Here is a 55766-nt window from a genome sequence, read left to right on the forward strand (position 1 = left end):
ATTTTTTTCTGTAGAACATTTTAAACTTTTCAAACTCAGAATTTTCCTTATTTTTTCTAGAAAATTTCAGATTTTTTTTTCTGGCAAATTTTCGACTGTTTAAATCAGAAATTTCCCAGTCTTTTCCAGAAACTCTCTGAAACAAATCTCACATTTTCTCAGTTTTTTTGGCATAAGTTCACTCGTCCATTTTTTTTTTTTGTATCTAATTGGCCGCCGTCCACCAGACATTTTAAACCTGACAGAAAGAGAGTGATATGAGGAGTGCAGTTTTCGGTGACTGGATGTCAGCAGAGTGACATACGGATGCCCGTGTGGCCACACTGATTATTGTTAGCGGCTGGGAGTGATACGGACTCGTCCTGCCCTTCCACATCTTGAACAGTGGGAGTCATGAACCGCTGCAAGGTGACGCGTCCTCTGATTTCAAGCGAAACTTCAGCGCAGACATGCCGATGTTATTAATCACCATCTGCACCTCGCTGTGAACGCCAAGCGGCAGCTCGTTTTTTTCCTTTCTTATCAAGCGACAGGATCGGGACCATCTTTGCGCAGTGATACCGAGAGCGGCGGCGGCGGCAGCAGCGGCGGCCACTCCGGGGAATGTGGACCGAACCCGGGGCCGTTGAGTCCCGACATGATCGGCCTCTTCTGATCCCAGACAGCCGCCGAACGTGGTAGGAGCGCCGCCGCATTTCTCAACACTGTCACCGCCGGAGCCTGTTGGGTTTCGTAACCGCCCGTTTGTACGTGTTGAAGCGCGTAACTTTCTTCCTGAGCCCGATAAGAAAAAAAAAAGTTGAAATCCCATTAGCTAGCGCCGCTTCGCCTTGCAGATGTGCGCGCGCGTGTATGTGTGTGTGGAAGACGGAGCTACGGCGACGTCAGCCTAGCGGAGACATGAATTAGCATGCTAAGTTAGCTCCGTGGGTCTGGCTGGCGCAGCGGGGCTCCACTCAGCAGCCGCCGTGGGGTTCACGTCAGGGGCATGGGTCCTCAAATTCTCCCGGTGGGAACGCCGTTCCGGTTCGAACCCCACCGCTTCCAGTCTGCGGAGAAGGAACAAATGGGTGTTTTGAATCCAGATGTGCCCACTTCTAATGTTAGCTTGTCAGCTAGCTGATGGGAGCAGCGGCGTTTAAACAGCCTAAGCTGAGCAGGTGACATACTGTGGGTATGTGGAAAGAGCTGCAGCTTTCACAACACCCCTCAATGTTGTAGAGGGGAGAAAAGGTGCATTTGCTTTAAATATTGCAATAAAAACGGGTGTGAAAAAGAAAGTACACCCACTTTAAATTATATGATTCAACATATCAGCTGAGGTGGGCAGAGTACCCAAACATTATACTCACATCAGAGTACTACTACTTCTACGTATTTTCACTCAGTAGCCATCAAAGAAATTATTCAAGAGTAAAAAAAATTTGGGGGTAAAAAGTCTGCTCAGGTACTGAGTAACTGATCAATTTATCAATCATTTAACATTTAAAAATTAAATCATGAGATCGGACCAAATTATAAAGTTAAGTGGAAATTTTGGTATTTTAAAGGTGAAAATGAGAATAATTCATGTAAGTAACAAAATATTTAAAAAAAATCAGGCAAACGTTTTTCCAAATCAGTTTCTTTCAATAAAAAAACTGCTGAAACTAACAAGAACTGCAGGCATGTGGCTGTGTCTGATGAATTTTTGGTTAAAACATGTTTGTTTTTCATTCAGTGGGTAGAAAATCCAGAAATATTACTCAAATAAGAGTAGAAATACTACATGATAAAATTGCTAAAGTTAAAGTAAAAAGTACAATGTAATAAAAATACTCCTAAAGAAAATTTTTACAAAAAAGATACTCGGGTAAATGTAACTACTTACTACCCAACTCTGCATATCAGGATGTTCATCAATTTAACCTCAAATGATGCAAGCCCCATAACTATGGAAGCACAATACTGCCAAACCCAGCGAATAAATATAGCAGTGGTTTCTTTTTACAATGAGAAATCCTCTAATTTTAAGCAGATCAAAAACTTGTTATAATGAGAAACTCTCTCATTCTAGTGAGATTTAAATTCATTCAGGGATGCCAGAGTTGACCAGATGGAGAGCGTGTGAGCGACGTTGTCGTCTGCTAGAGGAATTTAAAGCGTGAAACTTTGTTGTCTTAACGAGTTCTACATCACATTTAAACGAGGTTCCTCGTCTTAACAAGTTTTGCATTTTTGTTTCAACGACGTTTCTCTGTGTAACACGTACTCCACTTTGTTTTACGAGAACGTTTTTGTAATCTTAACGAGTTTTGCATCTCGTTTTAAACAAGAAACAATTTTTAAAAATAAGTTTTGTGTCTCGTTTTTGGGAGTTTTCTGGTCTTAACGAGTTCTACATCTTGTTTAAACTAGGTTTCTCATCTTAACAAGTTTTGCGTTGTTTTTTTAACGAGAAGGTTCCTCGTCTTAAATAGTTTTGCATTTTGTTGTTACAAGAAGGTTCTTAAGTTCCTTATTTTAACGAGGTTTTTAATATTCATGTAAACGTTTTGCACTTTTACCAAGTTTTTGTCATGTCAATTTAACAAGTTTTGTATCTTGTTTTAAGGAGGTTTCTTGTCTTACCAAGTTTCGCAGTTTGATTTAAGAAGGACTTACTGGGGCAAGCAGTGACCTGATGCTTTGTTTTAAATTATTTTATTAACTGAGCATCAGCAGTTAGAAGGTGGGAAGACATTAGCAATTAGCAACCTGATAAAAAAATGCTGTTGCTCTTAATTTCTGGGATTATTCTGGAACATCTGGAGGTTATTGTGCAAAGTGGAATTTGTCAAAAACATAAAAAAAATTAACATAATTTCTTTAGTCAGAGGCTTCTTCCAAATAGCTGTAATACAGACTGCTACAGGTGTTCATTCTATCAGCATCTACTGTACAACAGTTCTTTAAAGGAAATTGTATGAGTTACAATATTTAGTTTTCCTCTAGGATTAATAAAAGTATCATAGAACTGAATCAGGAAACAACAATCTGGGGAATTTTCAAATTCCAAATAGATTTTTTAAAACTGGGAAACATTTTAGATCATTTCCGATCTTCCCAGAGCCCAAAGCTGCATCTCAGACTGTCTCAATTAGCATTTAGCACACTATGAGACGGAAACTGCTTGTAGGAGACTGTTTCTGCTTTCCTGAAACAATATGGCTGCACAACTTATGTTTGCATTTAAATCAATTTGGAAAAGAGATGCTCAGAGAGAGAACTCGTAGCAGCTGTGAAGCACGGTAGTAGCAGGTTTATGATCTGGGTTTCTTTTTGTCTAATTTGGCTTATCAAATAAAGGAACATGTGATTTTTATATTCATCTCCCAGTCATTAAACACTTCAAAATCAATAATTCTCACATTTTCTGGTATATAAAAAACTCACCATCTCGTGTGATTTGATACACATTTCCTGATTTTAATTAAAACTCAGTTAAAGATGAGGCTTTAGACCACTTTATACTGTTTTTAAAGAACTGGACTCATTCTTTTCCCTGATTGCATTTTTCAGGCCGATCACTGATCTTTACAGAGCCTGACCGATTTCGATTTTGGCCTGTAATGGTGCTTTAACAAAGCACTTTAACTGTGGTCTGTGGACAGTTTTGCAACTTCTTTGGATCATCTTTACTTTTTATATTTCTGTTTCCCAAACATTTGGGGATTTTTTAAAGGCTTTTTACAAGTTAAGGTTGTTTAAAAAATCTTTTAGCATCATTGGAAGAAATAAAGGACTCTTTAAAGTATAGGTGCACTGATTGCAGTTTTCAGGCCGATCACCGATCTTTATAAGACCTGACCTGCTAATTTCCATTTTGACTTGTTTTGATGCTTTATTTAGGAACTGAAAACGTTTTAGTTCTTAAGATCTTATGATTAATATTTTAAAATGAGTTTTTATTGTTTTTAGATTGAATAATGCTTTTATTGTCATTCTGCTGCACTTTGAGATTTACATGTAAAGTCCGTTCTAAATAAAATGTATTATTTAATAACAGTTGAAGGATGTGAACACTTTTTTAAAAATCTATTTTGAATCATTTTTACTTCTTTATATTTTGTCTTTGCAAAATAAATGACTTCTCATTGCTATTGGTAGAAAGAAATAAGGATTTTGTTAAAGGAAGAGTGCACTGATTGCAGTTTTCTGGCAAACTGATGCCTATTTATTTTCTGAAAGGTTGCTAAATATAGAGACAAAGTTGCTAAGTTTATTAATTAGTTGGGTGACTAAAGACACACAGACCTAATTTTTAGACGATCGGTTTCTCATTTAGTATCGGCCGATTTCCAAAATTAAGAAAATCGGTCCGTTTTATTGGTGAACTCCTAGTTGAAGCCATTATAAATCAGTATTGGTAAAGAAAAGCCAGTCGGTTCATCTCTAATTTTTGCTATGAATTCATATAATTTTTATACGTATTTTTAATCATATTGACAATACAACCTGAAAACTGCACTAAAAATGTATTGAAAATGTAAAGTATGTAGAAACCGTGATGTGATTAAAGCTCTATTACAGCGGCAGATATATTTGCACAGCAAAGTGCTTACGTGTTGCTTCTGAAAACTGGTGTCATGTTTATTTAAGGCCTCTCTTTTCCTGTTACTGTCTTCCTCTGTGTTTTTATTTATTTATGCTGGGCTTCTGCCACCGGCCTGTTGAATGCACCCATGCTTTACACAGGTTTGTCTCAAGCGCGCTTTCTCTCCTTGTGCACAGTCTTTCTGCATGTGTGTATCTATAATATCCTGCAGAACTATATTTAGCTCCTAACAGAGTTTGCAACTTGATCCAAATTGTCTCTCAGGGCTGCTGAGAGCTCTACGTTTCTTTCCTCTGGAGGTGAAACGTATCACTTTCTAAGAGCTGCGAACATCTTCCTGTTTTCTTTTTATTCTTGCTGCATAAAAGTGCAGCTGAACAGTAACTTGCAGCCATGTTTTTAAGCACTTTTAAGGACAAATCAGACTTGAAATGATCATTTTGTGTTAAAAATGTATACATTTGTAACTTGTAAATGCAGCTGCTGCTGCATCCACACAGATTTGTTGAGCTGCTGACAAAGTGATTCTTATCTGGTTGGGTGATCTGAGAACTTTGGGGTGAGTTACAGGGAGTGCCGCTAAGGTGAGCTATGAAAGAATAATGCGACACTGAGAATGCCTCCATGCCCAGGCATTGAAGTTTGAGTCCAATGAAATAAAAAGCAAGGCTTCAGGGCGAATTCCCCAAAACATAAAGCCGATCTGACTGCGACACCTGCATTGTGTCGCATATTTTCATACCACTGCTGTTGTGCTTATCTTTTGCATGTTTTGCATACAGAGCAGCCAACGGAAACTGCTCCGCCAAAAACGTACAAAAGCTGCTAATGTTTTTATGTACAGCAGACAGAGTCGGAGCCCAGGCTGGCTCTTTAACTTGATTTTGTGAGGTTGGGTGAGAATGACGCAAATTTGAGCCACGATGACTCCTGGAAATACGGAAGAGGATTAGAGCCACTGAAAAAAATCTAAAGAACTTTTTGTTCTTAGAATTCGGACTTTACTCTTCCGAGTTTAAGTCAAAATTTTGAGAAGAAATGTCAAAATTCTGACAAAAAAGGCAAGATTTTGAGAACAGGCAAAATTAAAAAGTCAGATTTTTGACAAAAATGTCAGGTTTTTGAGAAAAAAGTCCTAAAAAATATGAATTGAGAGAAAAGATTTCAGAATTGGGAGCCAAAAAGTTGCAGTTGAAAGGGGAAAAAAAAGTGAATTGAGAGGGAAAAACAATAAAAACATTTTGGGGAAAAGTAAAATTAAAAGTCAGTTTTCTTAGAAAAAGTCAGGATTCTGAAATTAAAATCAGAGTTCTAGAAAAAAAAAGTAAATTTTAAGAAAAATTTAAAAATGTGAATTTTCTTCAAGTACTATATTTGTTTGTGACACTATGAATGCTGTGCCATACTTTCACAACCATACAGTTACCTAAAAATAAGTAATACATTGTTTTTCTTTTTAATAACAATCTTTAACGTCATCACAATAGTACCACAAATTATTGCAATAAAATTCCAATATCGCCCAGCCTTTCTCAGAGACGATATTTCATAGCAACATGTCCTGGATGACACCAAGAACTGCTAATCCACCTCATTTGCTTTTGCTGTTCCGCGTTAGATCTCCTTATTGGTCGTAATGTTAGAAAGCAAAGCAGAGAGATGTTGGAGTAGGGGATGCAATCCCTGCCCATTATGATCAATGGAAGAGATGGCTCAAACTTCCTCTTTCTCTCTCTGTTCTGCATCCATGAACCTTTTTTCAAAGGGGTCATAGTTCATGTGCTATTTGCGCTTTTCAGATGCTAATCAGCCGCTCCCAACTGTAAAAACAATTCCTCATTGCCACGGTTACGCATCAACACACACACACACACACTGTTCCGAAAGTAAAAGAAGTAGTTGCTGCACAGCATCCAGAACCAGAGAGAGTAACTGTCCATCATGCAACAAGAAGCAATTATAAACAAAATTTAGAGCTACATGATGCAGTTTGTTGTTTTTCTTCCCCAGATAAAATCCTGATTTTAAAATACACAAAAGTTTCAGGTTGTAACTTGGGCAAACATTTTTTAAAGTGATATAAATATTTTAAAACTTACACTCTGCTCTTTTTTTTGAGTAATTAAAGCACAAAGGTCAAATGAAGGATTTCTTGGTGTAAGATTTTCTGCTTCGACTGTGGCGGAGGTTTCGTTCAGAACCAAGTTTTGGTCTCGGTTGTTGTTGCGTAACGCCTTGTGCAACGTCTAATGATTTACAGAGGAACAACAGTTAGATCATAGTTTGGTTTTGGCACTTTGCTCTAATTAGACAATGTTGAAATGTCAATATTTACTATGCATTCCTGTTTCTGCAGTGCAGAAAGATGAGATCTGGAAAGGATACATTTGTCAGCTCAATAAAAAATCATATTTTTTTATTTTGTAGCTATATGTGCTGCTGCATGAGTTTTGCAGGCTGCTGCTGTTGCTCTCTTACATCGACAGCGAGGTGTTTTAATCTGAGCTGACTGGCCTCTGCCCATCACTCTCGTTTTCCAGCTGCTTCTGTGCCATAATGCCTGCCTTCAGTCCGTAATGAAGCTGCAGTTAAGTCGTTTTCTGTGCTCTATTTGGATGTCTTCCCAGAATGTCTTGGAGAGGATACAACCCTTAACCCCATGTGCAAAACAAGCCCGGGTCTTCCCCGCTCCTGGAGCCATTCGCTGGGTTCCTGAAAGCTTCTTTACACTTTATTTCCATCCAGTTATTGAAGGAGTTGGTGTGGAAATCGCCAAAGTTTTTTTTTTTTGTCCTCCATTTGGTTCTGGCCACAACAACAAGACTCTTTGCCTCTGCTTAACTCGCCTTTTTCTGTTTGTCGTTCAGTGGTTTGCTTTGGTGTAAAGAAAGGTCAGTCTCGGGTCACGTTTCCTGCTGTCACTGCTCACTGAAGCTGTTGGCTGAAAGATTATGTAACGTACAGGAAGTAAGAGGAACAGGAAGCGCATTAAGGCCTAATGAAGCACTTTTAAAGTGTGAAGTTGGTCCATTAAGATGGTTTTGAACTGAATTTCTTCAGCTTCCCAACCGCTTTGAGTTTAGACATTTCGCCGACTGCTTTGTTGATTAGTGGAAATCAAACCAACAGACCAAATAAATAGAATAGTGATTGTCTTTGTTGTCCAATGCAGGAAATTCAGGTATAACTGCAACATGCAGATCATACAAAAAATCAAATGGCTAGAAGTACGGAAAAAAATAGATTCTATAGACCCTGTTGTATGTTATTGTTTACATCTGGAAAATTTGCATGCTTGCACAGTCCTTGTGGGCAAAAAGACAATTCTTTTGGTTGCCATCCATAGTCGTGCTGCTGCGATAGAACAACTCCGTTAACAAAATGAAACCTGGAGATGCAGGTATTATTAATTCAGTGCAGTGCGCCACAGCAAAGGGAAAAATGATGCAGAACAACCGTTGATAACTCGGCTACGCTACGCACAGTCGTTGCCATGGTAACTGGCCACAACACTACTAATGTATAAAGATTCAATACCAAAAAACTGGCCACAACACTACTAATGTATAAAGATTCAATACCAAAAAACACGCAAACACTTCCCACACAAAGAACAGAATATTCAGTTTTCATGAGTATTGAGCATTATGTTTTCAGGCTTAATGGTGATTTTGGTTTATTTTTTTATTTTATTTTTAATAAGTGATTGCTGTGGCAGATTAGCTACTGTTGCTGTGGTGGTAGATTAGTTAATTTAAACACCTCCTTCACTGATGATCAGTCAGATTTGGTGTGTGTGTGTCACCTTTTTCTTTCTTTTTTTTTGAACTGAAGTGAAACACCGAATTCCACAACAACATCTACATGTTAAAGTTGTCAAAGTCAAGCTAGCATAACTGGCCTACTACCCTCTAACTCTCCTTTTTTTCTTTATTAAAACTTGTTCTTGAACCTATCTAGTTGTTATAGTGTACCCCATGTACACTATAACTGCGTCTCTTTTTCTTTTATACATTATGTATACATTTAAAATTTAGTGCGTTATGTTGAAAACTTGATAGTGAAAACCAATGATCGTCATCGTAGCAGCAAAAAGCAAGCAAGCAGCTTTTTGCTGGGATCTTGCACACGTGACGTCTTGCTGCAATAGGTTTATAAAGAATTGCAGTTCCTAGTCCTGGGAATTCTGAATTGATTTAAAATGCTCAAAAAACTATTTTAAAATACATTTAAGTTGTGCGTCTTTTGTCTCTTGACATTTGCTTCCCAGCAAACTTGGAGTTTTGGGTTATGAACCATCTTGCAATGCTTTCTCATAGTTGTACAGAAACATTTGCACATGCTGACACTCATTGTGTGTATTTACCTTTTGTGTCTTTACCTTTTCTCCATTTCCTCTGTGGTTACTCTGTCTAGGTTGTCACGACACCAAAATGTCAAGCTCGATGTCATTTTCGATACTGGAGCGGTCTTTCTTGAAAGCATATGGTTCTTTCTAAGAAGGATCTGAAAAATATAACCACTCACTTTTAAAGTATAACAATGTTTTCATTGTTTTGAACAGGTCAAAAATGTTTAGCAGTCAACATCCAGATTTCTGATTTCATGTACAGCACATGTAATGGTAAAACCAGCCAATCAAATGTGCTGGAACTCAGCTTTGGTTGCTAGGTAAGGCCCTGAGCTTTGCTGGGGTTGCTAGGTAACGACACAGTGCCTGCTGATTTGTGACGTTACATTCCGGAGATTTTCATTTTTTAGATGCCAAAAAACATTAAATTGTTAGGCCTGTCGCAATAAGCAATAAATCAACTAAAAGACAATCAATCATTTCCATTTTTATCACTTATCCTTTTTCACCTTTTTTTTCTCTCTCTCTCTTTTTGCACCAAACCGGATGACAAAAGTGTTTAGGTTGGTGCTTTGGGCTCAACTAGTCCTTTTTTTGATGGAAAATTTCGTTTAGAGACCTCATGATTAATTTTATTTATTTATTTTTTTGCTTTGTTTAATCATTTTGGATATTTAAGATGTCTTCCAGTTCTAGTGTTAAAATGTAAAATTTATTGATCTTTGGGAATCAATAAATTCCCAAATGTGTGTTATTATGCCATTACATTATATTAAATGTAAATGGTCTCAAAACAACAATATAATCAACAATATTACCGTGACAGGCCTGCAAATTATTGTCAAAAACCAGATAGGTGGGATTTTTTAAAAAGCAATAGAAACCAAAATGGAAGCACAAAATGTGAAATTTGCATATTTCCATTTTAATATATCAGGTCCAAAATCCAATTCTCTTTTAGACCTCAAAGGAAACCGGAAAGGACTTACTGTTTCATTTCTAATTCAGCTTTCAGGTTTAGCTCTGTAATTAAAACTACATGGGTCATTCTGGTGGATGATGCTTAACTATTTACATCTTTTGTTTTTTAAGAAATATTTTGTAAAGTTCCTTAAAAACTGTTCAGACAGAAGAAATGGGGGCCTTGAAAGAGTTTTTTTACTGTAAATGTTTATTTTTATTCTGTAAGAGTGGAGACGGGTTAGCTCAGTCCTTCACTGGGGATTTATTTAGTTATCAGTCACATGTTGTGTTAGCCGTGGCCTTTTCCCAACAGACACACCACATTCAGCCCACTTTCCTCCTCCTCCGGCTGGCGCCACGCAGAAATGCAGTTTGCTGACGATCTGATGTCACAAGCGTCTCCGCTTTGCGTCCGTGTAACCGTATGAGCCCCTGCGTCACGTTATTCATTATTAATTCGTCAGTGCTGTTAAACACTTGGGCCTCTGTGTTTTCCTGTGTTGTTGATCCACAGGATCCACGCCAAGGCAGAAGCTGCCTTGGCGTCGGGTTTTGTTCTCTCTGGTGGCCCTGACTTTCCAGGACTCTCTGCGTCTATTAATAACCGCTCTGCGTGACCCACTGGGACTAGATGGGAGCGCTTACCTCCTCATGGATAAACACCAAATATGTTTGGTTTAATCCCATTTCTGTCAGTAAACAGATGTAACGTCTTAAACTTCTGGTATTTTATGTCATAGTCTAGTGGCGTCCAAACGTTTTGTCAAGTCAAAAGTGCAACAGTTTGGTTTCAATCAAAAACGAAAAAAAGTTGGTGACATGTTTGGTCCAGCTCAACAATAAACATTCATTATTTTAGGGTCTTGTGTATAAGAAATCTTATTCCAAATTTTTAGCAACAAATGTGACTCAAATCCAGTTAGCTTCTTTTGTGTTGTTACGAAATTTTCTGCTCCCGTTGCTGAATAACTTTACAATTGATCGATCCTGTGTGACGTCAACGTTCTTCTTTGGTGCGTCTGGGCTGCTTTTGGATCGTAGATCATTCACACAGAAATCTGATTGCGGTTGAATATAGTTCTTGGTATGAATGACCTGGGGGGAAAAATCGCAATTGAACATCAAGATCTGCTGTGTGAAAGTAGCCTTAAATAGGAACAGGGTTTGGGTCACTGTCTTTCTTTGAAAACAGTTTGGCATATTTATCAAAGTTTCATAAATCAAATGTAGACATTTTAGGTGCATTCATGTCTGCTTTTGAGAACTATTGGTGAGCATTTCTGGTTCTATTTACTGTGATTAAAAAAAAAAAAAGCAACAAATGTAAATATTAAACCATGCATTTAAATTCAATTTGTCAGTAAAAAGTTCTGCTTGGGTTGCTAGGTAACAGTCTGGGCTTGGCTGTGGTTGCTAGATAGTGGCGCAGCACCAAATTGTCTCTAAACAACAATATTATTGTTCAGTGTAATAACTTCTGGGGCAATTTATCATCCAGCAGAGTTTGTTATTGTGACAGGCCTAATTATGAAGCAGCCATCACTGTGTTTTATGGTAGAAACTACCTGCCGTATTCCACAATTTAGTTTATACGGCAAGCAGTTAGTTGAAATTTTATCTGAGGTTTATTGAAGGTTTAGGAAAAGCCTAAATACTGTACATATCCATGTCACACATAACTGATTTATATCTCAAAAAACCTCACAGCTGTATTTTCCTTCTGCATCAAAATTAAGCCCTTTTTTACTACATGGATTAAAGAAATACGGATTTTTAAAAATCCATATTTAAGGAATATAATGTGTACTTCCAGGACGATATACCTATTCAACTTTATTTTTACATTAATAATTTTAATAATTGATCAAGCATCCTGCTTAGCAGCGTATTGCCGTTTGCTTCTATTACAACATTTCTGAATGTTGGCTTCTTTTTGTGTGCTCACTCATTTTAACACATGATGATCATGTGATTTGAAAATTTTTAAACTCATTGAATTATTTCCACTTATTTGGTTAGATCCATCTGGACAGGATCCCAGTTTGAAATCGAATTTGCTCCGGAACGACTTGGACGAATGTCAGGGAAGCATTTTCTGTCGCTGTGTTGTGAGACTTCACCTTCTGGAGAAGTTTGTTCCCACATGCCGCCTCCGATCAGAAGCAACAGCAAATTTGGTGGCACGCTTAATAGAAGACGGATTAAAAAGACGATAAAGCGGAGAAAAACAATTAGACAGTAATTGCATTTCATTTGACGAAATAGTTTGATTGTATGAAATGCATGAGTCAGTCTTTTATGATAGCTGTTGTATCTCAGTTCCAAAATATGCTGATTAATTCCCAGAGAGATTTATTATCTGAGATGTTTGAGCTTTATAAAATCAAAGATTCCTTTTTATTCCAAACATAATGATCTAAGATTATTCTGCATGTTTCTGCACCGAAAAACTGCTGTTTTGACATCAAAACTCCTTCTGTTTGCCTCACGTTTTGTCTGATTAACATTATTTTGATTTTTCCTCCTTTCTTTCTGAAACATTTAGAAACTTTTAGTAGCCTCAGCAATTGAACACAATAATAAGAGTTGTGATTAGTGTGGGGCCTATGTACCCAAATCATGCAGGTAGAGTTACAGCATAAAATAGGGGTGTACCGATAAATTGGGTCTGATTTTTCTTAATTTTGGGTGATTACCTGTTTGTAGATACTCAGTCATGCTCCTCCATGAGAGATGGCTGTAATAGTCACCACACTGTTGCCAATTTGGCAACTTTCTGGCTGTATATAAATAGCTATTTTTTTAGACAAAAAAAAAGATAATTGTCAAAATCGGAATCGGCAGGTCTGGCTTTTTAAAGACTGGCGTTCAGCCAGTCACCGTTAATCGGTGCCTCCGTAGTACAGAGCATATTAGAATGGCCTACTCAAAGTTCAGACCTAGAAGTGGCAAGACGTTATGGCACTAAACCTGCAATAATGCTTATTTTTATTACTAAATATTCTATCAGATATTCTGCTGATTAATTGATAAGAAAATTGGCACATTTTGCATATTTTTAATTTAACTTCTTAAACCTTTTTTCATGAAACATTAGAAATACATAAAAATATGTAAATAAACAATTAAATTAATATGTTTTTGCCTAAAATGCAACAGCATTTCCTTAGTGAAATATAGTAGTGAAATATTTTGGATTAATCTATTAATTACTGGACTGAAAAAGGTCCCTAATAGGAGATCTTTACTTTTTGTTTTGTTTTACAGAATTTGAACAAAGTGAAACTAAAACAGACACTTGAGGAGTTGGGAATAACATACTTGCATTTATTTTTCTTAAATATAAAAAGTTTTGAAAATTTTTGTACAGTTTTGATTTAATTACAGGAGTGTTCTTTCATCAAATGTCTTGTTTTTAAGTCTGTATACTCCAGTTAATGATTAATCTACTACTAAATTTGTTTGATTATTTCAGTAATTGATTAATCTTAAACATTTCAATCAGTTTAAACGTAAAAGGTATTTTTTGAATTTTAAATGCAAAATGTATATATTTTGTGTACAGTTTTGGCTTAATTACTGTTTTGAATATGGGTTTTTTTTCAGCAAATGCCTTCTTATTTTGAATCAATATACTCCAATTAATGATTCATTGACTAATACTGGATAATGGACTGTTATTTTAATAATTAATTAAACCGATTAATTGTCTCAGTTTTAATTTTAACATGTTACTAATTTATTAGAACTTGTAACCCAGCAAACGACTCATTATTAATAATTATCATCTTAATCGATTAATCACGATTAATTTGATTGATGTATTATTGAAATAAGTATTATTTCAAAGGTAATCATTATTTTTGAATTAATGATTGGTGAATCAGTATTTCAATAGTTTGAAATAATTTTCTTTTTTAAATATCATTATTGAAATAATGTTTATTATTACTAAAAGCGATTAATCAGATTAATCATTTTAGCCTTAATGTCCACAGGTGTTTGTCATTTATTCTGGTTTAGATATTTCGAGGAGGAGGAGAAAAAAAACCCTTTTCAGAAATCAAGATGGTGCACAACCAGTCTAAACAAGACAAAGAAGTGACTCAGAGTGGATCAATGCTTTAGCGTGTGGCGCCATGTGTGAGAAATAAACAGCTTAATGCTTCGGTGTTGTGTTTGAGGTGAAAACCTTCTGGCCCGCTTGTATTCAGCCCACGTTATTTAGGTGGAAATAAAAGCAGACCGTAAAAAATGTACACCTTTCTAGTCGTCTCCTTGCAAAAGTTCCTGTCAGATATCAAAGTAGTTTCCCAGTTCAGAGATCCATTTTTAACATTTCCAAAACGCTTGCAGTAAAAAATGTGGGTTTCTCTGTTGCGAACAGAAGCAAAGGGTAATAGTTTGTTCAAATCAGTCGTTCACAACAACCTACCGGAGAAAATGGATCCCAGTGTGAAAGGCAGTTAAGAAACTGCTGATCAAGTCAACAAAACATGAAAGATTTAACTGTGACAGGCCTGTTTCTGCGTTTCAGAACCAGTAAAGAGCATGGATCATTGAATTAAACACGGACCCGGTTGGAACTGCAGCAAACCTCCCAGTTCAGCTGGATTATCTGAAAACAGAAAACCATTTGATCAGGCTTGGTTCATATCAAAATTATTAATAATATTTTAGCATGCGCTAAGCATGGTAAATGCTCAAGTCCTGATTTGTTTCATATTAATTGTTGCATCCGCAGACAACTCCCACTGGTTTCAGCCACAAAGACGATGATTATCTCTAGTCTTAGTTTGGAGAATTTTCCTTAAGTTGCGTCTGCCTTTATGCCTTTAATGTTAAAAATGATACTCGTATTGGTTTTCCTAGTATTTATGACCAGTTTTCCCAAATAAAGCCTTCAAAAGTAGTGGATTAGATTAAACTTTTGAATAATAATAACTTCTCCTGAGGAATGGGCAATAAATCAAAAACAATATATATCACAATGGACACGTTTTCAATATCAAGACATGATATATTCTGATAGAATATTCAATATATAGAATATTCAGTGAACTGCTTTTCAATGCGAGGCAACCGAGATTTGTGGCACTCCTTTGTTACCTAGCAACTACCAGCTCTCACTCTTTGGTTACCTAGCAACAACATGTTGAATAACTGCCGCAGCAACAGTTAAAAGTTTTGCTGTTGTGTCTCATAACTGCTTATAGATACAAATAATACGGCGTGTAGTGAAAACTGGATAAAACAGGAAAGGTCACGTCAGTTTGGCAGTATTTAAAATATTTAAAACAAAAAGACTAATCAATAATTATTGATATTGAAGTTTCTCAGCCATTTTGTCCTGTTCTACTTCTCCTAATCCCATCATGTGACCACTTGTGTTTTGCCATTTAAATTAAAGATTAGTTTTAATTACTTCTTATGCTTTTTATAATAATTGTAATGTAGACATCAAAGCCTTGTTTTGTAATTATTCTTTGTATTTTTTATTTTATTTCACTAAATATGTGTATTTAACAAGTACTGTTAACAATGTAGGTGTAACTTTTGTTTTTAGCGAGACAAATTGATCATTGTCTAGGGACAACAGATGAAAAATAACCTTTTGGCTATTTTTGACTAATAATGGCTTTCTCGCCACAATTAGCGAAAAAGCGCTAATTATGGCAGTTTTACAAAAATGTTGATTAATGTGTATTAATCAACCCTACCAAATAAATCAATACTTTTGAGGTTTTATCAATTTCATCAATATCAGATTAAATCCCGGTTTGTATAGCCAACCACTAGATAGAAATATTTTCTTTTTTTTTTTTGCAACATTTAAAAACCTTCATAATTGTTAGTGGCAGAATTTATTTAACTTTTTTTTGAATTTGTCAGTTCATTAAAGTTTTTTATGTGCCGCTGTTAGCATAAATCATTTAGATTTCCTTCCTGATTCTCCAAACTGAGATTGTTCCCATTGCTTCTTATTGCAGGTAAGCTACTGACGAGTTACAGATATTCCACAGAACCCCGCTACCTAAAATCTTTCTATTTAAAACATTGGACAGACGACATTTTAAAGCGCATTATTATAAAGTAAAAGTTATTGCTGCAAGTTGTTCCAAAAACAAAAGACACGTTACGCATGTTATAATTACAAAATACGTAACATTTCTTTGCTGGGCGGCTGTAATTTACTGTAATGCTTTAATATAAGGAAATGAGAAGAGAGACGCTTTTCCACTCAAGTCGTCTTCATATATTTTCTGTTTAAGTAGCTGCTCACACAGATTTGTTTGTTGTGCGGAAGCCTGAATGAAAAGCAGGGTTTTAGCTGGATATCCTGTAATTGCAGACAGTACACAGCAGACGATTGCACTAACAGAGAAGTACTGTTCTGAAATAATTGTAGTTTTACCCATATTGCCAGTTGGAGGAGCAGAAATCACAGATTGAACAGAAAGAAACCAGCGGCCACTGAAACTCTGACTCTTCTTTGGGTATTTCGTTTCTTTCTCCCTGTTTGGTTTCTGATAGTTGTGCATTATAAAAGCAGATTTTTGTTTAGATTTGCTAAAATATATTCATATAATTTAGCTGCAAGATGCTAAGCATACTTTTGTCCTGACGGTAACTTAGTTATGAGAATGCAGATTACTCAATCTTACTTAGAAAATTCACCACAGATAAATTTGAGGTCCCAGAGCAGCTCTGTTTTTCTTTAGTACATGTGCCAAATTTAATGGAGGATCTGGATTTAACTTTGTTAGCCTGACAGCACTGTGTAATGTATCCTCATACTTTATTGTTTTTCTTTGGCATTTGCATGTGAAGCGCATCGGTACAATGGACTCGGTGACGGTAAACGAGACTTTTACCGCAAAAGTTTTCTTCGTTGGCTCTGATTTAAGGTGAACAGGACGCAAAGTTAATTGTCTCAGTCACTTAATAGCTACTTTTAAAATCATATCAGCACTAGATCTTTAATTAAATTTATACTTCTTATATTGTTTATATAAAACTTTGTAAAATTTGGTATTAAAGTTAAAATCAAACAAATTTTTGTCACTGACACTAAATCTGATTTTTTTTTCACTTTTTTGTTTATTTAGGATTAGAAATTTAGCTATATTTGCTTGCTTTAGTTTTTTTTTCAATAAAGTAAAGGGAAAAAGTGCTAACTTTCACCAAGTTATGCAGAGAAACAGTGAGAAGGAAAGAAATTATTTCCAGCCTGCTTTGACTGTGAAAGATTCCCTCAAATGGGACATTAAGTTAAATTTTACAGCCACGATATTAATGTAGAAAAACTGAAGATCAGCCGGATTGAATGGATTCGTTGAATATTTCTGTAGAAATGTCAGCATTTATGACTCATTTTCTCATTTGTTAAATTCCTCAGAATTTAATGAACGCAGATGAAACCAATTAAGCATGATTTAATTTTAGATTTTCATCTATAAAAGAGCGCAGACGGGAATCAGAAATTCATTCATCTGTTTGCCTCGGGTTCCTGCAGTAAGACAAACTGAAATGAGACAAAAAATAAAACAGTTTGACATCACTACCCTCATAGAACAATAATTTAAAACAATTTAATTTCTAGTTATTGAAAACAGTATATAAGAGTCTACATTGACCGTTTGCACTGCAAAAAACACAAAATCTTACCAGATTTAGTTTAGTTTCTAGTGCTAATATCTTTTTCCAATTTAAAAGATGGAACCAATACTTTTTTAAATCAATATTGAAGAATTACTGACTTAAACAAGCTTTTATATTTTTCTGAAAAGTTACTTATGAGTTAGTTTTGGTTTATTTCAAGTGTAATAGGATATTTGCATTAGAAGCTAGACGAAAGATACTTGATAAGATTTTGAGTATTTGCAGTGCAAAAATGTGGTCATAACTGATTACCATTATATTACTTGCAATTGGTATCAACTCAATAATATTATCATTTATCGCCGTAACTTCTGGGTCAGTTTATCCTCCAGCAGAATTTATTGTGACTGTCAAGTCAGCAGTTTTCCAAGTGATTGTTTAGCAAAACGAGACATTTCTGTTTTTAAAAGTCAGAAATGCTGGGAAATGTGTACGTTTGAAAATAAGCCTGAATAATCTAAAATCAACAGATGTAAATGCATGGAATATATTAGAAATCTAGTTCCCCATAAGTATTGGAGTGCTGACGTAAAATAGCAACAAAAATAAAATTCCAATTTTAATTGCATCTTTTCTTTCTTTCTTTCTTTTTTAAATTTTGCAGGACGATTGTCTCAGAAGTTAATGCGTTAAACGATAATGTTTCGAGATAATTTTTAAGTAATATAATGGTATAAAAATGATAAAACACATTCTTAAAAATCAATAAAATTTGATTGCTACTTTTAAAATTCTAATGAACATTTTAAATAACAAAAATAAATAAACTAAACAGCAGAAACAACAAATAAGACAACTTATTACATCTTTGTAAACAAAATTGTCCTTAAAAAAAGATCTAGTAGAGACCAAAAACACCAGACTGAAAACTTTTATCATTCAGTTTTTGGTAGAACGAGAAAACCGGTAAATCATGCAAATGGAAATTATTGATCTTGTTTTAATTTATCACGTGATTAATTGACTTATTGTTTATTATGACAGGTTTGCATTAACCAATTCTCTGAGAAATCCAGTAGCTTAAAGTCTTTGACATTTCAAGCTAAAATTCATAACAAAAAATTTTAGTAGTTTATACTTTTTAATGTAAACCTGAATCATCTGAGCTTAACAAAAATAAATGATTGAAATAAATCAGTAACCGGGATCTCCTTTAGTATTGAAATGCTGAGATAAATTAACCAAAAATAACTTTTAACCTTTATTATATTTCTGTTTTGTTTTTGTTTTTCTTTTTTTTGTGAGGAGAAAGATGCATTTTGTTGGACGATAGATTGCCCTAGAAGTTATTGCGATAAACGATAACGTTGTTTTGAGACGAGTAATATAATAATCCTGGACCACATTCTTAAAGATCAATAAGCCTTATTTATATTTTAAGGAACATTTAACACTGGAACTGGAAGACATTTTAAATATCCAAAATAAATAAACAAAACATAAAAAACAAATAAAATTAATTATTAAGTTAATTATCGTCCTTCCATAAACGAGCTAGAGACCAAAGCACCAAACTGAAGACTTTTATCACCCAGTGTTTAAAGTCTTTCACATCTCAAACTGAAATTCATCCTAATCCTGTATTTTGTATTTATTTGTTTTCTACATTTGCGTCGCCTTGATTCCCTTATCGTGTCTGCTACGGCAGAACCGGCCGTGACCTCGGTCCGCCGCTCTCTGGCGTTCATCTCCTCACAAGCATCCACTCGAAGGTCAGCGTCTTGAGTAGTCTGCTGCCTCCTCCCGTTGTTACACAAAGCTGGTGACTCATACTTTGTCAACAGTCTGATCGTCCGAGTTAATGAGTGACGAAGCTTTCGGCCGACCGAGCGACCGGCCGGCGCTGAGGCTCCGCGCCGAATCCGCCCGGTGTTGGTTAATGACTAATTGCTGTGTTTACCGACGCCCAAAGCCGGTGGAAATGTTGGTTTATGTCTCTCTTGATCTTCTGTTGTTTGCCAGAAACAGGTGTGGGAGGGTCTTGTTGAGACCTGTAGATGTTTATATCCTTTTTTTTTCTCTCCCTTTCACACACAGACGAAATTATATGGAAGGGAAAAAGTGTGTGTGAATTATGTTTACACGAGGTTAAAATCAGAAATGCAGATTGAATTCTGCTCTCTAAGTTTTTCACTTTGCTGAGAAATCTGGAACGGAGACACTGCAAAAACACAAAATTTTACCAAATATCTTAGTCAGATTTCTAGTGCAGATATCTTATTACACATTAAATAAGAGAAAACTAACTTAGAAACAACTTTACAGCAAGATATGGGCTTGTTTTAAGTTAATAATTCCTTAATATTGATGAAAAACACTGAAAAAAATCTGCCGTTGGAACTAGTGCTTTTTAAAGTCAATATTAAGGAATTATTAACTTAAAACAAACTTTTTTATCTTAACTTTTGTTATAAGTTAGTTTGTCTTAAGATAAAAACTAGACAAAAGACTTAGTTAGATTGTGTGATTTTGCAGTGTATAATATGTTTCACACTGCAAAAACACCAAATATTTTTGGTAGTTTCTAGTACAAATATCTCAGTACATTTGAAATACTACAAAACTAATTTACAAGTAACTTTTAAGCAAAATATGGAAGCTTGTTTTAAGCCAATATTTCCTCAATATTGATAAAAAGTTCTAGTTCCACCGGCAGTTTTTTTGTTGTTGTTTTCAACGATAACACTTTTTTCATGTTATACTAAAATAAAGGAGTTACTGACTTAAAACAAGCTCCTATATCTTGTTTAAATTTTGTAAGTTAGTACACTTGAAATAAGACAAAACTGAGATATTTACACTAAAATCCAGACAAATTATTTTTTCTTTTATAACACTAGAAAAATGTCGTCTTACAGTTAAAATCGTCTGCCATTAGAACTAGTGCCTTTTAAAATCAATATTAAAGAGTTATTTACTTAAAACAACCTATATCTTGCTAAGAGTTACTTGTAAGCAGAGTTAGGTTCCAACTAGTTACATTTACTTGAGTGTGTTTTTTATTTATTTATCTACTTTTACTACGCTGTTACATGAGTGATTTTATTATGAAGTATCTCTGCTATTAGTTGAGTAAAATTTCTGGATTTTCTACCCACTGAATGAAAAACAATCATGTTTTCACCAAAAATTCACCAGATAGAGACACACCTGCAGTTTTTTATGAAGTTATTTATTGAAAGAAACTGATTTGGAAAAAATAAATATTTTGCCTTATCTTATTATTTTTGTTATTTATATGAATTATTGTCACTTTGGTTATTAAAACACCAAAATTTTCACTTAACTTTATATTTTGGTGCGTCTGATTATGTAGTTTTTAAATAATAGATGATTAATAATTTGATCAGTTACTCAGTGCTTGAGTAATTTAATACTTTTTTTACTCTTGAGTAATTTCTACTTTTTACATTTACTTGAGTGAAAATATGTTGAAGTTAGGCCTGTTGCGATAATCGATAAATCGCTTAATCTCACTATCGACCTCATTTTAATTATTGGCTTTATCGTCTCTTCCGGCCTTTTTCTCTTTCTGTTGATGACACTGAATGAAAAAAGGCTCAACTCCGGTGCTCTCCACTGACCCTCCCTTCCTCGTTTCCTTAGTGTAAAGCCCAGCCCACACTATACTATCTTAGAGCTGTTGGCCCATTTTCAAAACCTGAGCGACCACAAACTAGCCGACAGAAATCCTAGGTCTAACGGTTCGATCGGGTTCGATCCTGCCGTGTGGTGTCCAACAATGGGCACCAAATAATGGCTACAATTCCAGTTAACTAATTGTAAAACCAGGCATTAATCAATGCTTTACTACAATCTACCTGCAATGCATGTGGCTAGTCACGCAGGGGTGGGCAACTCCAGGCCTTGAGGGCCGGTCTCCTGCAAGTTTTAGATGTGTCTCTACTTCAACACACCTGAGTCAAATAATGAGGTCATTAGCAGGACTCTGGGGAACTTGATTGCACTTAGGAGGTGATTCAGCTGTTGGATTCAAGTGTGTTGGACCAGGGAGACATCCAAGAGTTGCAGGACACCGGCCATCGAGGACCAGGATTGCCCACCCCTGGACTAGTGTCAGTCCTGACCGAATGAAAATCATTATAACTTATTCATGTCACTTTAACAAAGAACAGCTGAAAAGTTACCGTTTTATCAACTGCGGTAGCAATTTAGCTCCAACTCCTTCCCTTGTCATTTCTATATTCTTTGCACGAAATGTTGAATAAACATTAATATTGTTTCCACATATCATCTCCAATGTCCGCTGGACTTTGGGTTGCGGCGTGTCAGCTGTTTGGGATTCTCCTCTGTAATTTCCCCTCAGAAAGCACAGAGGGGAATCTGCGCTTTCTGATTGGCTACCTGTCACATTCAACAGGCTGCGTTAACCCCTGATTTGGATCGGAGCGGCCACGTCGATCTACCGTAACACACCACACACTACAGGATGATCGGTTACGAAATCGCAAGCGACAATCTTAGAAAGCCCAACGTTCTAAGATTGTTGTGGCAAAAAACCTGTAGTGTGAACTATTGCATCAGGTAGTCGATGTGCCCATCTTCTCTATTTAAATCTAATGATTACTGAAGGGCAGTGTAGTATACAGACTTCATAATCTGCACTCTTTTGGTTGAACGCAGTATTTATTTCCACCTTGGCTTTATCTTGTTTAGTTTTTATTCAAGTACATTTTTTGTTAATGGAGACTGAGAATCCATTTTTGGTTGTTTTGTTTACTTTGTTAATCAGTTCCAGTGTTAAGTGTTCTTTTGAAAATAAAGTGTATCTATCTTTGGCAGGAAATCGCATGCTTTATTACGTAATTTCCATTAAATCAGTGTAAAAAGGTCTTCAAACAATATTATCGTTTATCGCAATCATTTTTGAGACAATTAATTGCTCAGCAAAATTTGTTATTGTGACAGGCCTAGTTGAAGTAGTGCTACTTTTACTTGAGTATAATTTTAGTTAGTTTTAGTTTATTCCAAGTGTACTGTGAGATGTGGACTAGAATGGGAGTAAAGATGCTTGTTAGTAGTTTGTGTTTTTGCAGTGCAGTCCTTATCATCTGGCCTCTCCATGCAGGCAGAATAGATTAAAAGCAAACGCAGACGCACTGAGGATGTCTGAGTGAGTCAGAGTCTCAATCAGGCTCTCAGTTTGGGGAAACCGAGGGAGAGGTAGAGCGCTCGCTGGAGTTTTTGTGGTTTGCAGAGTGTCTGGCAGGGGGGTGGGACCTTCAACACTGCTGAGCTACTTCTGAGTTTCAGATCCCTCCTCCTCCTCCTCCTCCGAGCAGCACTCTCTTTTGGCTCAGTTTCTCTTAAAGGGCCAGTCGCCCCGCAGCGCGGCGTCTCCTCGGCCTTGCCGTCTTTTTATCTCTCTTGTCTCCGCACATAAAGCTTGATGTTGACCTCCGGGCTGAGGACGCAGACAGATAGCAGCGGCTCTAAAGGTTGCTATCTGCCTCATCTGATGACATTCCTCTCCTGCTGTCCTCCAGGTGTGTGTGTGGTCAGTGAGGCGCCCTGCAGAGCAACATGGCAGCATGTCAGTTGAGCGTCTAGGTGTCTTTAGGTGAGTGAGAAAACTTAATTTCACTCCTCCACCCCCCAATCTTCTTTCCCAAGGTTGAATTGCCTGATTTCTTCCTTTATTCTCTTTAGGATGCAAACAATCGATTAATGGTTTATTAGATTAAAATGAGTTCCGATCGATTAACGAATTACGTCCGCTTGAGACCATCTTTCAGTGTTGTAGTTTGGCCGCCATCCAGCAGAGGGCGACGCTGGGCATCCTTACGCGGAGCCGTTGAGACAGAATCAAAGATGGCGGCGGGAACTTTCTAGAACGGGGGTGATAAATGGTCCAAACAGAGTCCGGCTTGGGATGGAAAATATACTTTTTGCGGTTTTGTTTTGAAATGTAAACAGTCGACCAACTCTTTAAGTCATCAGCTTTAATAGCGCTTCATTCAGCCGAGCTGCACAACGGAGTAACGTCAACTTTATCACCTAAAAATTACTGATGTGCTACGAAAGTGAGGTTGACCGAAAAGCGGCGAGTATAAACAATAAAGAGAAAAAATGTAACATGATGCCAACAAGCCGTTTATTTTGAGTTCTGTCGTGAGTTAATGCACTTAATAGAGCGAAGTGTTATTACTAATTCAAGAGCAACCACAAACTGCTTCTGTATGACTCTGTTAATGGGGGATAATGTATTTCACATATTTTATTCTTTTCATCGTTTGTTTTTCTTATTAGCAAGTTAAGAAGTTCTTGTTTTGTTGTAGTTTATAAGTGTGTCAAAGTTTCACCATATTATGAATAATGTACCCCTTTATGTTATGGGAAGAGGCTTTACCCTCTTGATACAAGGAAAAAACTATTTTTAACAAAAATGGTAGCTTATCAATTAACCGTTAGTCTAACAGTAAGATCATTCAACTTCAGACTAATTTGTTAATTGATAACCAGCATCCCTACATCTTTTAAATCAAGTTTATTTGTATAGCATGTATAGTTTAAAGTGCTTTAAATCATAAAAACGTCATGAAGTCATCAGTTATGGAAAAAGCACTGAACATTACATTTTGTTTTTATGTTCTAGTGTGGCCTGTTAGCAATGTGAGCTCCACTAGGGGCGCTGCAGCTCTCCTCACCAAAGCGTCCACCTCTATTCGGCCGTTCAGATGCACACCGACAACAAAGCGGCCAACCATGGCAAGCAGGTCAACAGCGACGGCCGCTCCCAAATCCCAGGTGTGAATCAGCAGCAGCAGCAGGGAGGCGTTCCCGGCATCCATGGAGCCAAAACCGGACAGGTTTCCCTGGGCAACCCGGGCCAGAAGGCGGCGGCGGCGGGGCAATCGGTGAGCGGAGGGATGCTGAAAACCAAATCCAAGCGGGAGCGGAGCGTGTCCATCGACTCTGGCGAATCCAGGAGCGGCGCTCCGGCTCCTGCGCTGGAACCAGATGCCAAAGCAGGTGAGCTCTCTCATAGGGGAAAAAACAAACAAAAAAACTTTGATTTTTATTGATTAATCACATTTTTAGTTTTTGAAGATCTTCATTTTTGTTATTTTTTTATTTGTTTTCACCAATGCACTCCTGGGGTTTCCATAGTTCAATGTGACGTCAACGCTCCCATGGTGGCCATCTTGTTTGACAGCTTCTGTTTATTTTTGCTTTGAATTCAGGTCAATGCCACAATAGAATATCAAAAATTAAATATTAGGGAAAAACGACTACTTTTTTCCCTACTACAGTAAAGAACAATATATATCATGATAAACACGTGATCAATATCAGTCTCAGTTTAATAGAATATTCAATGCATAGATTATTCACTGAACTCTGATCCAGAATCACAGAGCATTCTGGGAGATGTAGGCAAAAGAAAGACTTTAGCTCCTCAACCTTTCATGGTCAGCTAATCAAGATTATTATAAACTCTACCTCTTATGGTTGTAGTTGTACTATTAATATTTTAAACCTTAGACGGAGTAACTTTTCAATGGATAAGCAATTTCCCCTTGGATGTCAATAAAGTATATTCTATTCTATTTGTGGCATCAACTATCTCACTCACTCTTTAGTTACTTGGCAACTCACTCATTCTTTGGTTACCTAGCAGAGTAACTAGCGCAGAAGCAGTTTAAGGTTTCACCACCGTGCCTCATAACTGCCTAAAAATAAACAACAAAAGCAGGAATAAAACAGGAAAGGTCACATTAAAAGTTTATTATTTCAGATATTTAAAACAAAAAACAAACCAATAATTATTGGTGTGGACTGATATGAAACTCGTATATTGTGATATGTCTTTCATTCAAGTCGTCTAGCTCTAAAATAAAGTTGTAATATTAGAACACGAAAAAATAAATTTAAATGAGGAATTTTGAGCATCTTGTGAAGTTATCCAGAACAAAAATACTTTCATCCTTTACCACATTAGTATGACATTATTATGAGTAGCAGGACTTTAAACGATTGAGCAATGACTGAATCTATTTCAAACAAGTAACCAGATGAAATGAGAGAGATCCTGATTAAAGCATTTTCTCAATTTTAAGATGTTTTTTCTGGTAAACTTGCGCTTGTATTCTGCCGTTATTGTCACTTTAATCTCGTAATTAAACGCTGCCGTACAACTAATAGAAGGAATAACTGAAATAAATGCCACTTTTTAAAATATTTTCCATCATTTGTAGAGAATTGATTTGAAAAAAAAATCTATTTAAAATCTAATCTGGTGTGAAAAAAATCTGATTTATCTGATTTTATTTTTCAGCCATATTGCCCCGCCCTGTTCAGGTCTAAATTTACACTTCCTTTAACTTCCTATCAGCAACATCTTTACCCGAAATACCAGATTACGTGCATTCGCCTCCTCCACAGCAGGAAGTGAACGTAAGGACCGAGAGGACGGATGAATTTGTTTTCTCTCTCGCTGAAATGCCCTGACCTTTTGCCAAAGCGTCAGAATTTCCCCTTCTTAACTCTTTATGGTGTGTTTCACATCCAAGACATTCATCTGGTTTCTGTTTGCTTGTAGGAAAATAAAACAAGTGTATGATTTGCATTTGTTGTTTTATTCAGGCTTGTGTTTTGAGAGTTTTGGCTGCAGATCACATTAGTGTGTTTTAGTGAAACTCCTCTTTGCTTCCTGTACAACCTACACTCGGGCTTTCATTGGTACAGAGGACATCTGTTCGCATCGGTTTCCTCGACGCCTGCGCTAATCATTGCCTTTATAACAACATCATGCTAATTTGTGGTGACTTGCTTTCTTTGTCTCCAAACAGAAGAGGGGGGCGAGTCCTCACAAACTGTGACTGTAAAAACTGATTTGAGTGCTGTATGCAAATTCTGATATGCACATTCTGAGAAAACAAAAAACCCACTCGAAGAGGCGTGGCTTCGGCGCTCGAAGGATGATAAATGAAAATAAAAGCTCCCACTGACACGTACGCACAGCTACAGCTATTCTCTTCAGATTTACCTTAAACCGGTTGAGCTTCTGCCCTAAAGCTTCTCTGTCTGCTGCTTGCAAAAACACAAAAGGTCATAATGTTTGTCTGACGGTGTAAAAATCCTCCTGCCGCTGTCGTCTGCTCTGCATTGTATAAACAACTTCCTCCTTTACTGTACTTTTGCACGCTGTGGTTGCTCAGACTCGCCCCGCTTGTGTTTGGAAAGCTAGCCGCACTCGGTAGCACTGTACTCAAGTCTGTGAACTTCTTCAGATGTTGAACGTCAACTCTTCTCAAGTGGATTTCATGTGGTAGACCAACACAAAGTGGAGAGAAAAAAGATGGAAGTTTTTAAAACCAAGGTCTGAAAAGTGGGTGTGCTCATGTATTCAACCCAATCCTCCTAAATACAATCGACAAAATTTAATCTCTGTATGAATGCAGCTGTTCTGTGAAACAAACGATATAAGATTATGGCACAACTGAAAACCGACCACACAGGAACAGATGAGACCCATGGTGACACTGACCGATACGAATATTGGAACAACTAATTTAGTAATCGATTAATTGCTAAACAGACCCAAAATTGGCCATTTACTGAAACAACAAAATTAAGCCAAAACTGCATTATAGCAGGGCTAAAACGATCAATCATAATTATTAAAGTAATCGTCAACTAATGTTATCGAGTAATTGCTAACTGGAGTTTACAAATTCAAAAAAGACCATTTGCTGAAAGAACAATAAGCCAAAACTACATTATAGCATGGCTGAAATGATTAATCATGATTAGATTATTAAAGTAATCGTTAACTTGTTTAGTAATTGATTAATCGCTAACCGGAGTAAACCCTACAGTGTATTAAGTGAAGCAGAAAGGGATGAGTTCTCCACATGTTTATGTTGGAAGTAAATTTTTACCTGCATATGCATACTTTGCTACAAATGATCAAGTATTCAACAAAGAAATGCTGTTGTTGCATTTTGGAGGACTGAGCAATTAATCGTGATTAATCAATTATTGGGAAAATCATCAACTAATTAATCAACTAATTAACTGGAGTATACAAACCCCAAAAACGGCTATTTGATGAAAGAACAACACATTCAGAGTAGCAATTAAGCCAAAACTGTACAAAAAATATGTACATTTTGCATTTAAGATGAAAAATCTTCTTTGTTTCTAAATATGTTCTACCCTGAACTCCTCAAATGGCATTTTTAAAAGTTAAAAAAAATTTCATATTAAGCATGTTTTCCTGTCAGTTTATTAATCTAAATATAATCAACAGAGTTGTTAACAGCATTTATTCTCTGGCTGCAGAGAAAAAAAAATCATTTTTTAGCATCTTTTGCTAAAAAATGATTAAGAAATCTAAAAACAAAATTATTTCATTTTAGGCAATAAAATTTTGTATTTTCTTATTCAAAAAACTAATTGAATTATTTGTATTTTGTATTAGTTTTCTAATATTGAATGTTAAGACTTACGTGGTTAAATGCAAAGTAAATAATGTGGCAAATAATTTTTTATCCAATTAATTGATTAATCATCTGAGTAACAACTAACAACTGCAACCCTATATTTTAGGCAATAAAATGTTTTTCTTTAAAAGATGAATCAGATTATGCTTATTTACATCTTTTAATGTATTCCTAACACCTAATATAATTCTAATTGGTTAAATGAAAAATCTGCAGAATGTGCCCATTTTTCATCCGATCATATGAATAATTGATTACTTGAATAATCGTTAGCTGCAGCTCCAATGGTGACTGGTGGCCTAAATTTTACTCTTTGGGCTTCATTGAAGTTCTGAGTGGTGCCGTAGGTCGGGTAAGGTTCACCATCCAGCCGGTCAGTGATCCTAAACACGCAGCCACGGCTACAGTGTGAAGGTTTAGATAAGAGTTGCACAATATAATAAATCGCAATAGTCATTAAAAGTTCAATGTGTGAGAAATCTCAGCCAGAAAGGAAGCTTAGAGGAAATTTTTGTTCGGTTGTACGCTGGAAAAGTGAAGTATAAAGAAGATGTAGGTTAGTCAAAGCATATTTAGTAATGTCACAATTTCCTGAGATTCTGTGTTAGTGGCTTAGTCAAAGTCCAAACCTACATCCAGCAGATAATCTGTGGAACGACTGAGAAGTTTGAAGAATCTTTCTGGTCAGTCTGACTGAGCTTCAGCTGTTCAAAGTTGGTAGAGAAATACTCCGAGGTTTGAAGCTGTGACTGCAGAGAAATCTGTTTCTACTAGAGGTGCACTGATAAATTTATCATCAATTTCTTTAAGTTTGAGTGATTCACTAATACTTGGGTGCAGAAACAATCTTGTCTCCCTCTGCAAATGTCTGTAAATCCACCACTGCTCCCCTTTTCTCTGCTGGGTAACAATAATCATCCCATTGATGCTAAATTAGCAACTTTTCAGGCTAAGAAATCTGTATCGGCAGGTCAGGCTTTCTAAAAATTGGTGATTGGCCATAAAACTGCAATCGGTGCACCCTTGTTTCTGTGAAGTCTTGCCTCAGGGGCCTGAATATGCACACCTCACTTTTCAGATTTTGAACTGTTGGTTGTTTTTCTTCCATTTCATTTACCAATACGGATCACTTTGTGCTCGTCTGACTCATAGTTTCCCAAATGAAATTAACTTTTGTTTTACTGTAGCAAACCATGTAGATTACCATTTGCATTAGTTTTATTATTTTGTATAAAAATTAGTTTTTAATCTTTTCTAGTAAGTTATACATTGTTTTGAATGAAGCAAGTTTCTTTGTATGAGAATTTTTAGAAATATTCTTGAGGACTTTCATAGTTTTTCTTGGTATTTTCTGCTGTTTTTCAGTCATATTTTCTAGCAATCAACAATCAAGTGTTAGAAATTGTTTTATTTTCTCGTAGAAAATAAAACCAGAATAGTTTTGTTTCTCCTTTTGTTCATGAAATGCATTAAAGCTGAAACCTCCCACTTTCTTTCAGTCAGTAAACGCATCAGCACACACCAGGCTCTTTGTTTTGGCTCTAAACGTTAGGGACATACTGTGATGGAGATTTTTATGGTCCATGTTTCTTCTAGAAAATTACATTTTGATATTAAATTTGGTATCGGAAGATTTTAGTTAATTTTTGTCATTTTTCTATCAATCAGATCAGTAAAACTTGGCTGATATTAGATGCTTATTTCCATTTTGTTTGTGTTTTAGGAGCCTGATGGGATTGGTCATTTGATTTTTGTTTGGTCATGTGACACATTTAGTGATGCAGCAATTGAAGTCAAAAGGGTGAGGAATGTATGATATTGGTAAATATCTGTTATTTTCCAAAACGGCAATACTAATATCTGTCAGTATTAGCCCTATTTTTCAGATTGGTTCATTTTTGGTTTCTGCCATTAACTTTTGAGTTAAAGCAAAATTTACTTAAGAGTTTTCATGTTTTGGAAAGAAAAATCTCACTCAATCTGAATTGGAGGAATAAAATAAATCAGTTTTACGTGAGATTAAAGAATCCCTGGTCTTTCTAGCCTGACGCGTCAGTTAAGATTAAAGAAAATAAATGAAGACAGAAGTGAAATTAAAAGAAAAAACTTTCTGAAAGTCTAAAAAACTATCAATAAACTCTGTTTAAAAGTTTTGCACTGTCCTGCATGCGATGTAAATGTCTAATATGCATTTCAATGCGTTCCAGGCAGCTTGTATTTCCCTGCTACGCCACCGTTCGGTCAGGCAGCCCAAACAAAGTCGGGGGAAATCCCCTGCTTTAGAAATGACACATTATACTTCCACCATGTGGTCTCCGTCAGTTTGATGTCTGGAATAACTCTCCTCCAAGGTGTTTCTGCTCTATCTGCAACTCAACTCAACTCTGCTGCAGTTTGTTTCAGCCTTTTATTCTTAATAAAAACGGGAAGGAAATTAGAGGAACAGTCTGAGAAGAAATGTGGTCGAAAACAATTTAACAACCGATAATTATTTCCATCTTGTTGCCGTTTGTTTCTGGAGGAGTGGAGGCGGCTGGTTGGGTGGTATTTGTTTGGTCATGTGATTTTGATGTGGGGAGTTTAACTGAAGCAGTCAATGGTGTGCTCGGTTTCCCCCCCCCCAAGGTGTCAAAATGGCAGAAAAATATATTTAAAATATTTTTTTCTTTTTGTGTAAAATCTACTGTTACCATCTGTGCAACTTTTTTGCTGGGTTTGCGGCTGTCAGGCTTTTGAAATATCGTTGATCTGCCAGAAAACTGCAATCAATGCACCTCTACTGTCATTTTAATAACAGCTGTCAGTCTGTAGAGCAATTGGTTGGTGTAATGTTGACCATTAGTTTCTCTGATTTAACTTTTTAATGTGTTTCAGTAAAATGAACATTGTTCTTTTATTCTATGAACTACTGACATGTCTCTGAAATTCCAAGCAAAAATTTAGCATTTATTTGCGAAACATGAGAAATGGTCAAAACAATTAAAAAGAAGCAGTTCTTTCAGACCTCAAATAATTCAAAGAAAACAAGTTTATATTCATTTAGAAACAACAATATTAATGTTTTAACTCAGGAAGAGTTCAGAAATCAGTATTTGGTGGAATAACCACAGGTTCACTGCAGTGGGCTCTTCATTTTTCCCAGAAAAAGTCTTCTTTATCAGCTTGTTAAGCCGTTTTAAGTCCCGGACTCTGATGCTGCTGCTCCACAGTTAATGGCAGATTTATAGAAGATCTTCCTCATGAAGCTCATCCTGCTTTTTTATTATTTTATTTTTTCACGTCTCCAGTCCAGTCTGTTGTTTAGGCGAACATCACAGTATCACACTGGATGTTCATAATGCAACATAATGGATGTTGTTCCTGTATTAGTGACTTTTATAAACAGCTGTTTTGTGTGAAAGAAATCTGTTGTCTGCTTTGAAAAGCAATAGAAAGCCTTATAGTGATTTATAATTGATAGTTTGAAGATTTTTAGATGCTCTCTCTCTAAAATGAGCAGTTGCAGTTTTCTGGTCATTCTTTAAAAAGCCTCACCTGTCGATTCCGATATTGGCCAATACCAATGTTTTTTTGTCTGAAATGTTGCTGAATAAGGAACATTTCTGAATTGGCAACAAAATTCTGATTTTAATCTCCTAAAAAAAAATCTGAATCAATTTTTCTTTTCCAGTGGGCCTAATCCTTTTCTGTAGAGCCAAAATCTGATTTTAATTTATTAAATTTGTCTAAATAAAGCGGGTGTTTTGAAAGAAAGTAACCTAAATCCTGTTCTTAAAACTAGGCCTGTCACAATAAATCAATTGATCACATGATAAATTAAAAGAAGCTCAATAATTTTCAATTGCTTTGTCGTTTTTCTCTTTTCTCTCGTTCCAAAAACTGGTTAATAAAAGTTTTCAGTTTGGTGCTTTGGTATCAACTATCCCTTTTTATATATTTTTTTAAAGATGATTTTGTTTACAGAGACTCTATAATAATTCATTTTATTTGTTGTTTCTGTTTTCTTTATGTTGGATATTTCAAATGTCTTCCAGCTCCAGTGTTTAAATGTTCATTAGAATTTAAAGCTTATTGATCCTTGAGAATGTGTTCTTACCACCATTATATTTCTTGGAAAATGATCTCAAAACAACATTATCATTTATCACAATAAATTTGTTATGACAGGCTTATTTACAACTCAAAAGAAACGTAAAAACCCGGTTATTTTTGTTTGACACAGTAAACTTGCAAAATCCTTTTTACCTTTTGGATCTGTGATGACTAAAATCCATTCAGCTTCATTTATTTGCTTGTTTTTTGTTTTTTTTACTTATTTTTAGCCCACACAGTTTGGCCAGTGCTGCTGTTGATGTTGATGTGTGTTTTCTCATCCAGAGGGTGTGATGCGCAGCAAGCGGCGCTGCGTTCTGACCAAGAAGCAGCCTTACAGCGGAGACGAATGGTGTTCTGGTCCAGACACGGATGACGAAGACAAACCGCACTCCGGCTCCCAACGTAAGTCTGTGAAATCCTCACCAACGCAGCTGTAACCATGGCGATATCAATGAATCTTAATCTAATTACAGAAATCTCTTCTTTTTTTTGTATGTATGTAGAATCCATAGAAGCTTAGAGGAAAAAAGTTTGGTTTTAGCTCCATCTAGTGTTGAATTGTTGCAACTGAGTGGATGCTTGTTTCAGCTGGAGAGACGTTGAGTTCTGGTTCTGTTGGTTTCTCAGGTCCGATCCCGGGACATTCGGACCGCCTTCCTGCTGGAAACCTGGCGGCTGAATCCGGGGCGGCCGTCATTGGATCGGGACCAGCGCTGAAGGCGGAGCTGCCGCAGCCTTCACAGCAGGTGGTCTACGTTTTCACTACCTGCCTGGCCAACAGGTGAGACGCATGTTCAAGATTTAAAAAAAAAAAAGTTCCTACAGGTGTTTAAAATATTTTAAAATGCTTGAATTTTAGGAAAGTTCTTGATTTCTTCATAAAGTTATAATATGTTTGATTAAAAGCCTAAATTATTTATTATTTACAGTTCAAATCAGATATTTTCACACACCTAATAAAAACATTTAAAAAAATTCTTTTTACTGTCTGTTTTTAAACAGCCTTAATATTTATTATTTACCGTTCCCAACATCAGATATTTTCACACACCTAATAAAAACATTTAAAAAAATTCTTTTTACTGTCTGTATTAACTGTCTCCTTTAGTTTGTTTTTTTTTATCTCCAAAGTGCAGTGCTGGAAAAGTTTGTGAATTTGTCTTAAAAATGCCTTAAAAGTTTTTGAATTTTACTTTGTATGAACCATGTAAACAGCATTAATAAGTTAATTTATTTGTTTTTTCAACAGTGCTGCTGAGGCAGTGATGAAGGGACAAAGTGATTCAATCCTTCGCTTTCACCAGCAAAATGTTCCAAACTCCAAGTTGGAGCAGGTCAGAAACCGAAACTTTATTTTTATGAGTTTATTTTGTTAATCAGAATGTAAATGTGAGACTATCTAAAAGACAACAGCTGCAAAATGTGTGTGATGGATGATTGGTAAACCTAAGTTTATCACTTGTTTCTGTTCCTGTTTTATTTGAAAAAATAAAACTTAAAAAAAGAAGACATAACTAAATAAGGAAGGCTTTAATGTTTTGTTTTGCCAAATGGACTTTTACTCCGATTGTGGGAATATGAAAACACCACTGAATTTTAAATCTACTTTCAGTGGTCTGGTACCGCTAAAATCTCATCTCTTCCTCTGGAATCCAATTTGTCTCTTTAATTCATTACACTGCAAAAACATAAAATCTTACCAAAGATTTTTTTCAAATTTTTAGTGCATTACACTTGAAATAAGGCAAAACTAACTTACAAGTAACTATTAAGAGCTTGATTTAGGTCAATAATTCCTTAATTAATAATTGATTAAAAAAAAGTAGTTTCACTGGTAGATTCTTTTACTTGTAACAAGATATTTTTCCCATAGTCTGCCAGTTGAACTAGTACTATCTTATTAATATTAGGGAATTATTTACTTAAAACAAGCTCTTATATTTTGTCAATGTCAAACTTATTATACCACATTTCCAATAGCTCAAGCTGCACAAAGTGCTTCACAAGTTAAACGCAAACAAGAATACCAGTAAATAAAATGCATAATAGGGGTACAGTAAAATATGAAAAAGGCAATAAAACAATAAGAACAGCTAAGCAGCTGTAAGATGAAGTATTTGTGTTAACTTGAACTTGGTAACTTTTAAGATATTATTACTAGAAACTAAATTTAAAATACTCAGTATGATTTTGTGTTTTTGCAGTGTGGTCTGTGAAGTTAAAATATTTGTTATTAACAGGGTGTGCATTCCAGTTTGTTAGGTTTTAATGTTTGTTTTCTTTGCTGCAGGGCTACCAACAAGGGAAGCTCCCTAACCTCCCTGAGAAGGTCAACTCCAGCTGCTCTCCGTTAACCGGAACCCCCAAGTCCCAAAGCGGAACACCGCGGCCAGCCTCCGCCGGAGTCGGAGGTCCGTCATCGGCCGGACACTCTGACACCGAGTCTGGTCAGGTCAGACCTGCCGGGGCTCCCAGCAGTAACAACGGCGCCCCCCAAAGGACAGGTGGAGGACTTCGAGAGTCAGTTAGTGGTGCTGATTCGGGTGCTGCCACCTCTCCGTCTGGAGGCACCAGCATCCTGTCCGCTCATCTGCAGGGTGATGCGCTGCAGAGAGGCAGCAGGAACATGGATTGTCTTTCCAAGGAGCAACTCGAACACAGAGAGCGCTCTTTGCAGACTCTGAGAGACATAGAGCGGCTGCTTCTGCGCAGTGGAGTACCGGGAGGCCCAAGCTGCGGCAGTGCGAACAACCCAACCAACTTGAATAATACAGACAGGAGTGGCGCTGAGGATGGTGAGATTGGTACGAACGCCTCTGGAAATTGTGCTAACTCTAGCATGTTGCCGAAAAAGTACGAAGAGCCTCTCCAGTCCATGATTTCCCAAACGCAATCTCTCGGTGGGGCAGTTCTCGACAACCCTCGTTTAGACTCTCACCACAATCTCCCGCCGCCATTGCATCACCAGATGCACTCGCCTGGAGACAACATGGCGCCCCTGATGGGGCCGGAGGGGCTCACACGGGAGCAGATGGCGTGGAGGAAGCTTAAGGAGGAGTACTACCAGGAAAAGAGGCGGCAGCATGAGATTGAGCACCCTGGACCCCCGCAGCACTTTAGAATGATTCCTGAGGCTGGCATGCATGGGGCCCCGATGATGATTAGAGGGCCACCTCCTCCCTACCACAATAAACCTGGAGACCAGCAGTGGGATTCTGGGAATTTGATGCGACGGGGAATCGGTGGGAATGGGAAAGTGTTTGAAATGCACCCGGAAGGGCCGCGGGGCCCTCGGTTCCTGGGTCAGATCCAGAGAGGGCAGCCAGGTGGAGGGGGTTTCCCCGGATCCTTAGAGGGTCTAGGACCTCAGAGACCCATCCGACCCGGGATGATCTGGCTGGAAGACGTTCCAAACAGCGGTGGTGGTGGTGGTGGTCCCTTTCATGGCTGTTACCCCGGCGGAGCTCCCCAACACTTTCAAGACGATGCTGAGCTTTTAGCGCGCGAGGAAATGTTCCGGATCATGGAGAAACGGCAGATGCAGGTGTCCAGGTTTGAGCTAGACCGATTGGCTAAACAGCAGCAGCAGGGGAACATGGGGCCAAGAATAATGGATGGGTTTGGGGGTGCAGATTTCCCCAACTTAGTAATGGTGCGAGGCCCGCCGTCTGGTCGGGTTGATCCAATGGATTTTCCCGGTTCAAGGGAGATCATGGGGTCACCTGGAGCGTGTCATCCAATGAGAGATTTGGTGGATTCCCCTTTAGGCAGCAATATCCCAATGGGAATGAACCCTCAGATGAACCTTCAGCAGCAGCAGATGATGATGTCACAGAGGCTCAGAGGGGGGCCTTTACCAGACATGTTTGGTCCTGGAGAAATCAGCGGAAGAGGTGGGAATAAGGGAATGATGCCTGGACCTGATGGGCCCTTCCAGTTCCCGAGTCAAGGTCCCTACCCTGAAGGACAGGTGGACGGGTCGTTTCTCCAACAACCTGGCCCTGAGATGTTCGGCCCTGACCAGCCTGGACCCAATCAGCTCGGAGCTACGTCTCGGCTCAGCCATTTGCCTCAAACCGAAGGCCTTAGAGGAGCGGATCTTGCTTCCAGGAACGCCCCTGAAATGTCTGTCAGCGTTAACTCCCTCGCCTCTCCATCAGTGCCTCCGCCTCACCAACTCAAGTCGCCATCCCTCAATCAAGAGCCATCTCCTCTCTTGCCTTCTCCGTCCGCTCCAGGGCTGAAGTCGCCGCTGTCTAACGCCGGGCACCACCCCGGTTTCCCCCCGGCGTCAGGAGCGGGAACTCCCTGCTCTTCTTCCTTGAAGTCTCCTCAATTAATGGCGTCCTCCAACCTCGGCTTGCACTCTCCGTCGGCTTCTCCAGGGCAGCTCAAGTCTCCGGCTATGGCTGTTGGTTCTCCCGGCTGGACGTCGCCTAAGGTTGCTCTTCCAAGTCCCGGCGGTCCGACCGGTGGAAAGCCACTCGGCAATGGAGGAAACGGCTCTACTGAAGCAGGTACACTTTAGTCAAGTTTATTTGCATAGCACATTCCAGCAACAAGGCAGTTCAAAGTGCTTTACACCATAAAAACATCATACAGTCAAGCAATGAGCATTACATCTTGTCAAATGCTATCATCAAGCAAATGCATATCAAATATGTTGATTACTGCTCCACTAACTACTAATCGAAAGCACCTCTAAACAGGTGTGTGTTTAGCCTTCATTTAAGAAGGAACTCTGTGTTTCAGCAGTTTTTGGTTTTCTGGGAGTTTGTTCCAGACATAGAAGCTGAATGCTGCTTCTCCGTGTTTGGTTCTGGGGATGCAGAGCAAAACAGAACCAGGAGAATCGAATTTAAAAAATTTACAAAACAAAATATTGGTAAATCTGGCACAACACCAGGGTTAGTATCGGATATTAATATCAGTCCAATTTTTCATTTTTGAGCGTCCTGAACAGTTACTTTTCTGTAGTTTAGAAAACTAAGCTGTAACAATAATAGCTCACTTTCTAAGTTAACCTGAAGAAAAGTTATACAAAGATCTGAAATTATATTCACTTTAATAATAAAGAGGCAGGCTCACAAATACTCTTATAAAAAATGTCTATGCTCCAGCTTTTAGTTTATCTATTCATCTTCAGTGAGTTTAATAGATGAATTCTCACGTTGCCCCATACCTGTCAAGCTTTGGGTTTGAGAATACGGGAAATGTCACCTGGAGTGGGGGGCAGAAAATAGACCAGGGTGCACCGTGTTCCGGCCGGGACATTATTTGCATTGCTCGGAGCTCTGACTTCCGCCTCTGCGTTGTTGACGAACAAACCAACCTAATGTGGGGGTGGGGGAGAGACGACCGGTAGACCAGGGGACGAAAGTAAGAACTAGGGGGAGCAATACGGGAAATTTATGGCACCTTCGTTCGTCACACTCAGAAACTCATCTACCAGCCATGAACCGCCATGATGATTTCCGCCACCCGTTTGTTCAGACCAAGATGATATGAAATTTATTGTGCAGTTCGTCCGTAAAGCTACACTTACACAGTAACCATCAGCTACTCAGCCGCCCGCCGTGTTCAGTCTGCTTTCAACCAGAAGCTCCCGGAGGAGAAAGGCTGCCGTACTCCAGGCATTACGCCAGTCATTTCAAGGATGCTTATTGGTCCCCCAAAAACGCTGAAAACCCGGGCATTATCATCAATCAATAAAATTCCCACTGGCCGAACTTGAAAATTGGACGTTATGCCGCTAACACTTAGCTTCCGACAACAACTCAGAGGTGGAAGTCAGAGCTCCGAGCAACGCAAATAATGTCCCGGCCAGGAACACGGTGCGCTAAATAATAAAACATAAATCAACGAAGCTTCGAGGCAGATATATTTTCCTCAAGGAATTTTAATAATCGAGGTACTTGAATCTTTCGAGGAATCACTTCAGCCCTAATAGGTTTGTCACTTTAAATTCAAATAAGTTGCTGCTGGCCGCGTGCCCAAACTCGCACATGAAAATTGCTCTGAATAGATGCCAGCTGACCAAACATTCTGGAACTCAGCTTTGATTGCTAGGTAACGGGGCAGAATCTGCTGATTTTTGTTGTTACATTTCGTAGGTTTTAGAAACGGCTCATTTTCCAGACACCAAAATATATTAAAGTATTGCCAGAAAACGGTGGGTGGTTTTTTTTTTTTTTCTTTTTTAGCATTTGACCTGTTTTTAGAAGCAGTAGGAACCCAAATGAAAGCACAAAAATGTGTAAAATGTGAATTCTGGATAAAAGCTCCCTTTTAAAGTCTATCCTCTGAGCTACAGAGAGCCAGTGTATGAATTTTAGAACTGGGGTTATGTGCTCGATCTTCCTGGTTTTAATGAGAACACAAGCAGCAGCTTTCTGGATTAGCTGAACTTTTTTTTTTTTTAGGCAGACCTGTGAAGACACTATTGCAGTAATTAATGCTTCTAAAGATAAACGCATGGATGAGTTTCTTTAGATCCTGCTGGAACATTAGTCCTTTAATCCTGGAAATGTTTGTGATAGGGTTAGGTAAAGGTGATAGAAGGCTGACTTTGTAACTGTCTTTATGTGACACTGAAAGTTCAGACCTGAGTTCATCACTACACTCAGATTTCAGGCCTCAACATTTGTTTCTTTTAGACGAAACTCTGCTACTAATAACTTTTTTTTGTATATTTTGCAGGACAGCCCCATCCTCCAAGAAGTTCCAGCTCAACGCCCCTTAGCCAACCAGCTTCTATGAATGCTAGTATGCCCTTCACTTCCTCCCCGGGTGCGACGCCATCCCAGAATCCTTTATCCCTCATCATGTCTCAGATGTCGAAGTACGCCGTCCCCAGTTCGACCCCACTCTACCACGATGCAATCAAAACAATTGCCACTTCTGACGACGAGATGCTGTCTGATCGACCTCTTCTGTCTGGTGTCACTATTGGAGGTATAAAGATGCCATAACTAGGCCTGTCACGATAACAGATTTTGCTGAGCGATTAATTGTCTCAAAAATTATTGCGATAAACGATAATATTGTTTGAAGACCTTTTTACACTGATTTAATGGAAATGACATAATCCATGTGATTTCTTGCCAAAGATAGATACACTTTATTTTCAAAAGAACATTTAACACTGGAACTGATAAACAAAATAAACAAAACAACCAAAAACAAAAATAAAATGGATTCTCAGTCTCCATTAATAAAAAATGTACTTCAATGAAATCTAAACAACATAAAGTAAAAGTGGAAATAAATATTGCATTCAACCAAAAGAGTGCAGATTATGAAGTCTGTATACTATGTTGCCCTTCAGTAATAATTAGATTTAAATAGAGAAGATGGGCACATCGACTACCTGATGCAATAGTTCACACTACATGATTTTTTTGCCCCGATAGAACGTCCGCCGTTCTAAGATTGTCGCTTGCGATTTCATAACCGATCATCCTGTAGTGTGTGGTGTGTTATGGTAGATCTTCGTGGCCGCTCTGATCCAAATCAGGGGTTTTCCCCGACTGAGAGCTTAATGCAACCTGTTGAATGTGACAGGTAGCCAATCAGAAAGCGCGGATTCTCCTCAGTGCTTTCTGAGGGGAAATTACGGAGGGGAATCCCAAACAGCTGACACGGCTGATACGTGGAAACAATATTAATGTTTATTCAACATGCAAAGAATATAGAAATGACAAGGGGAGGAGTTGGAGCGAAATTGCTACCGCAGTTGATAAACCCGGTAACTTTTCAGCTGTTCTTCGTTAACGTGACATAAATAGGTTATAATGATTTTCATTCAGTCAGGACTTTACGCTGACACTAGCCACATGCATTGCAGGTAGATTGTAGTAAAGCATTGATTAATGCCTGGTTTTAAAATTAGTTAACTGGAATTGTAGTCATTATTTGGTGCCCATTGTTGGACACCACACGGCAGGACCGAACCCGATCGAACCGTTATAACTAGGATTTCTGTCGGCTAGTTTGTGGTCTCTCAGGTTTTGAAAATGGGCCGACAATTCTAAGATAGTATAGTCTGCGCTGGGCTTTACACTAAGGAAACGAGGAAGGGAGGGTCAGTGGAGAGCACCGGAGTTGAGCCTTTTTTCATTCAGTGTCAACAGAAAGAGAAAAAGGCCGGAAGAGACGATAAAGCCGATAATTAAAATGAGGTCGATAGTTTTAATTTATCGTACGATTAATTGATTTATCATTTATCGCGACAGGCCTACCCATAACAGAAACAAAATGAACATTTACACATCAGCATTTAAGAAATATCAAAACAAAACGTTTTTGTGATGATTCAATTTAAAAAGTGAAACTCATTCATTACACAGAGTGCTATATAACTATGGCTGACAGATAAAACCCCAATATCCTCTCATTAATAGAATATTAAATAAGGATTAATCTCAGGGCTGCAAGTAGGGTTTGGTCCCAATTCCTGAGTAGCTGTTGGGCTTCATCCCCTGCTAGGCACCCAGGCAACAGGTCTAGGTGAGGGACCAGACAAAAGCAGCCAAAGACATGATGAAGGAAAACTTGGAGGTGTTCCTCGCCGGAGTAACCGGGGCCCACTATCAGGAAGGGGGGGCGCTATGGCGAGTTTCCGCTTTTACCCATGGAGCCGGCCCTCCCGAAGAGGACAGATATCACCACACAAGGGGATGTTGGGTGCACAGGGGAGGGGACCGATCCTCGGTTGCAGAAACTGGCTCTTGGGACGTGGAATGTCACCTCTCTGGTGGGGAAGGAGCCGGAGCTAGTGCGTGAGGTCGAGAGGTTCCGGCTAGAAATAGTCGGTCTCACCTCGACGCACGGCTCTGGTTCTGGAACCAGTCTCCTTGAGAGGGGCTGGACATACTTCCACTCTGGAGTTGCCCAAGGTGAGAGGCGTCGGGCAGGAGTGGGCATACTTGTTGCTCCCCATCTCGGCGCCTGTACGTTGGGGTTTACCCCGGTGAACGAGAGGGTAGCATCCCTCCGCCTACGGGTGGGGGGACGGGTTCTGACTGTCGTTTGTGCTTACGGGCCGAACGACAGTTCAGATTACCCACCCTTTTTGGAGTCCTTAGAGGGGGTACTGGAGAGTGCTCCTCCTGGGGACTCCCTTGTTCTGCTGGGGGACTTCAACGCTCACGTGGGCAATGACAGTGAGACCTGGAGGGGCGTGGTTGGGAGGAACGGCCCGCCCGACCTGAACTCGAGCGGTGTTCTGTTGCTGGACTTCTGTGCTCGCCATGGATTGTCCATAACGAACACCATGTTCAAGCATAAGGGTGTCCATATGTGCACTTGGCACCAGGACACCCTAGGCCGCAGTTCGATGATCGACTTTGTCATCGTTTCATCGGATCTGCGGCCGTATGTCTTGGACACTCGGGTGAAGAGAGGTGCGGAGCTGTCCACTGACCACTACCTGGTGGTGAGTTGGCTCCGGTGGTGGGGGCGAAAGCCGGTCAGACCTGGCAGGCCCAAACGTGTTGTGAGGGTCTGCTGGGAACGTCTGGCGGAATCCCCTGTGAGACGGAGCTTTAACTCCCATCTCCGGCAAAACTTCGAACACGTCCCGGGGGAGGTGGGGGACATGGAGTCTGAGTGGACCGTGTTCCGTGCCTCCATTGTCGAGGCGGCCGATCGGAGCTGTGGCCGCAAGGTTGTCGGTGCCTGTCGCGGCGGCAACCCTCGAACCCGCTGGTGGACACCTTCGGTGAGGGATGCCGTCAGGCTGAAGAAGGAGTCCTATCGGGCCTTTTTGGCCTGTGGGACTCCGGAAGCAGCTGATGGGTACCGGCGGGCGAAGCGGCATGCGGCTCGGGCGGTTGCTGAGGCAAAAACCCGGGCGTGGGAGGAGTTTGGAGAGGCCATGGAGAAAGACTTCCGTACGGCTTCGAGGCGATTCTGGTCCACCATCCGGCGTCTCAGGGGGGGGAAGCGGTGCAGCACCAACACTGTTTATAGTGGGGATGGTGTGCTGCTGACCTCTACTCGGGACGTTGTGGGCCGGTGGGCAGAGTACTTCGAAGACCTCCTCAATCCCACCAACATGCCTTCCACTGAGGAAGCGGAGCCTGGGGACTCTGGGTTGGGCTCTCCAATCTCTGGGGACGAGGTCGCCGAGGTGGTTAAAAAGCTCCTCGGTGGCAGGGCCCCGGGGGTGGATGAGATCCGCCCGGAGTTCCTTAAGGCTCTGGATGTTGTAGGGTTGTGTTGGTTGACGCGACTCTGCAATGTCGCATGGACATCGGGGGCAGTTCCCCTGGATTGGCAGACTGGGGTGGTGGTCCCCCTGTTCAAAAAGGGGGACCGGAGGGTGTGCTCCAATTATAGAGGGGTCACACTCTTAAGCCTCCCTGGCAAGGTCTATTCAGGGGTCCTGGAGAGGAGGGTCCGTCGGATAGTCGAACCTCGGATTCAGGAAGAGCAGTGTGGTTTTCGTCCTGGTCGTGGAACGCTGGACCAGCTCTACACCCTCGGCAGGGTCCTGGAGGGTGCATGGGAGTTCGCCCAACCAGTCTACATGTGTTTTGTGGACCTGGAGAAGGCGTTCGACCGTGTCCCTCGGGGAGCCCTGTGGGGGGTTCTCCGGGAGTATGGGGTACCGGGCCCTTTGATACGGGCTGTCAGGTCCCTGTATGACCGGTGTCAGAGTCTGGTCCGCATTGCCGGCAGTAAGTCGGGCTCGTTTCCGGTGAGAGTTGGACTCCGCCAGGGCTGCCCTTTGTCACCGATTCTGTTCATCACTTTCATGGACAGAATTTCTAGGCGCAGCCAAGGTGTTGAGGGGATCCGATTTGGTGGCCTTAGGATCTCATCTCTGCTTTTTGCAGACGATGTGGTCCTTTTGGCTTCATCAGATCGTGATCTGCAGCTCTCGCTGGAGCGGTTCGCAGCCGAGTGTGACGCGGCCGGGATGAGGATCAGTGCCTCCAAATCCGAGGCCATGGTCTTGAGCCGGAAAAGGGTAGAGTGCCTTCTCCGGGTCAGGGGGGGTGTCCTGCCCCAAGTGGAGGAGTTTAAGTATCTCGGGATCTTGTTCACGAATGGGGGAAGAAGGGAGCGGGAGATCGACAGGCGGATTGGCGCAGCGTCTGCTGTCAAGCGGGCGCTGTACCGGTCCGTCGTGGTGAAGAGAGAGCTGAGCCAAAAAGCGAAGCTCTCGATTTACCGGTCGATCTACGTTCCCACCCTCATCTATGGTCATGACTTGGGTCATGACGAAAGAAGATGCGGATACAAGCGGCGAATGGTTTTTCCTAGGGTGGCTGGGTCTCCTAGAGATAGGGGAGAAGCTAGCATGGGAGGACTCATAGAGCGGCTTCACATCGAGAGGAGCCAGTGAGTGGCTCGGCATCTGGTCAGGGCTCTAACGCCTCCCTGTGAGTTTCGAGTCCCACGGGAGGAGCCGGGGAAGACCAGGACACGCTGAGGACTATGTCTCTCGGCTGCCGGGAGCTCAAGGAGGAGCTAGAAGAGTGCGGGAGAGAGGAAGTCTGGGCCCCCTCTGAGCTGCTACCCCGCGACCCGACCTCGGATAAGCGAATAGATGGAGGATTAAATTAAACCATTTTAAAAAAAATAAATATTTAGGGCTGAAACGATCAATTGGATTAATCAAGATTAATTGATTATTGCAATGATCATCAACCAATTTAGTATTTGATCAATCTTTAACTGGATTAAATAAAATCATTTTAATTTAGTCCAGAGAAATATTTAAGGCTAAAACAATTAATCATGATTAATTGGATTAATAACCGATTAATTTGCTTGATTATTGCAAGCCAATTTGGTAAGTGATTAATTAACTTGACCGAATTAAACAATTTAAAATACAGGAATGTTTATGGTTGAAATTAATCGAGATTGATTCAGTTATAATCAGGTGTTGCAATAATCGTCAACCAATTTAGTAATCGATTAATCATGAACTGAAGTGGAGACTCAAAAATGAGTCATTTCATTACCTGAAAAACAAATTCAAAGCAGTAATTAAGGCAAAACTGCACAAAAATATGTACATTTTGCATATTAGATTTAAAAAATGCACTCTGTTCACTGTTTGAACTGAGTGAATTAAGTAAACTCATTTGTTTTGTCGTCCATGTTTTCTCCTCTTCCTCTCCAGGAAACATGGCGAACGCCCAGATGTCTCAGATGCTGAACTGTCAAGGCTCCATCGGACCCCAGAACGAGCCTCAGAGCCCGATGGGTCTGGTCAGCCAAGGCCAGCAGCATCTGTCCCATGATGCCCCTGGGCCTGAACTGGGCATGCCAGTCATGAGTTCGGTCATTATGGGAGGCGGCGCGCCTGACGGGATGGGCCCCAGCAGCGCGTCGCCGCTGTCGACGGGTTTTCCTCGTATGCAGCCGCCCATGCACTCTCCGATCGGAGGAATGCCGCCGAACTTTCCCCAGCCCAGCGACGACATCCTGCCGCATCAGCAGCTTCAGATGCTCAGCAAAGGCCACCATCACCAGCGTGTGCCGCACCCGCCCGACTCCTTCCCGCCACTGCCTCTGGGCGACGGCCCGGATTTGAGCGAGGTGATTCGGCCGACGCAGACGGGGATCCCAGAGTTCGATCTGTCTCGCATCATGCCGTCCGACAAGCCCAGCAGCACGCTGCAGTATTTCCCCAAAAGCGAGCCTCATCAGAACCCACACCAGCAGCATACTCCACAGCAGCTGCTCAAGCAGCTTTCCCAACATGGCGGAGGCGGTGGTGGCAGTGCGTCGTGCAACCCGCATCTAGCCAGCCTGCAGAGCATGGCGGAGCAGCAGCTGCCTCCCCACCCTTCGCACGGAGTTATCCGACAAGGTATGGGAGGGTCGAGGGCGGTGATGTCCGGCGGCGGCGCCATGTGTCCGCCGGGACACATGATGGGAAGGACAGGAATGATGCCGCCTCAGCAGCAGCCGGCCATGATGGCCAACAATCTCCTCCACCATCCGTCGGGGCCGTACCCTGGCATGATGCCGCCGCAGCAGCACCCGCACAGCTTGATGACGCAGCAGAACATTATGATGATGCAGGCGAAACAGAGGAGCATGTCGATCCCAGGGGAGCCGTTTGGACACCAGGGGCCCATGGTGGGGCCGCCCCACCCTCAGGCGGCCATGATGGGGCAGCAGCAGCCGCTCAGGCAGCGGGGGATGAGTCTGGACAGTCCGATCGGCTACTGGCTCCGGCGGCATGGCCAATATGCCTTTCTGACCCGGCTTCGTACTTACACAACGTCCATTTTTGGTGTACTGTTATTCCCACCTGAGTGAAGTTCCTCCCTCGACATCTTCTTCAGATTAAACGAAATTGCTGTCAAACATTTGTGCAGCAAACATTTTTTGTTTATGCTGTTTTTAAATATATTAAAGGAGACATGGTAGGTAAAATTCACATTATGCACTTTTTCCATTCTTCCGTCTGGGTTTGTACTGCTTGCCCAAACAGTTAAAAACATAAACATCCAGCTGCTTTATGGAAATAAGTTAATATTTTTTAGCGTCTGGAAAATTATCTGTTTGAAAAACCTCTGGAATATAGTCACAAATCAGCAGGCACTGCCCCGTTACTTGGCACCCCTAGAGAAGCCCAACCCCGTTGCCTAGCAACCCCAGCAAAATTCCACCCGTCACCTAGCAACCCAAGCTGAGCTCCAGCATGTTTGGAAAAGACGAATGTTTAGTTTTTGACTTGCCATCCAGAAACCACAGCAGCTTATTTGGATTTATAGTGACGGAGGCCCTAAAACAGCTCATTCTGAAATTCTAGAGATATTCATAAATGTTTCCAGAGGTCATCAAAGGTCAACCAACCACTGTACATTTACAAAATCAAACGAAATTGATACAAATTAACTGTGCTATGCTTGTGCAGCTAAATTATTTGTAGCACAGCTGATTGACAATGATTTTTTTTTTGTGCTCGTTGATCTTCAATGACCTCTGCAAACATTTAATATTTTTAAAATTTTGCTAAACTTTTGACACCAACCTCGTTTAATTTGAAGACGGTTGGGGGGCCAACTTCAATCGGGTGTTAATCCCGTATATGTCTGAGTGATGATTTCCAACTTTTCTGGGCTGAAGCTGATTTTAAGACATGTAAAAATTTCAGAGCACTGTAACACTGTTCAATAAATTTGAAGCCATTTTCTAAATAATAAAAATACTGTAAATTGTGTAAATTTCCACAAAATCTGTGTATTTGCTTGGTGACGGTCAAGAGAGGAGTGCCTCAAATTTCTATTTGTTTTAATATCATTGATTTATTTTTTTCTCCAATTTAAAAAAAAAAACTTGTGAAAATAAATTATATATAAATATATAATATATACTTGCTGTATATAAGATGCAATGTGTGATTGTTTGAAGTTGTTCTGTCTGTGTTTTAATAGAAGTCTACAAATAGAATAATAATCTCTGGAGTTAATTTGGTTATTGTGTTTATTTCTTTAGGCAACAGTTATTTGTCATATATATACATATAAAATAAAAAACTTTGTTTAGCTACAATACAAGCAAATAATACAGTTCATTACAGCCGGATACCTTTTATCCACATAGTAAATACAAAGTTGTGAATACAGAAACAGGAAATGTTGAGTATATATAGGATGTTAACTAGGAATTCACTGATATGTTATAGCTGATAACTGATGTCTACCAATATCATATACATTTTGCTACCTTTTCAACACCCTGGGAAAAAAATAGACCACACCACTGACTTAAGTTAAATTCCCCACAATCCTTTGCTGGATCACATGATCAAATCCTTTTTTTAAATCGAACAGATATGTAAAAAAATTACCAATATGGCCAATACTGATATTAGCAATGATATATATTGCATCCCTAATGTTAACCTTTTAATATGGCATTACTTTAAAAATATTGTTGTACTTTTTGAGATTTATTTGTAGCTGACGTTTTCACACAAATTGAGCTTAATTTCCGATGTTCTACTCTGAGAAAATTTGGTTCTTTAATTAAAATAAAAACCATCAACCGGTTGGTTGTACAGTCAACCAACCGATCCAAAGGAATAGGAAACAAGGTAAAATACATTAAAGTTTCCAAAGTTGCATTTTGTTCCTAATATTAAAATTAAGATTTTCGGCATATATGCGGGGGTCCACTGTGTACACAATTTTACATACAATGCCAACTCCTTACCGTTCCTCTTTTCAGCCCATTTCGTGCCTTTAATGGGCCACATATGTAAAGGCATACATACACTAGCGTACTTCACTCCGCGGAGGTCTGCGCATGCTCAATACTGACTTAAACTGGACGTCGCAATATGCGGTCGCACTGTGAACTGCTCGGCGGGAAACAATGATCAAATCGGACTGTTTTGTATGTGACACTGAGCTAATAAGTGTTGCCGTCGGCAAGATGGCGCCGAATGAGAATCGGCGCCATCTTGTGGACAAAATGACGTCACATTTCGAAGCACGTCTCACGGAAGAGACATAGCAACTTGGATGATACATCAATGACTTTCAGAGAAAAAGACGTGGAGGAAAATGCTTTCGCCCTGGGTAAGGATTAGACACCGCGCAGGAAATTAGTACGCGCGACTGAAATATGTACAGTACGGCTGAGTTTGTGGGAGCCTTAAATGTAAATTGTAGCATAGGGCTGGACAACACGGCCGAAAACCTATCAGGGTAAGTGGTTCATATGAATCGACTTCGGTAATTATTATTGATTGTTTTTTTGTTTTAAATATTCGAAATACTGCCAGATTGGTGGCGTAACGTTCACTGCTCACTTTTATGCAGCTGTGAGACACAGTGCTAGTTACTTAACCTGTTTTTGTTAGGTAACCAGAGTCAATGAATTAGTTAATGGCACAGATGTCACAGTAATCAATAAATCAATTTAATCGCATGATTAATTAAAACACTGTCAATAATTTCCATTTGCATGATTTATTGTTTTTATCTTTTCTCTCTTTTTCTTCCCAAAAATATATAAGTGTTCAGTCTGGTGCTTTGGTCTCAACTCTACCTTTTTTTAAGGATAGTTTTGTTAACAGATACTTCATAATTCATTTTATTTGTTGTTTTGATTATTTATTTTGGATATTCAAAACGTCTTCCAGTTCCAGTGTTAAATATTCATTAGCCTTTCAAGTTTATTGATCTTTGAGAATGTGTTCTTGCATTATTATGCCATTATTACCATTATATTAGTTAAAAATGGTCTCAAACATCGATGTTGTTTATCACAATAACTTCTGGGACAATTTGTTATTGTGACAGGTCTACCACCAACCTTACTTGGGTAGCCGTAAGAGGTTGACGGCTAGCTTTTTATGTATTATCTATTGATATTGAGATATACATATAGATATATCTGATTTATTGGTCCAGCCCTTTGGGTAGCACTTTAGACTCTTGATAAATCTTGAGTCATTAGTCAATACATGACCATGCTGTTCGATGTCGTTCCATCAGAAACAGACGGTCTTCCGTAATTTTGAGTTTTGATAAACCGCAGGCAAAAGCGGCCGCAGCCCAGACGACACAGAAGATGCAACAGCTCATTACGAAACTGCACCCCAACAAATGCGTACAGGAACGGGTTGAGGCAGCAGTGTGAGACACCCAGACTCTCTGTCACAGCATGAGCTTGAGCTAGCGCTTTCCAGGACCAACAGGTGTCGCTCGTTACGACTTCCAGGTCAACGAGAGTTTTCATCAGTGAGGTGATGTTGTTTGGTAGCCAGCAGACACAAAATACAATGGTGACAAGCAGAGCCAGCCGGATGGCTCCCTTCTTTGCTTGGCTTTTCTGACTCTTGAACAAAGTGATGACAAGTGCGGTGTAACAGTAACACATGACAGCCAGCGAGAAGAAAAAGCTCACATGATGCAAGACCCTGTTGGCCAGAACCCAGTTTTGCGCATTGATTTCATAACGATAGTAATCACACTCGGGCAAGGAGTCGTTTGTGTTTGACCTGGCAGAGAGAAAGACGGCGTTGGGCAGTGACAACAGGAAACAGATGAGCCAAAGTGAAGCGCAGGTCAGGTGCACTTTTTTCGGGCGTCGACTTTGCATGCTGGGGATTGCGTGGACGATGGCCAGATACCGATCGAATCCAATGCAAGCCAGGAGGAAACTCCCACACAGGAGGTTCAGGTTTCTCAACACGCCATTAAGCATGCAGAAAAACTCCCCGAACATCCATCCGGCGACGCTTTCGACCACGTTGAAAGGCAGCGTGAATATCAGCAGGAGGTCGGTCAGGGCGAGGTGCAGCAGGTAGATCTCAGTGATGCGCAGCCGACGGTGACGCCTCAGGAGGATGGCGACCATCAGGCCATTTCCGGCCAAACCCAGAAGGAAGATGAGGCTGTTGAGCACCGGGCTGAACACAGAGTAAAACTTCAGGAATATCAATCTTTCGTCATCGCAGGTGAAAGTGTCTTCATTATTATCTGTGTTATTGTCATAGCTGTAAGAGTCATAGTCGTTGTCCTATGAAATAAAGAACAAAGAGAATTTCGTTATGACACAGCAGCGGAATAAGAGTCATTATGTAACAGATAAACAGACTTAAACCCTGCAGTCTTCTCAGTCAAATCGGTTCCCGGAAGCTCTGAATGTGCCAGATTATTTCCACTTCCTCTTTAAAGACATCTGAGCTATTTTTAGCTATTTTGAGTAGCAAAACATCCGTAGCAAATAAAGGAGAACTACTTTCTATAATCATCTGCAATGGATTCACTTGCTGCAAAAACACAAAATATTAACAAGAATTTTTAATCCTGTTTTAGTGCAAATATCTTAATACACTTGAAATAAGACAAAACTGACTTACAGTTTTTAGCCATAAATAGGAGCTTGTTTTAAGTCAATAAGTCCTTACTGTTGATGGAAAAGTCTTACAACATGGGAAAAATGTCTTATTAGAAATGAAATGATCTGCCACTACAACTACAACATTTTCATCAATATAAAGAAATTATTGACTTAAAACACGCTCTTACTTGCTGAAATGCTATTTATAAGCTAGTTTTGTATTTTATATATATATTTTTACTGAGATATTGTTTTTGGAAACTAGTCCAAAATTACTTGGCAAGATTTTGTGTTTTTGTAGTGTATATCAACCCTGAAGTATTATAATTTATTACTATCGGGAAATCCACAAAATTTAGTTACACGCCAACTGTTGATCCAAAATCCAGAGTATTTTCAAATTATTATTCTTCGCCCGTTATAATCAAACTCCATCAGATATTGGAGATGTGATTGGTCCATCTTTGCTGTCAGGCTGCAGGTTTACTGGTGACTCCTGAAGTTGGGTGTGTTCATACTAATCCTGTTTAATCCGCTTCAATCAAACTGTAGTTTGTTTGTCTCGAAAGTCCAGTTCGTTTGTGGAGGTGTGAATGCGCAATCAAACTCTGATGCGGACCAAAACGGTGAACTCTGGTCTGTCTACAAACCTCGGTCTCTCTGACTGAGACCGGTTCAGACAGAACCGCTCTCTGAACCGCTCTCTCTCTCAAGAGATCAACGAGAGTTTTCGTCAGCGAGGTGATGAAACTCTGAATTGAACTCTGGTGCAGATTAAATGTGAACGCCAAGTGGACCTAAGATTGCTCCAAAAGCAGGAAGTGAACTACAGCGTAGGGAATTCTGGGTAAATACAACCATAACAAACGTGCTAGACTAGTGGGAAAAATGGGTGTTTATGCATGCGGTTGTTTGTCAACAGCTCCAATTTTGTTTGTTTACATTTCGTGAAGAAGGAAGTTGCGCTCAGTGTCTTCAGACGTTTTCATGTCGTTTCTCTTGGTGGTTCTTGGTGCAGCGCCTCCACAGGCGAGGAGGGGAACAGGTTTTTCAAATGATTTGGTTTGTTTTAACTCAGTGCCTTGTGAAAAAGAACCGCTGCAGCTGAAAATGTAACAAATGTTGCGACTTTGGTCCCCAATCGAACCAAATCTACCGGAATATCAGACGTGGAAACACCCTGGCATACATACTGACCACTTTCCATCTACTACATTCTCCTACTACTCTCCACTTTTGCAGTTAACCTCTGGTTTTTCTGTCCATATAAATTATACTTCATCTGACATTTGTATCATTATGTTTTACCTTTTCTCTCTTTTTGACAATATTACTAAGAAAGCTACTGGTTACTATGGTTACCATAGTTACCCTAGTTTAGCTAAGTTTTTCTCCAACATTGAATTACTTTTTGCTTAACGTAGAAAGTGCTCCTGTGTCAGTGATTCTCTACTTTTTTTCTCTGCTTTTTCTGAAACTTCCAGTTGGAAGTTGAGTTTTTATTAAGACGACGTTTGTTGTAAATTGGTGCTATTTAAATAAACTGAAGAATTGCTTATAAAGTTACATTAATAAACATTAAAGATTTTAATTAACTAGATAAAAAGAAAACTTTGTCATCTAAAAAATTTATAAAATGTAATCAGTTCATCTTAAACAACTTGATCTTTACAATTTTGGCTGCTACTTTTAATTCGGCTCATTCATATAGCTGCAAATGACAACAAACAGCATCCATTTTATACGCAAAAATGTGTAAAAGCATATAAATAATCTGATCATGTGCATTATTTCCTCTTTTTCTGCTATATTAGAAAAATCAAGCCCTCAGCACATTTATTTTAAATATTCAACATGCTTTGGACAAGTTCTTCTTTTCTGGTTGCTTGGTTAAATAACAGGAAACAAGCAGTGCACAGCTAATTTGAATAAATCCCATATGTTGCATACATCTTTCCTGTCTAGGTTTATTTAAGACATTTAAGGAACAGGGCGATTTAAATGATAAAATAACAAACAAGCAAGAAATATTGCATTACAGTTGCAAAATAAAGAAAATAAATACAAATATTAGGTTTCCGTTTTAAAAATCTGTATTGGTTTTAAAATTGAAATATAGAAATATGAGAAATTAGGTAAATCGACTTAAATTATAATCTGAATTCACTATCTGGGATAAAAATAGATAAAAAAAAAAACACTTAAATGTACACTAAATGATGAATTAATCAGCGTTATTGTGAAGGTGGGTTAAAGTCTCACCATGTCTCCAGTGTAGGTCTTTGTGAAAGCCATGACGGCGCGGCTGGAGATGATCGTTTCACACTTATGCAGCGGCAAAGCGCAAACACTTCCTCTTATGCTTTCCTTTTAAATTTGCCTTCTAAAGCTTTCTGTTGGGTGGAGACGCGGAGAAGAGAATTAGCAGCTGAAAAAAGATTTCTGCAGCGGATACACGAGCAGCGATGCGCAGCCACAGCGACAAATTAAACGTGGTAGACTCAAAAGTAGACTTAGGCCAAAAAAACAACCTAAAATTAAACAAATGAAGTTGCCTGATATTTATGGTAGATGCAAAACTCGAAAGGAATTTTACCACTGTATATTAGGGCCGTTGTAGATAGAGAAAAGAAGTACATTTTTTGCCAAAAACTCTGAAATTTAGCGATTAATCTCAGAAATTTTCGAGAAAACTTAAAAAAAAAAAATTTTTAATTAAAAAATAATTTTTTTTTTTTTTGTCATTTGAAATTCCAGCCTGACGTTACAGGAAACATCATAACTGTAAGGTGTGCTTGTTTAAATTTTCAGGCTTCTCTCAGAACTCCGTACTGTAGCTTTAAGACGACTATCTTTATGTTTCTGCTCAACTTGTTTTTGTGTAAATTCGTTTAATTCTGCAACATTTGGCCCAGTGATGCCCTCTTCAGGTCCAACAGTGGCTCCTGCAGCTCAGTTTTCTCATGTGACGTCACACGCGTAACCGGCAGCCATCTTGGTAGGCAGTTCCTATGGAGTTGCTATGACAACAATCTTAGAACTAGCTCTCGACTCACAAACAGTGTAAGTACATTACAGATATTACTCGATTACATTTTTTGAGTACTCTCTGTGTAATACTTCTTTAAAATCAGAGATATTTACTGACAAACTAGAAAATTTGCTTTGGTGGTTGTTGTGGTTTCTCAGTTTGTTTTTTCTCTTCCAGACTTCTAGGGTGTTGACCTTCTTTCCCTTTAAATCATGGGTGTCCAAAGTGTGGACACAAATGGAGCCATTTGTGGCCCTTAGACTGATTTTGTTCGGCCCCCGACTGCAATTCAATATGACCCGTACATGCAGACGAAAATTTTTAATTTGGAATCAGGGTAAAAATTCTTAACATGATTTTCTACACAGGAAAATGTAAAGTACAACAGAATGTATTTGTGTTTTTATAACCAAGTTTTAATAAAAGGTAAAACTTGATTTTTACTGAAAAGCCGACTTTGCTGCAGCCAAATCAGCTTTTATTCTTTCTTAAAAATTGGCTGAATATAGTGAGCATTTAGAAACAAATTGACCCACATCTTGTTCTTATTACTGAAAATAAATTAATTCAATTGAGCCCAACAAATGAAAACTAGACTCCTTTTTTAAATGCACTAAATGTGCAAAATTAAAGTTTTTGAAAAAAAATTTTTTGATCAATATCAGAAATTTTCTACAAAATGTTTTTAATTTTTTTAAATTAAATTAAATTTCAGAGTTTTTGGCGAAAACGTTCTCCTTTTTTTCTATCTACGACGGCCCTGATGCACCGACATAAAAACACCTTTACAGTTTTGGATATACAATAAATACCAGGCTATTTTACTTGCTTGATTTTAGGTTGTTTTGTTTTGACCTGCGATTTTCCCCACTTTTCTCTGTTTCTTTTCTTCTTGCTTTTTGTCTCTGTGGTTGTTAGATTTAAAATAAACCCAAAGCAATATCTGATAAAGTTTTATGTGGGTGAAAGCAGCAATGCTCCACTTGTGAAAGTAAAACTGTTTGACCTTGATTACTCCAATAGCAACTTTGAATGCCGCACAGGACTTGTTCAGTAAAATTAAATTAAATAAAACAATTCGGTATTTAAAATGAAATCTACTTTGTTTCTTTTGGGAAGAATACCAGTGTGATTGTTTTTTACTGAGGTACTTTCTGTGGCAATATTCAGAGTTTTGTTTGATTTCTGACCTTAACTGTTTAAATATTAGGCCACTCACTTTGTTTCAGGGATTTTAGAGTCTGTAGCCTCCAAACATCAACACAAAGTTTGGTGTTTTGGAAACGACTTAGATGTGAAGGAGGGGAAGAAACGCATTGTTTGCATGTTTGAGGTTTAAGTAAAACAAATGGGGGGTGAATGCGAATTACTTTTATTTTTTAAAAATGTTTGAGAAACAAAAAATTTAATTTGGATTTCACAATTAGTCACCATCTAGTTTCTCTCTCTCACTTAAAAACTTAATGAAATGCACTGAAGTGTGCAAAAAGGACAGCATAAAAATGCTCAAAATGATTTTTGGAGGCAACATTCTGGCATTTGCTCTGAAAGCACGATTATGTTTGCAAAGCTTTGCATTAATAAACTCCTATTGGCTGGCATCATACATCTGCAAGCCGCTACAGCGAACCGTAAAGGTCACGGGTTGAAGGTGTGAACAGAACCACATCATCTGCAAAAATCAGACATTTCGAAACCAGATACCGTGATTTCCATAAACGCCACAAACGAGTTGAAAAAGTTTCCCCCACTGAGGATGTCTTACCTTGGCAATGCGTAGAGGCTACCAGAGTTACTCTTGTTGAAAATACATTTAAAGATGCTACGAAGCTGCTAGCATGTTTTTCAGTGTATATAAAATAAATTCAAACACTTGAGACCTTAAAACATTCAGTCTGACTTTGATCACTTATGTGGAGAGCCTTTCTGTGATCTGCTCGGCGCCACTGAAGTCGACTTTCACTTCAAGTTATGCATGCCCCCAGTTTTCTTTTGGACGTGTTTGTCTTTAATCTTCCTAAAACACGTTCAGATATTTATAAATATAGAGAAAAATACAGTGTTGTTTTCACAGCTTTGAACAGAATATAAATGTCCAAAAGTGGTGAAATTCAGAATAATGACAGTATGGAGGAAGGATATATGGTAACGCTCATTTGTGCACCCAGGATGCAGCCATGTGTAGCAAAAGCAGCTCAACAAATCAATCAAACCAGTTCAGGAATAACTGAAATTTTAAATCTATTTAGTGTAAAAAATAATGTAAAGTTTATATTAAAATGTATTAAACTTTTTGATTTTTTTCCAGGTAATTCATGTAGAATATAGATACTTAAAAAATTTAGGACTACTTCTTTAGAAAGTAAGGCCGATTAAATGTGTACAAGTGACCTGTTATGTTTCCTTGAACAGATTAGGAGAACTCTACGGGTGATACAAAACAAAATCATTCTTAGATTATGAGATTATAGTCTTCTCTGTCTGTTTTGTCTTGTCACTTTAAATCCAAATCAGCTGCTGCTGGCCACGCCCCCCAACTCAACAGATGTGCAATTATACAACCGTACATCTTTGAAAAGCATGAGTAGAGCCTCCTGCACAACCAACATGATTGCAGCAAGTGGTTTCTGTATGGTAAGTCAGCAACAAAACAGTTAGTCTTTTCCAGCAGCCATTGTACAGCGCCTGCAGAGGAGCAGTTGAGACCAAATGGAGGAACAAAAACATGCAAAATGTCAGTTTTGCATAGCAGGTCCACTTTAAGCTTTATAGATACGATCATTTAGCTGG

At 39.1% G+C, this 55766-nt stretch overlaps 2 protein-coding genes across 2 annotated transcripts; one reads left to right on the top strand and one right to left on the bottom strand.

Annotated features, from left to right (window-relative positions):
• Positions 1–241: 241 nt before the first annotated feature.
• bcl9l (bcl9 like) lies at positions 242–46559 on the top strand. Its single transcript, XM_032545132.1, is given in 10 exon segments — positions 242–677; positions 23060–23133; positions 24169–24545; positions 32399–32518; positions 32744–32897; positions 33366–33450; positions 34407–36633; positions 38816–39070; positions 44256–45310; positions 45312–46559. Coding segments are annotated over 8 exon segments (4224 nt in total). The 5' UTR covers positions 242–677; positions 23060–23133; positions 24169–24250; the 3' UTR covers positions 45345–46559.
• Positions 46560–48454: 1895 nt separating this feature from the next.
• cxcr5 (chemokine (C-X-C motif) receptor 5) lies at positions 48455–52597 on the bottom strand. The gene is made up of 2 exons (XM_032590321.1): positions 52208–52597; positions 48455–49621 (listed from the first exon to the last, which is right to left on the bottom strand). The coding sequence occupies exons 1-2, from the start codon at positions 52238–52240 to the stop codon at positions 48557–48559; spliced, it is 1098 nt and encodes a 365-aa protein (XP_032446212.1). The 5' UTR covers positions 52241–52597; the 3' UTR covers positions 48455–48556.
• Between the last annotated feature and the right edge of the window lie 3169 nt (positions 52598–55766).

Source organism: Xiphophorus hellerii, chromosome 18 (assembly GCF_003331165.1).
Source record: "Xiphophorus hellerii strain 12219 chromosome 18, Xiphophorus_hellerii-4.1, whole genome shotgun sequence".
Lineage (NCBI taxonomy): Eukaryota > Metazoa > Chordata > Actinopteri > Cyprinodontiformes > Poeciliidae > Xiphophorus > Xiphophorus hellerii.

Coding starts and splice junctions, on each gene's coding strand:
- cxcr5 (XM_032590321.1), bottom strand. CDS start 52,240: ATGGCTTTCACAAAGACCTACACTGGAGACATG. Junction 49,622..52,207: donor AGACCTACACTGGAGACATG/GTGAGACTTTAA, acceptor TTTATTTCATAG/GACAACGACTATGACTCTTA.